General features: G+C 36.6%; 1 protein-coding gene across 1 annotated transcript; it reads left to right on the top strand.

The window, feature by feature from the left end:
* Window positions 1-13,376: 13,376 nt before the first annotated feature.
* On the top strand, window positions 13,377-66,098 carry LOC100580829 (putative inactive deoxyuridine 5'-triphosphate nucleotidohydrolase-like protein FLJ16323; the record flags this gene model as incomplete). The annotated part of the gene is made up of 5 exons (XM_030818388.1): window positions 13,377-13,557; window positions 17,877-17,955; window positions 19,614-19,725; window positions 63,744-63,809; window positions 65,940-66,098. Coding segments are annotated over 5 exons (597 nt in total), but the record flags the coding sequence as incomplete, so codon positions are not given.
* Window positions 66,099-72,089: the final 5,991 nt, after the last annotated feature.

Raw genomic sequence — 72,089 nt, 5'->3', positions numbered from 1 at the left:
ACCTTAGGCAGGAATCCAAGTCAACTGTATGGCTACCTTGTTTGTTTTTCTTCTCTCAGGAATCATAGTTTTCTTTTTCCTGCTTTCTAATATCTAAAATGAATTTTTAATGTATCTTATTTTCTATCTACTTTTTATACTAAGAATGTAAGAACGTAAGTCCAATTCTTGTTAGTCCATCTTGGGTAGAAGAAGTTCTCTCTCCCATTTCTCTTTATTTTTTTAGAAATTTCCCCCTTTTCACATTCTATTTCTCTTAAGTCACTCTCTGTTCTATTTATTTGGTCATGTGTTTTCTCTAGTTTAGTGCTCACTTATTAAAAATTTTTATTTCATTTCTAATTATTAATAGACTTTTGTTATCTCATTTCTGAGGATTTTTCTGGCTGATGTTGGTCTTTCCGGTTTTGTGTTATTTTCCTAATATCTTTTAGTTAACTTAACAAATGATAGGCTAGAGTATGGATTTCTTTTGGGTGTGCCTCTCTGCTTTCTGTAGCACTTTCATGGTAGAAATGCCATTTTACTCTTAATTTTCTTTTTCCTTATGATGACTTCAAAGGAAATTTTACCTCAATACTTTCCTATTGTTCAATGTATTTCCTGAACTTTTAAGTGGTGATTTGTTAAGGATACCTTTTCCACTTTCACAAAGCTCCATTTTCTGTTGTTTTCACAGTGTTTAAAAAACAAACAAACAAAACATCTTGCTTTCTAGCCTTCTAAAATTTCCTACCTTTGTAACCCTCCTTCAGTTTTACATGGTTGTTCTTTTTCCTTCATCTGTCCTGTCCCCATTCTACTTAATTTTGATACCATTTCAGCAACTACTCCTCAGTGTGGTCCTACATCATGTAAGAGAAACCAGGCTCGTTAAGGTTTAGGAATCATAGGGTCTGGTATGCTTTAGCCCCTTCAAATCTCTTCAGTGTCCCATGTAACCACCCTATATGAGATCGGACAAAATTCATCCCAAATTACCTCAAGATCTGGTAAGATTTCCTAAGACTCTGGCCTCAGATTCACCAATGAGCATTTCCATGGAATATCTGTTGATCCTTTTACAGATCTCCTGTTCTCAAGTCCTGCACAGACTCTAATATGACAAGAGTCATGTAGTCAGTAGTGTTTTATCCCTTATGTCTTATAATCTGTGATTCACAAGGATACTTTGTCACCTAATTGTGTTGCAAATGTTTTTCACCCATTGTTGGTATTAATATCTAACTGATCTGTCTATTTTTATATGAGGATTTGAAGTCGTTCAAAATCTGTGTTGCTACTACCACCATACCCCTAGGATCCTCCAAATCAGTAATTTTTTGAATGAAAAGTGGTGATATTAAAAGTTACTCTATAACAAAAGGCATAGATTGGAACTGCTCTAGTCAAACTGAAATGTATGGCCATTCTATCCATAGCCAAAGGATAAAATTCACAAGCCTTAGCTTGGCCTGCAATATCCTTAAAGATTTGGTCTTTACTTACCTCTTCATTACATTTCCTTCCATCACTGACTCAAATATATTCTATGCATTAAACATAATAACCTATATACAAATAATAAAGTTTCACAAACAAACAGTGTTTCACGGTTGTGGTGTTCTTAATTGCACCAAATTAACCAGAGTAATGGAGGAGTTTTAGTATGAGCCACTATCCCTGAAAGACCCTGAACAACTCATACATACCCCTTATGATACTGAGTCTTAAGCATTGTTGATGGAAGCAAGGGGCAGGGAGGGTGTTACAGTGTTACATTATCATCAGTTTCTTTTGGAGGGGCTTAAGACACCAAACCTCGCTCTCTCATCTTACATAGTATAGTATATAACCTTAGACCAAAAGGTGAACTCATGTGAGTTAATGGCTTAAGTAGTAGAAACAGCTTTTTTCTTATATCACTAACCAAATTTACCTTGGTGCAGGCAAACTAAATTTGTCACTCTGTATATTCAGGTGCTTAAAAGTGGAAGCTTATTTGTTAGGAGACATACTGTCTAATCTCCCAACTTGGATTCAAAATCAAAATACTCCCACCGTGTGGGAGACTCCAGTTGTCAGAGAATATAACATCAGTGACTTCTCTTTGACAATGCCTTGACTATTGCTTAGCCTCTGTCTCTCACAGCTGGTCCAAGGGGCTGAGCTGAGTTTCAGAGCATGAAATTAAAAAGTAGGATATACATTCCTCAGGCCAAGCTTATGATTATTGCTCAATTGATTAAGTTTCTTTGTGTGTGCCTCTGTCTATATAAAGAGGCTTTTCTCATTATTGGTCCTTCTTATTCAATTACGGTACAGAAGTCATAACTTATTTGGAATCAGTTTATCCACTCCTAAGACTAGTTTATTATCAGGATAGATATCCCAGTCTTAGTGAAGCAGAGTTTATAAGCACTGAAGCAAAACAAGGAAGCACTTACTTAAAAGAATAAGAGTTTGTCTAATTTCTTCATTTAAAGGAAACATTTCAAGCCTTAATATTTTAACTTTATTGAAGATTATTTCTCCCTTTCCCAAGACAATAAAATATTATTTAAGAAATCTATCTATGCTGTCATATACACTTCCATGTTTTCTGTAAATTTTATTCTATCCTTAAGATTCTTTAAAGACTCTCCACCTAGTCCTTCAAATTTGTAATAGATATTTCTTCTTTATCCACCAAGATTTCAATAATTTTTCCACCTTTTGTATGCCCATAGTACTTCGTTAATACATCTGTATGTACATCTAATTTTATTGTGGTAAAGTAATTTGATCAGATTTGTTTCTTTCCTGCTAGCCTCTCTACTTCCTTATGAATAGAGGCTGTACCTTATTCATCTTTATATCTCTGAGCACAACACAGTTGCCAGACATACGGTTAGCATTCAAAATATATTTGTTGAATAATATATTATTTAATTAGTAAAAATGATAACTAAATTTTAATAAGCACATGTACTATTCTGGGGACACTGCTAAATTTAGAACAAATTTGCAAAGTACATGGTATTATTTAATCTACCTCAAACTGAAGAACATGAGGCCCAGCGAAGTTTAAAAAATTGCTTACCATAATATGGTTGATATAATCTCATATAATTGGCTATATAATCTTAACAAAGTTACTTAAGAAAAATATTTCAAGGAAATGAAAAAAAAATGTATGGGGGTAGGCATGCTTAGAAAAAGTAAGTAGACATTGCATCCATCAGGGCCCATTCAAGAAAACTGAAACCTTACCAGCCATTTCCACAGAAAGAATTTAATATTGAGAATTGGTTACGCAGGCATTGGGAAGCTGAAAGAGCCTAAAGGAAATACTGAGTAAATTCCAAGATAGCAATTGAAGATAATAGCTATTAACTGTATTATTTGGGGAACTAAAGAGAAGAAGTGAAATCACCAAAATTTAGAAGCTCAAAGAACAAACTCTATAGACAGAACTATTCTCAGACCTCTGAGGTGGAAATACCACTTAGCTGCTCCTACCTTTGAGGGGGCATTTGGTGCTGGCACTGGGAATCCTGAAAAAGCAGGAATCTGAAAAAGAAATGTCCTTTCTGCCTTGCTCCTGTCTTTCAATCTTCCTCTAGTGTCTCTTATTGACAGAACTCAAAAAACAGAAGCCACTGGGCAAGGAAGTCTAAGAAATGTCGTTTTCAGAGTTCCAGCCGCAGCATCATATAGCAGTCTAGAAGTGTGGGTTTGGAATTCAGACAATAGGAAAATAACTGACATGCCTAATTTAGATATAATTTGAATTTTTTGATGAGTTTATGTGCGAGGGAAAAATTCAAAAGGTAAAAATGACTCATTTTTTCAAATATCTGCTAAGCACCATACAACATGTTAAGCTCTTAAAAACGCTACTTATTCAACAAACATTTATTGACTGTATACTATTTCCAGCCACTGTAAAAGACCCTTTAGGTGCAATGGTGCATAGAATGACATTATAATTTTTTCATGGATTTAGAGACTTGAAGGAAAAATGGGCAAATAAATATGTGTTTATAACATGTGTACCTATATAACTTGAATCATGTAACAATCTTGAAAAGGAGTCAGATAAGAAATTAAGAATAAAGAAGTGATTTAAATTTTCAAGGGCTTTAAGGACTAAGGAGCACAGACAGGATCTGAACACTGAAATATAAGAGCTGAGGTCTATGTCTGTTCCCAAGGTACCACTCTTCTTGGTGAGTGAGAGGTCTAGAATGGCATCTTGACTGCTGAGTTCTGCAGGCTCATACAGGGAAAAGCTAAAAAATAAGTTAGTTGATTTTACTCTTATTCTTTAGCTTCCTCAAAAATTGCAAATGAATATCTTACATGGATACCATGCCAAGGGAAAATAAATTCTCATTAGTTTTATCAAAGTGTTTATACTTTACATTTGTAGAGCCACATTACATGTGTGTTTCTGCACTTCGGACTAACTAGACATCCTGTTGATCAATAAGGTTGGGGGAAAAAAAAACCCTTATATTTCATCCTGCAGTATGATTTCCTGAAAAAGCATGGTACTAAAATTTCAACTACAAGAGGAAGAATTGCTACAGGTTATAAAAACTCTCTTTTGTGCTAGATAAATGATGTTGAGTGTTTTGGTTGTTTTGTTTTATCATTTAAAAACTCTATTAGTTATTTCTCATGACTGCCTAGTAGCTATGAGCTGTATGACCTGAGTCACTGGGAAAAGAGACAGAGCAGAATTCATTAGAGCTGAAAGAATCTTTAAACCATTTGATTTACACATAAAGAAACTGTGACACTGGAGAAGTTAAGTGACTTCTCTCAGTCTCCCATTATTAGCTTGTTAGGGGGAAAAATCTATTAAATATTGAGATCATGACCACAGGTCCCAGCCCTTTCCACAGTGTCATATGTGTTAAATATATTTAATTCTTCATAAAAGAAAAACAGCAGTTAAATGAACTGGTGCAAAAGGTTTAAGAGCACTTACAGACTTCAGTAATGAAGATATTGTTTAGAAATTCCTGGGACCTAGGAAGTAACTCCCAGTAATCTCATCATTTGAAGCCACTGATTTGAAAGATAATTTTGGTTGGAAAGAGGATTCACTGTTAATAATTTAAAATGGAAAACACAAGTTGGTGGGATTGAAAGATGAGAACATTTTGGCAATGTAGATTTAGGTAGTTTCATAGAGCCCAAGGAAATTCATACCAGCATCTTGGCATAAAACTCTGACACTTGGTAAGTGCAGTACAAGAGATTGAGAATATTAGGGAAGGGTGGATGTGTCCAGGGTAGAACCACCTGATAGGATCTAAGTGACTTTAGGTGAGATCTTCATGAAAAGAGAAACATTGAAGCCTAAGTTTCATAGTCCTATATGTAGCTCCTGGAGGTTTTATTGACTGTAAATGCTATATTGACCAGTAGAATAAATTTGCCTGATATTTTCTCTTTGCATTTCCCAAATAGTCTCTGAGTGAACATGGAAAAAAATAATCAGTTACTGAGATACTAATACCTGGCATAAGCAAACAAAAACTAAGCTTATGCCATAAAAGAAGATTCTGATAGGCTAAAAACAAACCAGGAAGCAGAAGCCCATTATGAGTCCTCCTATTCTAAAAATAGAGTGATGATCTCTACAAGTGGAGACCATGTGTTCTATAGTGTCTCCAAATTCAGCCCAATTTAAGGAGTATTGTTCTGTCTTTGGTTTTTGAATCAGAGAGAGCTAGGTTTCAATCCTGGAACCTACATTAAGCCAATGTGACTTCAAAGAATTTACCTAATTTTCTGAGTCTTACTTTAAAATAGAAATAATTGGCCAGGCACAGTGGTTCATGCCTGTAATCCCAGCACTTTGGGAGGCCAAGGCCGGCAGATCACTTGAGGTCAGGAGTTTGAGACCAGCCTGGCCAACATGGCAAAACCCTGTCTATAATAAAAATACAAACATTATCCGGGCCAGGTGGTGCAGGTCTGTAATCCCAGCTACTCAGGAGGCTGAGGCAGGAGAATCACTTGAACCTGGGAGGCAGAAGTTGCAGTGAGCCAAGATCGCACCACTGCACTCCAGTCTGGGGATAATCAATACGGTTCTTAAATAATTCCTATTACATTTTTTGAAATAAATGAAAAGAAAATTTTAGAAAGAATAGTGCCTGATATATAATAGAAATCTGACACACCAAAATTACTGAAGTTATTTCAATACGATGGAAAAGATACATATGCAGCAGGCAGTTTGCTATCTAATGTTCAACATAATTTGATTACTTTTAACACTATGACTGGACTTCCTAAACAGAAAGGAGAAAATCATAAATAGCTCTCATTCTGAAAAGAATAGATAAAAAGGTACTGTCAGATAAGGAATGAGAGAAGATGAAGATTGTTGTGGAGATTGACCAGCTATAATATTTCACACATTAATTAGCTTTTGCTTGTTACTTACTGCTTCCCTAAGAATATAGGTCTTATCGGACACCTGAAGCCAAGTCAAAGAAAGGGCATTAAGTAGGTCAGGCGAAGAACATTTAATTGACTTTATTTTATCATTCCACATCATATACACATATCAAAACATCATACTGTGCCCCATAAATGCAGACAACATAATTTGTCAATTAGAAATAAAAGAAAAAGAAAATATAAATCTTTTTAAACTTCGAGAAGAGAATAAAATGAGTTTTATTCATGCTTTCATTTATTCAATATTGTTAAGCAACTATTATATATACTGGAGATTTCATGGAAAACAAAAATAGTCATGTACCTGACTTTCTGGAGCTTATAGTTTAGCTTAGGAAACAAATGATAACCAAAATCCCACAAATGTGTAATTATAAACTAATGAATTCAATGATGAAAAAATACAGAAAATGTAGAGAGTATTTTTGAAAAACCTGAGTAAATCCAAAGGCCAGAAGGACTCCCATGAGGAAGAGACAAACTGGCTGATATCTGAGAGATATAGAGGAGTTAACCAGGTGAAATGGTAGGAAGAGAACTACCGAGGCCTAGAGGGAGGAAAGAACATGGGAACGTTTAAGGAACTATAGAAGAGGTATTAGGCTGGAGCACAAACAAAGAGGGGCATGGAGGCAAAATAGGGTCTTGGATGCAAAGAGAGAAGCCAGATAATTTAGATCATGTAGATATTGGCAAAGATTTTATTTCTTATATTAATTAATGAAAGGCTTAAACAGAGTAGTGACATTATTGAAATTGCGTTTTTAAGTGCTGACTATTCTTAAAGAATGACCTGGAGAAAGATAAAAGTTGTTGCTGAGAGAATTATGAAGCTCATGCCATTGTTCAGTAAACAGATATGATAGCTTCATCTAAGACGACAATAAAAACAGAAAGAAGTAGAGAGATTCAAGTTGGGAAGCTGGTTTATGTGCTTAAACTTCTTGGTAGACTAGATATGGAGGATATAGATATGGAGGGCAGGAGGAGGTGGAGTGACAGCTGAGGGTTTGATTTGGGTTAGAAGAAGGGAGATAGAAAAGGCAGCTATAAGTGTAAAATTACCCTTACCAGTTGACATTATGCTCTGACTGAGATGTCCTCATTGCTTCAAGGAATCCCTACTGGGAGAAAGTAGGAAAGCATATATGTAAGCAGGATGAGCTTGGCCCAAATACACTGCCCTCCTTGTCTTTTTCGGATGAATATGAAGAATCTGATGGTCTAGATAATCTTCTGAGTATACAGATGCAGTTTGTGGTGGCCAGCCTACACAACATCCCCAAAGGCCCTGTAGCAGGAGAATCTAATACCTGAGACCCTATAGAACAGATGGTCTCCTCTTGTAGAGATCATCACTCTACTTTTAGAATAGGAGGACTCATAATGGGCTCCTGCTTCCTGGTTTGTTTTTAGCCTATTAGAATCTTTTTTTATGGCATAAGCCTAGTTTTTGTTTGCTTATGCCAGGTATTAGTATCTCAGATATCTGGGTGATGGTTAATACTCAGTGTCAACTTCATTGGATTGAAGGATTCAAAGTATTGATCCTGGGTGTGTCTGTGAGGGTGTTGCCAAAGGAGATTAACATTTGAATCAGTGGGCTGGGAAAAGCAGACCCACCCTTAATCTGGGTGGGCACAATCTAACCAGCTGCCAGCATGGTCAGAGTAAAAAGCAGGCAGAAGAACATGAAAAGATCAGACTGGCTTAGCCTCCCAGCTTACATCTTTCTTTTGTGCTTGATGCTTCCTACTCTTGAACATCAGACTTCAAGTTCTTCAGCTTTGGGACTTGGACTGGCTTCCTTGCTCCTCAGCTTACAGATGATTTATTGTGGAACCATGTGATCATGTGAGTTAATATTCCTTAATAAACTCCTCTCTCTCTCTCTGCCTAAACTCCTTGCCTCTCATGAGCGGTGAATCAGGAGTGTTAAATGCATTTATTTTGCATAACTTTCTAAACAGTTAATACCAAGGACTATCAGTGTTCTATGTGTGTGTGTGTGTGTGTATACACACACATACACACACCCACACACATATATATATATAGTCTATTAGTTCTGTCCCTCTAGAGAATCCTGACTAATACAGATTTAAGTACCAAGAGTGGTTCTAGAGGAACAGAATATTAAAGGTGGAATTCCTTTGTGGTTTAGGGGTTTCTAGAGTTGGCCGCTTAGTATGATTAGACCCAAAAATGCTAAGGACTCTACTTCTAATAGTCTGGAGAACACTGATAGTCCTTGGTATTAACTGTTTAGAAAGTTATGCAAAATAAATGCATTTAACACTCCTGATTCACCACTCATGAGAGGCAAGGAGTTTAATGACTCTATACATAATACCTTTGACTATATGTGGAGAACCAAGGAACACAATGAAGCTGGTTGGTTGCTCCTAAGTTCACTGGACCGTGATGAAAGAAAATGATGAACTCAGGGATTCTAACTCCTGGCCTCAGAAGCAGATATTGAGTGTCAAATCTGCTAAGATTGCCCTGAGTGAGAATCTTATCTCCTGTAGAGAAAGAGCTGAAATTGTGGAAAATCAGACACTAGTTCTTATCCTGCAAGTGGCTGACCTGCAATGAAAGGTGCATGCACAGCCTCACCAGGTGTCTACTATTAAAGTGAGGGCATTGATTGGAAAAGAATGGAACCCTACAACTTGGAATGGGGATATGTGGGAGGACCCTGATGAAGCTAGGGACACTGAGCTTGTAAACTCTGATGTACCTTCTTTTGCCAAAAGAAACAGCTTCCCCGTCCTCAGTAGTGGCAACATCCCCTCTAAACCCATGCTGCCATCAATGTTTCTACCTTTGTCTGAGGAGATAAACCATGTGCTTCCTGAGGTAACAGTGATGGCCTCTCCTGAGGCAGTTTCCAGGCAAGATAATGTTGATTCTTCTCAGGAGCTACCCCTAACACCTCTGTTTGCTTCTAGACCTATAACTAAAGTCCTAGCAGGCCCCTAGAGGTGAGGTTCAGGGTGTGACCAATGAGGAGATATGCTACACTCAAAGAGAACTGCTTGAGTTTTCTAATTCAGATAAGGAGAAATCTAGAGAACATGCATGGGAATGGATACTAAGGGTGTGGGATAATGGTGGAAGGAACATAGTGTTGGATCAGGCTGAATTTATTGATTTGGGCCCACTAAGCAGGGATTCTGCATTCAATGTTGCAGCTTGGAGAGTTAAAAAAAGTTCCGATAGTTTATTTGCTTGGTTAGCTGAAATGTGGATTAAAAGATGACCCACTGTGAGTGAGTTAAAAATGCCGGATCTCCCTTGGTTTAATGTAGAGGAAGGCATCCAAAGGTTTGAGGAGATTGGGATGCTAGACAGAATTAGTCACTTGAGACCTACTCATCCCAACTGGGAGGGTCCAGAAGATATACCCTTAACCAGTGCTTTGTGAAATAGATTTGTGAGGGCAGCACCTGCATCTTCAAAAAGCTCTGTGATTGCTCTTCTCTGTATGCCAGATCTAACAGTGGGAACCACAGTCACTCAACTACAAAATTTAAATGCAGTGGGAATAATTGGATCCTGAGGTGGCACTCAACCTTCAAAGGCAAGGTGGGTGTAGCTACCATAATGGACAGCAGAGGCAAAGCAGCAATCAGAATAGTCTGACTTATGTAGAGCTCTGGCCTTGGCTAATTAATCACAGTGTTCCTAGAAGTGAAATTGATAGGAAGCCTACTGCATTTCTCCTTAATTTATGTAGGCAGAAAACTTCCAAGTTGATTGGACAAAAGACTAATTTGAATTATAAAGGCAAAGAATCATGGCCCCTCAATTAATTTCCAGACTTGAGCCAGTTTACAGATCCTGAACTCCCAGAGTGAAGGGGAGGCCAGGTCCCCCTGAGGAAGGACCCCACTAAACTACCAACAATTTATGCTACTTTCTCCCATCCTTCTGCAAGGAGACCTCCAGCCTTTTACCATGGTAACTGTGCTTTGGGGAAAGGGAAATGATCAGACATTTTTGGTCTGGACACTGGCTCTGGGCTGATGTTGATTCTAGGGGACCCAAAACATCATTGTGGTCCTCCAGTTAGAGTAGAGGCTTATGGAGGTCAGGTAATTAATGGCGTTTTAGCTCAGTTTCAACTTACAGTGAGTCCAGTGGGTCCCCGGACTCATCCTGTGGTCTCTTCCCCAGTGCCAGAATGCATAATTGACACAGACATACTTAGTAGCTGGGAGAACCCCCACATTGGCTCCCTGACCGGTAGGCTGAGGACTATTATGATGGGAAAGGCCAAATGGGAACCATTAGAGCTGCCTCCACCTAGAAAAACTAGTAAATCAAAAACAATATCACATCCCTGGAGAGATTGTGGAGATTAGTTCCACCATCAAGGACTTGAAAGATACAGGGTTGGTGATTCCCACCACATCCCCGTTCAGCTCTCCAATTTGGCCTGTGCGGAAGACAGATGGATCTTGGAGAACGACAGGGGATTATCATAAGCTTAGCCAAGTGGTGACTCCAACTGCAGCTGCTGTACCAGATGTGGTTTCACTACTTGAGCAAATTAACACATTTCCTGGTACCTTTATGCAGCCATTGACTTGGCAAATGTCTTTTTCTCTATTCCTGTCCCTAGGGCCCACTCAATGCAATTAGCCTTCAGTTGACAAGGCCAGCAATATACATTTACTGTCCTACCACAGGGGTATATCAACTCTCCGGCTTTGTGTCATAATCTTGTTCGAAGAGACCTTGATCACTTTTCGCCTCCACAAGATATCTCACTGGTCTGTTACATTGATGACATTGTGCTGATTAGATCCAGTGAGCAAGCAGTAGCAAACACAATGCACTTATTAGTGAGACATTTGCATGGCAGAGGATGGGAAATAAAGTCAGCTAAGATTGAGAGAACTTCTACCTCAGTAAAATTTCTAAGGGGCCAATGGTGTGAGGCCTGTCGAGATATTCCTTCTAAGGTGAAGGATAAGTTGCTGCATTTGGCCCCTCCTACAACCAAGAAAGAGGCACAATTCCTAGTAGGCATATTTGGATATTGGAGGCAACACATTCCTCATTTATTATTCACTCAGCCCATTTATCATACAACCTGAAAGGCTGCCAATTTTGACTGGGGTCCAGAACAGGAGAAGGCTCTTGGAAGCAAAAGATCCAGGCTGCTGTGCAAGCTGCTCTGCACTTGGGCCATATGACCTAGCAGATCCAATGGTGCTTGAGGTGTCAGTGGCAAACAGGGATGCTGTTTGGAGCATCTGGAAGGCCTCCATAGGTGAATCATAGCAGAGGTATCTAGGATTTTGGAGCAAGGTTCTGCCATCTTCTGCAGATAACTACTCTCCTTTTGAGAGACAGCTCTTGGCCTGTTACTGGGATTTGGTGGAAACTGATCTTTTGACTATAGGTCATCAAATCACCATGAGACCTGAATTGCCTGTCATGAACTGGGTGCTTTCTGACCTATCTAGCCATAATGTGGGTCATGCATAGCAGCATTCCATCATCAAAAAGTAGTGGTATATACATGATTGGGCTCGAGCAGGTCGTGAAGGCACAAGTAAGTTACACAGGGAAGTGGCTCAAATGCCCATGGTCTTCACTCCTGCCACACTGCCTTCTGTCTCCCAGCCTGCACCAACGGTCTCATGAGGAGTTCCCTATGATTAGTTGACAGAGGAAGAGAAGACTAGGGCCTGGTTCACAGATGGTTCTGCACAATATGCAAGCACCACCCAAAAGTGGACAGCTACAGCACTACAGCCCCTTTCTAGGATATCTCTGAAGGACAGAGGTGAAATCTTCCCAGTGGGCAGAATTTTGAGCAGTGCACATGGTTGTGCACTTTGCATGGAAGGAGAAATGGCCAGATGTGTGATTATATACTGATTCATGGGCTGTAGCCAATGGTTTGGCTGGATGGTCAGGGACTTGGAAGAAGCACGATTGGAAAATCGGTGGCAAGGAAATTTGGGGAAGAGGTATGTGGATGGACCTCTCTGAGTGGTCAAAAACTGAAGATATTTGTATCCCATGTGAGTGCTCACCAAAGGGTGACTTCAGCAGAAGAAGATTTTAATAATCAAGTGGACAGGATTACCCGTTCTGTGGACTCCACTCAGTCTCTTTCCCCAGCCACCTCTGACATTGACCAACAGGCCCATGAACAAAGTGGCCATGGTGGCTGGGATGGAGGTTATGCACGGCCTCAGCAACATGGACTTCCACTCATCAAGGCTGACCTGGCTACAGCCACTGCTGAATGCCCAATTTGCCAGCAGCAGAGACCAACACTGAGCCCTCAATATGGGACCATTCTTCAAGGTGATCAGCCAGCTACTTGGGGGAAAGTTGATTATATTGGATCTCTTCTATCTTGGAAAGGGATGAGGTTAGTCCTCACTGGAATAGATACTTACTCCGGGTATGGGTTTACCTATCCTGCATTCAATGCTTCTGCCAAGACTACCATCCATGGACTCACAGAATGCCTTATCTACCATCATGATATTCCACACAGCATTGCCTCTGACCAAGGCTCTCACTTTACTGCTAAAGAAGTGTGGAAGTGGGCTTGTGCTCAAGGAATTCACTGATCTTACTATGTTCTCCATCATCCTGAAGCAGCTGGATTGACAGAACAGTGGAATGGCCTTTTGAAGTCACAATTACAACACCAACTAGGTGATAATACTTTGCAGGGCTGGGGCAAAATTGTCCAGAAGGGTATGTATGCTCTGAATCAGCATCCAATATATGGTACTGTTTCTCCCATAGCCAGGATATACAGGTCCAAGAATCAAGGGGTGGAACTGGAAGTGGCACCACTCACCATCACCCCTAGTAATCCACTAGCAAAATTTTTGCTTCCTGTTCCCAAGACATTGTGTTCTGCTGGCCTAGAGGTCTTTGTTCCACAGGGAGAAACACTGCCACCAGGACACACAACAACAATTCCAGTAAACTGGATGTTAAAATCACCACCTGGACACTTTAGGCTCCTCCTACTATTACGTCAACAGGCCAGGAATGGAGTTACAGTGTTGGCTGGGGTAACTGACCCAGAGTATCAAGATGAAATCAGTCTACTACTCCACAATAAAGGTAAGGAAGAGTATGCATGGAATACAGGAGATCCGTTAGGGCATCTCTTAGTATTACCATGCTCTGTGATTAAGGTCAATGGGAAACTACAACAACCCAATCCAGGCTGGACTACAAATGGCCCACACCTTTCAGGAATGAAGGTTGGGGTCACTCCACCAGGAAAAAAAAACATGACCTGCTGAGGTGCTTGCTGAAGGCAAAGGGAATACAGAATTGGTAGTCATTAATACCAGCTATGACTATGTAACCAGCTGCAAAAACCAGACTAATTGTCATGAGTATTTACTCCTTTTGTTAAAAACATGTTTGTGCATGTATATACTCGTACTAAGCAAATAGCTTCATTTTATCTCCTTTTTCCTTTTTCACATGACATAGGATTTATTGACTTCATATCAGCATTTCAATGTTGTTAACTTTATAATAGCATTTGGATTGGGGCTTGGTTCATTTCTGGTTGTAGGAAGGATAATTATATTATGTTAGGTGTAATTATGACATTATTGTCTTTATTTGAAGATTATATATGATCTCAGGGGATGTGTATGGGTTCAAGTTGACAAGGGGTAGATTTGTGATGATTAATCCCGAGCGTCTACTCGATTGGATTGAAGGAAGCAAAGTATTGATCCTGGATGTGTCTGTGAAGGTGTTGCCAAAGAAGATTAATATTTGAGTCAGCGGGCTGGGAAAGGCAGACCCACCCTTAATCTGGGTGGGCCCCATCTAATCAGCTGCCAGTGAATATAAAGCAGGCAGAAGAACATAAAAAGACTAGACTGGCTTAACCTCCCTGCCTACATCCTTCTCTCATGCTAGATACTTCCTGCCCTCAAACACTGGACTCCAAGTTCTTCAGCTTTGGGGCTCGGACTGGCTTCCTTGCTCCTCAGCTTGTAGACAGCCTATTGCAGGACCTCATGATCATGTGAGTTAATACTCCTTAATAAACTCCCCTTTATATATATATTTATCTTATTAGTTCTGTTCCTCTAGAGAACCCTGACTAATATAGGCCCTCACTTCTTTGTATTTCACACGCACATATAATTAACACTGAATGTGGGCTGGCACCCATGTGACCAATAGAACACAGTGGAAGTGATGAGTTTATTCAATGAATTGGTAAACACCTAGTATATTCCAGGAACTCTTAAAAGCAATGAGGAGACCGTAATGAAATACACCATGAATTAGTAAGTGTAGAAGTAGGAATGGTAACATTTTACATTTTATCATGTGACAATTTTGATGAGATGTACATTGCTGGGGAAAATTTTTAAATCTGATATATCTTTAATATGAATAATACTTATTACTTCTCACCCAGAATAATGCGCTATACCTAGCAGGCACTCTGTAAATGTTCATTGAATTAAATTGATTTGGCCATAGAGATCTTTCTAAATATGTCAATTAAATTACAAATAGGATAAATGAAAAAGAAGAATTATATTCTTCATTGAGCATTCGGATTTATGCACTGCACTTTATTTACTTACTGCCAATAAATTCATAACTTCCTGGTCTTTGTAGACTTCTATGATTTCACACCTATATAGAGTAAATGGAAGCAGGCCAGTACCTCGGATGTCAGGTTGATAACAACTCCTTGGAATACTACTAATTCTGGAACTAGTCAAGTAGTTTTTCACATTTGGGTATAGATAATTCCTATCATATATCATGTTGGTTGACTATTATTTGCTGACAGTGATATGTCCTTTTCTAAAAAGGACAATAATAATAATGGCAATTAGTATTGGGTGGAGAAATCAATAAAAGTATTATACACATACACACACACTACAGGGTTTAAATGATCTAATTAAAGAATTGCATTAATAAATCATAAATTTCCTACATAGGTAAATTTGAACAAGTTAAATCGGTTTCCTTAGATGTATATTAAACTCAAGAGCTGAAGAAAATGTTCTGGTCCCAATTTAACTAGTTTGTCCTACCTTGAGAAATTAATGCACTGTGTGCCTTGTTAATATATAAGTATGCCCCACAGAATTTTATGTATATATAATCCATATATATATACACATATATGGACTAGAAGCCTACAGTAGCAAGGACTTGCAAAATATTAAGTGACTGAAAAAGTCGTAGAAGTGAAAATTAATGTACGCTATTTTTAAGCACTTAGTAATGATATACATGAAGAGGTAAAGCGAAATGTTTTAAATTACAGAACATACTAAATTAGAAGTGTTACCAGTGCCAAGAAGGAAAGAGCAATCATAAAGAAGGAAAAATAAAGATTAGACATATGGGGCAAGAAATAAGAAGATGAGATGAAGTTGAGAAGTACAAAGTAATGCATAAAAAATAATAATTTAGAATATAAACCTACTACAGTGTAGAGAGATAATTAGGAAGCTGCAAGAAAGAAAAGATTGGGCAAGAAAATGGACAATTAATGGAATGAGAACAATAAGGTAACATTAGAAAACATTGGAAAAGTATCATTGGCTTGCATATGAAATAACTCATTATAGATTATTAAATTATAGCATGTGATTCTATATAGTATGTGCCGTCTTTCTGTATGTGCAGGTAACTGTGCTTTACATATATTGTAATCTCCATAGACAGCATGCAGATTATTAGGGAGAAAACCAAAAAATAAAAATGAAAATTTAGAAAATCATTTTTTTAAAGTATTTTATGTCTGGGATATAAAAATAGCAAAATCTTGAAATTCATGAGTCTCGAGAACTTTTCAAGCATTAGGAAAGCATATAATTTACCTCTTAAATGCAGTACAGCAGCTTCTTCAGCGTTAATGTAGAAAGCGACAATGCTACAGTGAGATTCAGAGAGTAACCACACCTCCACCCACACTCACTAATGACTCAATCCCTAAATCCAGTGCCATGATTCTAATCTGTGACTCAGTAAAGCGGCAAATTATAAATTACAATATGTGATCCACCTCTAGGGTCATATGCAGGTAGTTTTACCCGGTAAATATCAACATTTATACTAAAATATTCTGGTGTAATTATCGAAATACAAACTTGCAGCTCTGGACTTTGTATTTTAATAAACATCCAAGAATATTTGGGTACAAATAGCCCTTCGCCTACACAAGGGGTTAATATTAACTGTATAATTCTAATGGGATATGCTATACTTTGATCCAATGATAGCAAATAGAATGATACATCACCTTCCAGGGATAACAAATTGGCCATTCAATTACACGTGAGCTGAAAACAAAACTAGTGTGTTGTATAATAAAGACATTCCTAAAGGTTTTAGTGTAACTGTAAGACAAGGAAAGAGAATAATGGCCTCTCAAGTTGACTTCTAAATCAGGATTTTCATAATAGTACAGATTATCTGTGTAAGAGAGTTCAGACTTCTTTTTTTACTTTTTTAACTGAAATGCAAAAATGCTTTATATGTATTATAATATAGAAAACCATACTTCTTTAGCAGAACTAGTAGTAATTATGGTTCTAAAGATTGACTTGTAGGGTTTCATCAATTATAAAATCAAACACCTTCATTTCTCATTATTATTGTTACAATGCATAAATCAAAATACAGCTTTCATTATATTGACTATGTTAGAAAAAAATTTACCTAGTAGATACTTGGAAAAACTTCTCAGTGTTTTGTGGTTTTTCCAGTAGAATTATTTCTGTTATTAAAGAATATAAGATGAGTTTGTATTGCTTTCTGCATTCCCTGCCTTGTGTCTCAACATTAGATACAAATCTGCTCTAACCTTGGGACTCAGTGGTAATGAATAAGCTATTAACTATACTGAGGGTGGGTGTAGCAATATATAATCTCAATAATTCTGTAGCATAGGCTATTAAAGTTACAACTGAGAAAAGAAACCAGCCAAAGTAGCAAAAAAAAAAAAATACCATAAAATTAAATAAAAACAAGGCCCACTTCTCCTGATGTGGAAAGATTGAGAAGACTCACAGTGCAGGACAAGCAATTTAATTGAAGAAAATCAGTGTGTTCATTCACAATTACCCCACTTTTCTTATAGTTCTGTTTTAGGTCATAGTTTGATGTCAACATTACCTTAGCTAGTGCTACTCTAACTTTCATGTTCTAGAAATTATCATACATGGGGATTTCTATTTTTTTTGTCCAAAAATGGCACCAGCAAAAGGTGAAGCATTCCAAACCTGCTACTTCAGCTCACTGTAAGGTTTGTCTGTAAGGTGAGATCTTTTTCATTGCTCTTCCAAATAGGGTAGGTGGCCTGGTTGCTAGCCAAATGGTCAAAATCGAAGAAGAATCTTAGGGTATTTGTACTAACATAAGCTCTGCTACCTCAGGTCATCTGAAAGAGAAGATGGAGGGAGCACGTCTAGGTCTTCCAGGAAGAGGTGAGAGTCTTGAACACCAAGTGCAAAGGTAAAGATAGAATCTGAGTGGTAAGAATAAAGATGTAAAACAGAAGTGGGATTATAGCCAGACAATAATAGGCAGAGTTTATTCCAGATATTTACTGCTAATAGCCTTAGGATATCTTTCATTAACAGAGTGACTTTATCACTTCAGTTTACCATCCATTATGATTTACAGAACATGAGAGGGAGGAGAACAAACCAAATTTTTCTGACTCCAATTAAAAGACATCTTGCAAGACAGAGTACATGAGAAATTTGCAATGTGCTTACTTAGTGCCTCTGCTTTCCAAGGAATGAGAAGGACCTGACCAATGGTCCTGTCCACACTCTAGAAATCAGAAGCTATGTTGCTCCTTTGCTTTATGAGAGTATATTTTACAATTTAAAAAGATGTCTGTGGTTATCCTGGCATACCATATTTAGTGATTGCTTTTTTCATGTTGGGCTATCAGGCTGTCTTAGTTGTCTCAGTTTATGGTCAAGAGATTTAAAGGAAATTAAGTAAGAAATCTGCTCTGAGATTCCTTAAGTGTCTTTGAGGAGCTTAATGGGAGGAGGAGGATAAGAAAGGCAGAATCCAACCAGTCACCTTTGCTTGTGGCAAGGTTTGTTTTTAAAACCACAACTTTTAATTCCTTATCTTCCCAATCCTCATTTAAAAGTATTATGCAAAATAGAAGATAATAAAACAGAAGAAGGTTAAGATATCAGTTTATGCATGGGGAAAAATCAAATTATAAAAATAGACAGCTATGCTCAAACATACAAATTGATCCAAATATCAAACAACCTTAAATAATCAAGCAAAGACTTTTATCTGAATTTTTAGAATTTTTTGGAGCAATGGTAAGTGGAAATATAAAGACAAAGATAATGGAAATTCTTAAGTCCCATAAAGGGGCAATTTTGGATAGGCAATACTGCATGTAAAATTTTTATCAAACTTAAGATTTCAGATTAAAAACTAGAGGCAGAGGGATCCTTTCAAGGCACTTTCAGGACGTGATAGAGTGTCATTTTTAAATGCATAGTTCTTCTGAGTTCTGGCCTGCTTCTTAGCTCTTTGGGCTCAGGTAAGTCCTTCTGAGCTTTTTTTTCATCTATAAGGTAACAATTAAAGAACTACCTACATGCTTTTAGACCAGTGCTGTGAAGGTATAAGGGAAAAAAGAAACACACAAAAGTGTTACAAAACTGAAATGTGCCACACAAATATGAGTTGTTACCACTTACCTGAGGAGACAGTCTTGCGTCTGTGCTCTGCAGGACTCTGACTATTGCTTTCTACAGCAGCATTAAATAGTCTAGTCTAGTACTTGCAACATCTTCTAGATATCACCTCCTTATCCTTTGACCACTTCACCTTTAGTCTGTCCACTTAAGCAAATGCCATGCTCATTAGCACTCCTTCACAAACTAACAAGGCTTAAGAGGCAAAAATATACTAGCAGGTGATTATATGAGTAATTTATGTTTTTCTTGGAAAGTGACCTCATCTCTGGTGTCTTTTGAGATATTGTGAGTGTCTTGTTGGTAGCTGAATTCCATAATACTCAGGAGACCTAAATGCTGGGATTGATCCCTTTCCACCCCTCTATCATCTTTGGCCAATTAAGTTTTCTCAGTTTCATAGTTACAGATGTCTCTTCTGACCCCAACCAGCCATCTCAACATGATTGCCCAGAGTCAAAGGACATTCCAGAAGAAAGGTGCTAGAAAAGACATTATTCTCAGCAAACTAACACAGGAACAGAAAACCAAACACTTCATGTTCTCACTTATAAGTGGAAGCTGAACAATGAGCACACATGGACACATAGGGAGGAGAACAACACACACTGGGGCCTTTAGGGGGCGGAAGGGGAAGAGTGAGCATCAGGATAAATAGCTAATGCATGCAGGACTTAATACCTAGGTGACGGGCTGATAGGTGCAGCAAACCACCATGTAACAAACCTACGCATCCTGCACATGTATCCCAGAGCTTAAAATAAAGTAATATAAACTAAGATTTAAAAAAGAAAGACACTGGAAAAATCCAGTTTCCAAGGGCAAAAGAACAATATTAGAGAATCAAGTTGATTGATTGGTTGATTGATTGTAGAGATGAGGCCTGCCTATGTTGCCCAGGCTGGTCTTGAACTGCTGGGTTCAAGTGATCCTCCCACCTCGGCCTCCCAAAGTGCTGGGGTTACAGGCATAAGCCACCATATCTGGCCTGAGGGTCAAATTTAAATGTCAGTATTAACTTCAATTTCTTGAGCACCTATAGTGGGAAAGGCATTGTGACAGTGCTTTAATAATGCAGGACAATACTTTGAAATATTAATTTAAGTCTTTTCTTTCTCCTTATTTTGCTCCTTTTAATCCCCACTCCTCCCAACCTCCATTCAGTACTGAAGACAGAATTTCTGTTCGCTTTCTTCAAAAAAGTTTGGGAAAGAGTCATTTATTTTCAGAATTTCATACCTACCAGGGAACTAATACTACAGAGAAACATAGGGAAAAGGGTATTTGTACTTTATATAGACTAAATATCTGGTAGAAGCAGGATTCTATCCATATGTGTAATAGTAAAAGCTTTTCTTTGGCTTGAGTCAGGAACAAAAGAAGAAAGAAAATTCTATGGATCCTGAGAGCAGAGAAAACCTATCCCCTGGTTTTCAGAGACAAAGGCAACAGAACTGGAGAAGGGGCACTTAACAGACGATCCTCTGGGAACCACATCAAAGATTCTTCACTCAAGCTTTGCAAAGGAGAGAAAATTAGAGATCCTTGGGATCTGAAGGGGCCAGGCACACCGATGCAGTGAATATCTCAGCGGCCATCAGTATTGACTTATGACTTCAGATCAGACTTGTTTCTCCCCAACCAAGACCTGACAGCCAAAATCTTAGCACTGTATAATATCCTCAAGTAGTAGATACTACTCCCCAAAGAGATTGTGTATAAAATTTCAGGTACAAATTATATTGAGTTTTTATCTTTTATCCCTACCAGCCTAATAGAAGATTTCAGTCAGAAATTACAATGAGTTAAAGAAAATGAAGAAAGCTTGTTTGCTTCCATACCTGGATACATCTGTATTCATACCCAATACGTATTTGATGCCTCAATTAATTCCTACAACAGAACTACAAAAAAAGAAATTCCTCTACCCCTTATTACAGATAGAAAACCTGGATAGAAAAATTTAAGTAGTTTCTTAAGATAGCACAGCTAGTTTATGATGGTGCTGGGATTCAGCCCTAAGTCTTTTCAAATCTAAAACTATTGTATCTGTTATCCCATAGTACCCTATCACAAGGTTGAGTAGACTGGGAAAAATCTGCTACTGGCCAATTATAATACTGACTCTTTTTAAAGTTACTATGAATCTGGGATGCACTCTTGCCTCTTCATATGAGTACAGAGACAAAGCAGGAGATCTTTTGTGTTCGGTCTCAAAAGTAAACCCTACTAAATAATGTATTTCATAAGCACAGCAAAACACCAAACTGGACTCCTCATAAGCATTTCATAGCCTAATTTCTTCACATAGTTCTGCTTAGCAGTGGTTCCGAAAGGACAAATCCCATGAGGAATAAAGATCTGTAGTCATTGAGAAATTTTCTGAAGATTACAGACTTAGCTGCTTTGAAGAAAATTTTGGCCAGCCCCAGTAGTCAAGAAAGCAGCTGGGAATAGTTCAGGGCCACTCACTGGGGCTCCACATGGATTGGGAGGTGGCTGGCACCAAATGGTTGCCCAAAGAGCTGCCAGTCGAGATTGGCATTTGTGCACCAAGACTAAGGGGGAAGCAAGTTGCAAGACAGTGGTGCCAGCTGGAAAAATACTGCCTGTGAAAAGAAGGAGATGAGCTTCTATGGAGGTACCAAACAATAATTTCTGAAGTGTACAAGGATGGCTGAAGTGTCGACACGGGACTGGAAACAGAGGCAGGGCAATGATGCAAATAAGCAAAATGGAAGGCAGGACAAAAGGAAGGAAGTGAGAAAGGGGACGAAAGGAGAAACAGCCTTAATTAAGAAAGCCAGGTAGGTAACAAATTTCTGAAAAGGCAGCTTGGTTTAATTCATGCTGTATTAATTACATTGAAGTATCAGGTACAAAAAAGAATGAAAGTAGAGAGACAAAATCATTACCTGAGGAAGGGAACAGTAATACATGAATACATATTGAAAATCAGGTCAATATGCTGTTTTATATCAGATTAGATATTATAAAATATATGACTTTGTGGGTCCTTCTGTAATCATTTTTAAACATCAGTTTAGTTTTCTCATTTGTAATAAGCAGCTGATAATAAATAAATTATAGTTGATATTATTACTATTAAAAGATGTGCTCTAATAAGCACATAATACATGCTGCATGCTGTGCTAAGCATGTTAACTGAGTTCTCTCACATAATTACTCTATAATAACTCACATAATAACCGAATGAGTTACCATAATAAAAGAGTTTTGTAGGGTACCAGAAAGGCTCCCTGATGTATTGACCTATAATAACTAGGGAAGATAATTCTAGGTAAAGATAATTCATACTGGGTACTCAATAAATGATGGCTGTTAATAATGCTATTAATATTAATTAATTATTAATTCCTAATCTCAAATATTCTTTTAATGGATGTCTATTACAATTCTGATGCCCAATGGGGTTGAGGGTCATGTAGTGGAAAGGAAGGATTTTATTTCTATTCCCTACATAAATTTCAGATAGCCTCCTTCCCAAAGGCATGCAAAACATGTAGAACGGATGTAAACACCTTGAGCTCAGACAAGGTTTATAACTGTTGTGTATCTCAAGCTACAATTTTCCCTTTATGCATGCAGTCCTCTCTCTGATGTCCAGACAGAATCTTCTTTCTACTATCCACTGAGAGGAAAGCATGCTCTTTACTCTTCTCTTTTTGCAGACATTTCTACTGAAAGCTATGTGCACATGTGCTGTGAGAAGGTTATTGATTGGATGTTCATAATAACTACACTTTCTGCATCTGCAGGAAATAGAATACTCTCCCTTTAACTCAGGAATGGTTCACTCCTTTTCATCATGAAATGTCACCTTTTTAGAAAAGCCCCGGCCGGGCGCGGTGGCTCACGCCTGTAATCCCAACACTTTGGGAGGCCGAGGTGGGCATATCACGAGGTCAGGAGATCGAGACCATCCTGGCTAACACGATGAAAGCCCGTCACTACTAAAAATACAAAAAATTAGCCAGGCGTGGTGGCGGGCGCCTGTAGTCCCAGCTACTCGGGAGGCTGAGGCAGGAAAATGGTGTGAACTCGGGAGGCGGAGCTTGCAGTGAGCCGAGATAACGCCACTGCACTCCAGCCTGGTGACAGAGCGAGACTCTGTCTCAAAATAAAAATAAAAATAAAAGCCCCTTCAACTAACCAATCTAAATTATTTTTCCCTGTTAATTTCCATCTGATTGCCTTGGGCATTGCTTTTAAAGCACTTCCTAAAATTACTCCTCACGATTTGTATACTATTTTATTTGTTTGTCTGCTCACTTGTATTTGCCTTTACTCCTTACTACAAAGTAAATTTTGTGAGGGCAGAAACCACTTCTGTATTCTTCTGCATTCAGAAATATTCATTAAGCACCTACTAGGCACCAGGCATTGATCTAGGCACTAGGATACAGCAAAGAACTGACATTCTAGCAGTGAGGAACAAACAGCCAAAAAAAAAAAAAAAATGCAGGTGGTGATGTTATGAACCACATAGCAATACAAAGGCATAAAGAGAGCACCAAGGCTGCAGCAATGAGAAGTTATTGGAATTCCATTTCATCAAAGATAATCAGGAAAGGCTCCCTGATGTATTGACCTATAATAACTAGGGAAGATAATTCTAGGTAAAGGGAACAATAAGTACAAAGACCAAGAACTTGTTGGGTATGTTCATGAAACAACAATCAGGCTTTGTAACTAGAGTATGGTGAACAAGTAGGAGAGAAGGAAGAGATGATATTTGAAGGTTTGTCAGGCATCATGAAGCTGTAATAAGACCTTTGATTTTATCTTGGGAGAGGGGGCAACAACAATGTACTTTTAAGCACAGAGTGACAAAATCTGACTTATGTATTAAAAGGATTGCTCTTCCCATTATGTAGAGAATAGCCTGGAAGCGGTTTGTCAAGGGAGAACAGTTGAGACTATTGCAGTAGTTTAAGTGAAAGATCCTGGTGGCATAGAATATAGTGGTTGTTGCCAAGGTGAAGAGATGTCAGATTCTGTATAAATTTTCAAAGTAGAGATGACTGAATTTGCTGAGGAATTGGATGGGGGCATAACAAAATGAAAAGTACCAAGGATGATTCCAACTTTTATGGCATTTGAAGTTTAAAGATAGGAGTTGCACTGACCAGGTTAGGAAATACTTGGAGAAAAAAAAAGTTTAGGAGGTAGAAATTGAGAGTTCAGTTTGAGATAGGTAAAACTTCAACTACAGGAAAGCCAAGTAAGCAGTTGACTATACACGTCAACAAGTGTGGAATTAAGGAAAGAGTTTTGAGGCTGGAAATATACATTTGGAAGTTATCAGAATATAGATGGCATTTAAAATCATTAGAGTGGATGGATTCACTTATGAGGAAGATAAACAAAGTAAGGATCTGAGGACGGACTATAGGGCACTCCAACATTTAGTTCTAGGGAGGATGATGAGAAAATAGCAGAGCAGGCCGACAGGGATTCCTCTCTGAGGTAGGAGGAAAACCAGGAGAATGTGGGGTCCTGGAAACCAAGGGTCTGTAGCAGCTCATTAGTTAAGTAATAGAACTGTGAATGGAGTACTGGGTTTGGCAATATGGCAGTGCCTGACAACCTTGATCTGAGCAGTTTTGTAGGGTTGAATGGGTAAATGGAACAGTTTCAAGAAAGTCTGTAAGGAATGAAAGTGGAATACACACAACTTCTTCAAGGGACCTTGCCATAAAAGAGATTAGAGAGCTGGGGCTGCAGTGGAGACGGCTATCAGATTACTGGTATATATTTCATAATAAGCCTGTTTACACAAGGAAATAAAATTGATGTTATAGGGAGAAGGAGACAATCACCAGAGTGAAGTCCTTGAACAGGACAGAGGATGGGACACATTATCCAAGTGAAGGAGGAGATTATGGGTAGGAACTGGAAGAGTTATTTCACTGTAACAGGAAAAAGGGAAGGTGTTTGGGTATGGGTGCACTTGTACTGGTAGTTTCAGCATGTGAGCACAAAGAACGTTTCCCCCAGTTCCTTGATTGAATAGTCAGTAACTTTATCACTGCCTGACACACAGTAAGTGCTCAAACCAGGTATTGAATGAATGGATGTGCATTATTAAACCTGCTTCCAGAAAACTTCCTAAGAAAATTTTCTGTGTTGGGACTCTCCTTGCATTTTAGCTTCAGCCTGCACTATAAAATGGAATAGTGAGAGAAAAAGAGAGAAGCTTTTCAAATAAGTTTTAAAGATTTACTTCATAGCCTCCACCCCTAGCCCTTCCTTCTAAAACAAAGATGTGGACAGAAAGGTGTAAGATGCTGTAATTTTATTATAGAAGTAATTGGACAGCTGTGACTCCTCTTACCCTCTCGTAATATCTATTGGATATAACTCTTGGCTTTCTCATTTTGGCTACATTCCCAGAACCGTATGTAAAATGTTTTCCTGAAATGTTGAAAAGGAACCTACATTTTAAGTTCACCATCTCTTTGCCTGAAAAGTGGCTTATTCTTCTCCTGCTGAGATTGCATTTTACATGATATTTTTTTCTTTCTTTACTGTTAAGATTGTATTTAGCATGGGCTTTTCTCTTCCTTTACTATTAAGGTTAAAAATTGGAAAATTCATGTTGCATGCAAGCTAAGCATATTATCATAGACAGTAGAGATATACACACAAATAAGGAAAAAAATGAAGATGACTAGAATTCATTTTAACGTGAATTATGAGAAGAGAAGAGAAGGGGTCTAATGTTCACAGAGACTCTACCAGGTGCTAGGCTGTCTACATTTATTATTTATATTTAGTCATTATAAAAAAACCCAGAAAGTAGTTATTATTTGTTATAAGATATAAGTATCCAAGAAAAAGTCACAAAAAGTGGAACAGAAGTTCAAGGTTAAAAAAACAATATTTTTCACTTTTTAAGTACCTTATTAAAAATATATCTGTACCAAATATATTACTAAGTACTGCATATGCAATATCAGCTTTAACTTTAGAATAACTATAAAATATATATTTTTACCCCATCTTAGAAGATGAGAAATCTGAAGCATAAAGATGTTTAATAATTTGCTGAAAGTAACACAACTATTAGGGGCTTAAATCCAGACTTGACCCTTGCATGAAAACATGCCGCTTCTGCTGTACCACATTGTCCCTTGAGGGAGTCAGAACTGCCAGGGAATTGGCCAGTACATGAAGATAAAGCAAAACATAATTACTGGATAATTTTGATAAACAGCATCACTGGTTCAACAGTTTAGTTGATTATACTCACTAGCTAAGTCACAATCAGTTATATGTACTTACATCTCTCCAGAAATAAAGAGATACTTGTATTTCCAAGTCTCTCTCAATATATTCTGATTTGAACATTAGCAAAAATGTACCAGTATAGAATAGATTCTTAAAACTCAATCAAAAATGGAAAAGATTTTTTTTTGGTCTCATAACAAGTGGACGGCTAAATTATAATGAAAAATAAACAAGAAAAACCTTATTTATCCTATGTAAATGTATACACATTTGAATACACTGTGTGTTTTTTTTCAAGAGTAATTCCTTCACAGGCAACCTAGGAAATACAGTAATTAAGAATGCATTCTTTAAAATCAGAATTTTCAATCCTGCCCTTGCCAGTTTTTGGTACGAGACTTGAACAGGTTACTTTGACAAGCTAGAGAACTTTGAAAGACCTTTTTTTTTTTTTTTTTTTTTGAGATGGAGTCTCACTCTGTCACCCAGGCTGGAGTGCAGTGGCACGATCTTGGCTCACTGCAAGCTCCACCTCCCGGGTTCAGCCATTCTCCTGCCTCAGCCTCCCAAGTAGCTGGGACCACAGGCGCCTGCCACCACACCCAGTTGATTTTTTTTTTCTTTTGTATTTTTAGTAGAGATGGGGTTTCACCGTGTTAGCCAGGAAGGCCTCGATCTCCTGACCTTGTGATCTGTCCGCCTCGGCCTCCCAAAGTGCTGAGATTACAGGCGTGAGCCACCGTGCCCAGCCCAAAAGACATTTTTTAATGTTGGTTTTAATTTTCCTAACTAAAGTCCATAAAAGTCGTAGCCAACTCCCCAGATTTGTGTAATTGCCACAACTATTGCACTTAGGTGAGGAACTCATGCGAATTCTTAGAAATATTTATTTCCTTCCAGGTGTCATAACTATGCACACCTTCAGCTGAAGGCAGAACCCTGGGAAAAATCTTCACTCTCTCAAGGTGTTATTTCCACAAATACAAATACTATTCTTTTTTTTCATGTTTCCATTCAAAGTAATCCCCTTCGTGAAATTTTCCCTGTAGCTTCACCCAGATGTGTGAACTGGTTCTCCTTTCCTAAATTCATCAGTATTTTATTTCTCTCTCCCCACCCTCCACCTTTACTTATTTGTATTCCGTCACTCTCATAGTACAAGTTTCAAGAAGGCAGGGGCTATTTTTTTATGCATCTTATTTCTACACAGACGTTAACATAAACTCCTCACATGAGTAGCTTCTTCCTTAGAGTTTATTAAGCATTTGATGTGTTCTAGACTCTAGCATAATAATCTCTTATATTTTATTGAGTGCTTCCTCTTTGCCACAAGTATCTGATAATGGCTTTTAGAACATGATCTCATTCAATTCTCGAAACTACCCAAAATCGGTCACATTATTAAAACCATTTTGTAAATTGGGAGGGTGAGAGGTAGAGAGTATGGCCCATGGACCTAGGGTCCCGCAGTGGCAACATCCTACTTGGTCTCTGTTACCTCAGAGCCCACATGCTTGACCACTGTGTAAACACCACCCCTGTAGACATTCAGGAAATAATGAACAAACAGATAAAAGTCAAGGACCATTTTTGTTGTCCTTTTCTCCAGCTTTAACATAAGATGTAAGCAAGTGATCATATTTTTTTTCAAAAGATCGAGAAATTTCTTCATATAAAGGGTATTCAGGCCAGGCACGGTGGCTCATGCCTATAATCCCAGGACTCTGGGAGGCTGAGGGTAAGCGACACTTGAGGCCAGGAATTTAAGGCTGCAGTGAGCTATGATCATGCTTCTGCACCCAGCCTGGGTGACAGAGTGAGACCCTGTCACTAAAAAAGAGAGTATTCAAAGACACACATGTAAATATTTATTTGTCCTTTGAGTAAATGCAGTCACACATAATATATCTTGAGTGCTACAGAGAACATTCAAGTTTATTCTTGGTGACTTGTAAACTGCCAGTTACTTAGACTTAATGAGTTATGAAAGTCTTGGCCTTGCATTGAAAGTTGCAAAGTGAAGAAATAATTGTTTTGTATTACCTTTGGGTAGTCAGACTCATTACTTAAGCAATTAACCTTCACTTTCTGTTCCACTTCAAGAGAGGTAAAAGCAATGGTTTTAAACATTTCCTAATAATTATTAATCCTTACATACATTGATCCATATTATGAACAGCTGTCACTGCTTACCAATACTGTAGACTAAAACTTTTAACCATATTGGAAAAAAAATAGAGGATAGATGTAAGACTTAAATAGGTCAATTGTGAAGAAGAGGCTATGGCTAATTTGATGAGTAAATACATCCAAACTGCTCTCCAAGTACGGTGGACTCTGAATTATTTTCTCATTTTGACCTTCTAAGGGGGAATTTAATGAGACACTATTGTTGTTACTTCAAAGACAGAATAAATCTAGAATAAGACAGACATTTTTCTACTAACACTGGCTGAGCTCGGTTATCTGAAAATTGGGATTCATATTCTGTAAGAAATATGTGAAAAGCCTATGCTTAACAAAGGAAAAAAAATTGAAACTGAGATTACTCCTTGGAATATAAAATACACATGTTAACTTCCTCAGATATACACATGGTTAAAATATGCAAAAAAAAAAAAAAAAGTCTGTCAATGTTAGAGTCCTAGCAATCTCTAAAGACTCTTAGAAGTATACATGGTCAAATATCCTAGGAACCATAGTTGCTTGGTGGGCTCTGGAGTCAGACTACCTGGCTTCCAGTTTAAGCCCAGCATTTATTATTAGCTATACATCTTTAATGTGACTTAGCCTCAGTTTCTCAAATTACAGTTCTGGGAGCACAGTTATCTGGAAAATAGTACGTGATCCAAATGTTAGCTAGTATTCATCTTATTGCCTATTTTTAACTGATCAAATGTTTCTAAAACTTTACAAATAAGAAACCCAAACTGCATAAGAAAAATGAAAAACCACAGCTATTGCTTGTAGAGCTCATAATATGATGCCATATTCATTTTAAGCCAAGCAAAGCCAGTTGTTTATCGGTAAGTGGGGAGTGTGTTAATGCTGTTGCTTTTTGTATTTTTCGTTTCTCCTCTTTTCTTCTTAGAGGCCTTCAATATGTCTGAAGAGGAATCTATTATAACAAATCAGCCAGATGCGGTGGCTCACACCTTTAATTCCAGCACTTTAGGAGGCCGAGGTGAGCAGATCACTTGAGGTCAGGAGTTCGAGACAAGCCTGGCCAACATGGTAAAACCCCGTCTCTACTAAAAATACAAAAATTAGCCAGGCCTGGTGGCAGGTGCCTGTAGTCCCAGCTACTTGGGAGGTTGAGGCAGGAGAATTGCTTGAACCCAGGAAGGGGAGGTTGCAGTGAGCCGAGATCATGCCACTGCACTCCAGTTTGGGCAACAGAGCAAGACTCCATCTCAAAGAAAAAGAAAAGAATCTATTATAACAAATCTCAGTGTTGTATGAGTGACAAAATTACTACCATAAGAACATGCCAAAAGGCAAGAAAAAAATCCAGTCTAGAAACAACTGTCTACAAGATATGTTGCCTGACAGGATTAGTGCGTTAAACGCTCTAGGAGAGTTTATTATTTTTAAGAGATTATTCTAATAAGATCACTCTCTCCTTTTCTTGTTTTCCTCCTCCTCCTTCTCTTTCTCTTTCTCCCACCCCTCTCTTCAATGATCTATGGTCAAAAGCACTGGGTTATACAGCCTATTACCCACTCAACAAAGATGAGTAACAGGCGCGAGTTTCGGAGAAGGAGGTTCAAATGGGACAGACATTCTAAAGCATTCCATCCCTTACTTAGCAAGCATTCTTGTCACTGTAAATAAATCAGAAGTTGCCTCTGTGTAGCATCAACATCATATATACAACTCTTGCCAATCTCAATATTTAAAAACATTTGTTTTCTAAATAATCTGAAATCTATAAGAATTTGTTTTCCAACGTTTTCTTAATCACATCTACAACTTCTAATCAGAGACTTTTGTCAAATAACTAGGTTTATGAAGTTTAATATAATTCTAACTTAAAGCAAATGAACTTGACCTTTTTATTAGTATGTTTAACTTTATCTCAGGTAAATGTGACAATTTTTTAAAGTTTTTACAAATATTAAGGAGACTATTTAGTACTAAAATCTACTCCAAAGACTGCATTAAAGGGACTGAGGTTTGAAAAAGGATAAAGTCAATTCTAAAATTCATGCAATAATGGGATTATTTTATAGGATAAAGGTCAGATAGAAAATGGTTTTAAGTAACAGCACTGATATGGACTATACCAATCTGTGTTTCATCTGAAGACGAAAAGGGGAAAGAAATCACACTTGAGAAAGCTATGAAGCTTTCTGAGATAGAATGTTGTTAGAACGCTCTGTAATTGATGATAATGTCCCTTGGATGAGTCTGTTTATATGTGATTTGTGCACCATGATTAGACAAGCAGGAAAAATAAGCCATCATTTTATGAAAGATGGGTGGAGATTTTCCAATCATTTTCCAAGGTTAAACTCAGACTCTATCCATATAGTATCATAATTTTTAGTTGACTTTTTTTTCTATAATATCTATTATGGCAATGTATGTGGGACTTGCCCAAGATTTGTTTGTTGTTGTTGTTTTCTCTTGAGATTTGAAGCCAGAAACTGGAAAATTACCTAAATTACCCAGCTGACCCCACAGTAACTGACATCATTCCCAAGGGTGGCTGATCTGAAGCCTGGGTTCTGAAATGAAATTAATGCTGAATAAGGTTCAAAACAGATCGATGATAAATATGTAGCATGAGCAAGAAATAAACTTTTAATGTTTTAGCCATCTGCAATCTGGGGATTTTTGTTACTGCAGCATAACATAAACTATCTTGACTTGTACGGGACATATAGAAGGTGCACTTAATCCAATCATTGGAGGGGGGCAGGAAATGTTCCCTTATGTATTACATATACATGCACATGCTATTTCCATAATTATCTTATCACCTACTCAAGTGTAAACCCTGAGGACATAGCACCCTGCACAAAATACTTGCCCAGTAAATTCTGGTTTAAGTGAAATTGGTCAAAAATAAAGCTAGAGTTTTAGAAATTCAACTTTAGTGCTCTTTTGCAGGGCATATTAACCAGAATACTGGTTCTAGATAAATCTTCGCTCTGCTACACTATATAATTGGGAAATTTCATATTTCTTTATTGAGATGGATACCATATCCCTCATCAGTTAAACTGAAATGATAATTGCATGAAAATATGTATTGTAATTTCAGTTCAAAGCAGATGATCTACAAAAATGCTATTTTTCTCTCAGAATCACTGTTCTCTATCTCTTTCACATTCCAATGATGATAAATTCTAAACTAGGTTTTGAAACCAAAAAATCAATTTGTTTCCACAAGATTAGAACAAGGACTGTTTAAAAGATTGAAAACATGATCACTTTTTGTTAAAATTAACATACATCAAGTGCCTTTCCCTTAAAATAAATTGCTATTGATACAATATTGGTAAAATGAAAGACTACGTTGCAAATTTGACTTCAAAAACACTTTTAGATTTTCCATTGTGAGGTTTGCCATGTCTCTTGCCTAGAAATCTCTACATTTGTTTTCTCTCATCATTATCATCAGCTTCTGAGGGATCAAAAAATATACATGCAGGCCTAAATCAAATTTAAATCTATGCAATACTTCAGACAGTTTAAAATTAATAGGAATTTTGCATTGTAATTTTACCACAACTGGGTACTTAACGAAGAAATTTTTTCTATTTTTTAAGTATCCTATGTGCCTTAGCACTCTCCTGAGTGCTACTTCAATTCCGACTACTCTTTGCAAAGCTAAACTCTGACTGCTTGTCTCCCATGAGATGATTTATAAAGAAATCTTACATTATCCTTGCTGATAAGAATGCTTCCCAATGCACACTGCTGCATTTTCAAATAGATATTCATCTGAACGAGGAAAAAATCTTTTTTAATGATTATAGTGCCATGATTTACAGTTGTTAGCTGAAAGAAGATTAATCCAAAGAGACTTGATGAGGTCTATGTCAAAAAACACAGTAACAAGTATTGAAACAAAACAAAATACTTTAGAGCTGTGTTTTACCTTTGATGGACTCCGGCATACTCCCAAAGATCAAACCAACTGAAGAAACAGACTGAATCTTTGTAAGTTCCCTACATCAACTTCCTATTGAATCATCAAATGTAAAAAAAGAGAAAAAAAAACCCTCAAAAAATGACTGAAAACTTCTTTAAATGTGTGTTTGAAAGAGACAAGGAAGCTCTTCCTAAAATTTGTTCAGTTAATCTAACTGAGGCCATTTTAAAATGTACCAATCAGCTTATATGTTAAATATCTGAGAAACTGCATTTAGGTTTTTCTCAACCTGAATCTGCAGACTCAAGCTATCCACATACAATTTGTATGAGCACAAGATTAGCAGCCATACTGCTCTGATTCATCTGATTTTAATGGAACCCTTGGGGATTGACTCAATGCAGCTGACGGGTTTCTTCCTATATTAAATTGTCCCTAATCTGATTGGCTACATCATAATATTATAGACTATGGACTATTTGTCATAGATGTTTCTATGTTTGGTTCTCTGCAAATTTAAGAAAGTTAACTATTTTCTTAAAGTTTTGATTTCTAATTTCTCGATTTGGGCATACGACCACCACTTGCAAATGTCATCAGAGTACAAAAAATGGAAATAGAGGCTATCATTAATAATACATTACTTCACTATTGACGGGATGACCATGGGTTCTGAAGCCTATCACTTCAAAACTCCTCTTTAAAGTATTTTTCAATTCTGCTCCCGAAGTGGGTGAGTATGTGTGTGCATACATGTGTCTGTGTGCATCTGCATAGAGGTTTCAGCCTGGCTTACATTTAGCACAGTAGCTTCCTTTACAGGAGACGTTTTGTGGGCATCAGTGTTTCATTTCACAACTCATCATGTGTACTAATGCTAAAGATACAGATTACAGTGTGAGAACTGGAGTAATTATAGCCTTCCAAATCCTAAACTCTCAAACCTCCTCATTTCACAGGGCACCATTAGTTTACTTTCCCAAAGCTGATTTCAGCATTTTAGCAGATGTTTTATGAATGTTGTAAATGGGTACAAAATGGAGAATATCCTAATGTGGAGAGTAGTAAATATCATTGTCATGAGCCTAAGCCTTCTCTATACACATTAGAAGAAACTACTCTCTAAAGGGAATGGTTAGAAGTTAAGAGGGAATAAATCACTATTGTAATAATCATAAAAAAAGCAATTGCATGCCAGTGTTAGATATTCCCTGGGTAACCAGGTGCTAATAATTTTACTATATTAATGAAGACTTAAAGTGATATTGGTCTACTCATTTGGACAGTATTTGCTTCAGCATTAGGAAGGCTGATGTCTTCCTTTTAAACTCAAGTTATTAACTTGACCCTGCTGTTGAGAGACGGCAATCCTTAATTTAAGGGTAATTTACAATAGCATCTATAACAGTACATACAAATGGTACATCAGCTAAGGATGAAATGGAGAACATTCATGAATTTTTATGCTCTGTTATGCCTGACAATGGATCAGGCCTGTGGCACAGGCGGTAGGCATCCTGCCTTATCCTGCCCCTCATCAACTCACAAAACCTACACCATGCAGACCGAGCAGAGAAATACAAATGCAGAAGGCTGAATTGCTTTACATGAAGTGCAAAGATCTGAAGCATTATTTTTCCACAACGTTAAATAAATAAGTTCCTGCAGAAGTCTGTCTACTCCTGAATTATATATATACACGTATATATTATATGTATATGTATAATTTTTAAAGATCATCTAACTAGAGCCTTTTAGTTCAGTAATTCATCAAATACTTACAACACAGTCTTTTTTTTTTAGATTTGAGTCCATTCTATTTTGATTTTAACAAAAAAAAAGCCAAGATCAATAAAAGGTTGGTAAGGATGGGATCACTGAACCATATAATCCATAACGGGCATTCAATATCTTCAAACCACAGCAAATATTGGCATGACAGGTCAGTAGAAATTCCAAGGAAAGCTGTCATTGCTTATTTGTCACTATGGTAGATAATAAGGAAGTTCCTGCTATTCCTCAATTTGTCCCAATCCTTGGCACTCGTCATAACAAGGTTAAGAATTGGTTCTATTCACCTCAGTGCCTCAGTGATTCCCAGCCTTGGCTACATATTAGAAACATCTGCTACCATCAGAGTGAACAGGCAACCTACAGAATGGGAGAACATTTTCACAACCTACTCATCTGACAAAGGGCTAATATCCAGAATCTACAATGAACTCAAACAAATTTACAAGAAAAAAACAAACAACCCCATCAAAAAGTGGGCAAAGGACATGAACAGACACTTCTCAAAAGAAGACATTTATGCAGCCAAAAAACACATGAAAAAATGCTCATCATCACTGGCCATCAGAGAAATGCAAATCAAAACCACAATGAGATACCATCTCACACCAGTTAGAATGGCTATCATTAAAAAGTCAGGAAACAACAGATGCTAGAGAGGATGTGGAGAAATAGGAACACTTTTACACTGTTGGTGGGACTGTAAACTAGTTCAACCATTGTGGAAGTCAGTGTGGCGATTCCTCAGGGATCTAGAACTAGAAATACCATTTGACCCAGCCATCCCATTACTGGGTATATACCCAAAGGACTATAAATCATGCTGCTATAAAGACACATGCACACGTATGTTTATTGCGGCACTATTCACAATAGCAAAGAGTTGGAACCAACCCAAATGTCCAACAACGATAGACTGGATTAAGAAAATGTGGCACATATACACCATGGAATACTATGCAGCCATAAAAAAGGATGAGTTCATGTCCTTTGTAGGGACATGGATGAAACTGGAAACCATCATTCTCAGTAAACTATCACAAGGACAGAAAACCAAACACTGCATGTTCTCACTCATAGGTGGGAATTGAACAATGAGAATTCATGGACACAGGAAGGGGAACATCACACTCCGGGGACTGTTGTTGGGGGGGGAGGGGGGAGGGACAGCATTAGGAGATATACCTAATGCTAAATGACGAGTTAATGGGTGCAGCACACCAACATGGCACATGGATACATATGTAACAAACCTGCACATTGTGCACATGTACCCTAAAACCTAAAGTATAATAATAAAATTTTAAAAAAGAAAAAGAAAAAAAAAAAAAAAGAAAACACATTTATGTTTGAATCCCACCCTAGGCCAGCCAAATGTGAACTTCAGTGGGACCCTTGGACTTTTCAGCTCCCCAAGTAATTCTAAAGTTCAGCTAAGGCTGAAAGCCTTAACTACTTAACTTGAGATGTGAGAAGCAAGAAAAGCACTCCATGCCAAAAGTATCCCTTCCACTAGCTTGCTCTAGCACTTTATATTACACTATTAAAACAACTCATTTTGTGTTTCCTACAGGCTGTATTCATTGACAAATACAGTAATGTCACTCAACATATTTTAATTAGTCACATGCCTCATAACAATATTTTAGTTGATGACAGACCACATATAGGACAGTAGTCCCATAAGATTATAATATTGTATTTTTATTGTACCTTTTCTATGCTAGATGTAGATTATAATATTGTATTTTTATTGTATTTTATTGTACCTTTTCTATGCTAGACATCTCTAGATACACAAATGTACATGTACAGAAATGTGGCTACTCCAAATTGAGAGGTGCTGTGAGAGTAAAGTATACACTAGACTTCAAAGACTTTAAGTAGGAAATAAAGCATGCATAAATACCACAATAATAACTTTAATGTTGATTTCATGCTGGAATGATAATACTTGGGATATAGATTAAATAAAATCTATTAATAAAATTAATTTAATTTGGCCTTTTAAACTTTTGTATTGTAGCAAATAGAAATTTACATATGTGACTGGAAATTGCTATTCTGGGAAAATGATTTTGATATGGAAAAGATATTAGCTTGAGAAATTTGTGCTGATCCTGATTTCTTTAAAGATTAGCCTATTTAAAACTTTTAGTTCCATTACTATAGTGGCAGAGCAACAGATTTTGAGAAAATGGAAAACATGACAGGCGAATGCTTCCATTGAAGGCAACACTTAAGACTCTAGATCGTGGAACATTTCTTTGGTTTGGAACATGCCTGCAATGCTGGGCCACTGTAACTAGTGACATGAATTAGATACACTCTGACTGCTTCACATCTGAGTCATTCTTGTTCTTGTTTTCCTCTTTCCGTTAAAGTTAAACAATACTTGGAAAAATGATATTCCCTTCTTCAGGATATCATAGTGGAAATACTATGAACCTCTTGATTTTGGAGGCTTGGTAATATGTTTTGGCTCTTAACAGCACTGCCTATATTATCTTAAGAACGTCACTTCACCTCTCTGATTCTGTATTTTGTCATTTATAAAATGGAGATAATAATACTCTTCCCAGGTTAACTGTTATCTTATGTTAAATGAAATTAAATCCAGTGTCTATCATAAAAAGAGTTTAATCAATGACTTTCATTCTTTCTTTTCCTTCTCTACATAAAGAATACCTATTTATTCTTCATAACTCAAATAAAAGGTCACCTTTCCTGTGAATCATAGCTAGGCACTTCCCCCCTCCTCTATTCTCCATGAAACATCATCCACATTTTAATTATTTGGTGTCATATCTGTTTCTCCCAGTGGACTCTTGTGAACTTCTTGAGGTCAGGGCCTTTCCAATTGAAACCCCAGTATTTAGCACAAAATCTGAAAAACAGAGGGTACTCAAGATGTGTTGGATGGATAGAATAAGAGAATGGCTGGGTGTTTATGGGTCAGCCCTTGAAATCTTCGGGGCTGGAATACAATGAAAGCATTTCAATGATTCTCTAAATAGTACTATTCCAGAAAGGTGAAGAAAGGGAAGTAAAACATCTGTTTTTATGTTCCATTTTTGTATGGCTTCCCACCTGGCAAGCAGTCCGTAAGGGACTGTGCTATCATTGCTGGAAAAACATAGAAAATCAAATACTCTTGGCACGGTATCGCTCCATGGCCTTACGTAAAAGATATAACCCAAGAAGCCACTACACCACTGTCTCTAAGCCTTGCCTCCCTTTGCTAAGCATTGGCTCCATTCCTAACCATACTCCACAAGCCTTTCCCCAGCCAATCCTGTGCACTTTCTTTTTCTGTGCCTTTGCTCATGCAAATGTTCCACCTGAAGTAATCCTTCTCTCCCTACTCACACTTCTCTACTCTGCCCCCCAACTTGAGCCTTAGTGAATGCCATGTCCTTTAAGATACATTTCCAAGCCTGCTTCTGCTGTCTTCCCTATTCAGACCAATGTAAATGATCTCTATAGCCTTTCTCCTTATACAGCACATTGTTTGCAGTTCCATCTGGCAATTGAAAAGCTTTTCTTGATCCACCAGTTGTTTTTGTCAAACCCTTTAAAATATAAGCTCCAGGCTGGAAGGAACTAGATTCTATTAACTGTATCCATTGTGATGCCTGGTTCAGGGACTTGTACTTTATAGGCATTAAGAAATTTGTAGTAGGACTGAAGTGAATCCCAGGATAAAATATTTAAGCCAGCGGATAGTATGACTTTCTAAAACTTCTTAGAATTTTGTTTTTACAGACATTAATTCTGATTCTATTTGCATATTATTTAGCTGAGTCTAATATCTCATATCTTCTGATTATTTTCAAATAGGGAATTCTAAGTTTCCCTTCAACAAGAAAGAACGTAACCTGGACTCCACATATCTTGCAGCCAGTGGGCATCACCGAACCGTGTGAGGAATGAGAGAGGGTAGAACAAATTCATTGTTACCAAGAGCAGCATCTGTTGAAGATGTCAAGGCCTACTGGGCAAGGTAATACTTTAATGACCTACCAAATAAATGTTTTAAATTATATATTCAAAATTTGTCTGTTGAGGTATAGAAAAAAATAGCTATTTAATAAAAGGTTGAATCCATTTATGTTTAAAAGGAATATGTTATACAAACTCAACATAACATTTTTAAATATAGTCATACACCTCATAATGATGTTTTAGTTGATGACATATCACACGTAAGACAATGGTCCCATAAAATTAAAATACTGTTTTTCTATGCTTAGTTATGTCTAGATACACAAATACTTACCATTGCTTTACAGATGCCTACAATATGCAGTACTGTAACCTAGGAACATTAGGCTATACCATATAGCCTAGGTGTCTAGGTGTATAATGGGCTATACCATCTAGATTTGTGTAAGAACACACTATTTTATGTTCATACAATGACAAAATCACCTATCAACATATTTATCAGAACATACCTCATCATTAAGCAACACATGACTGTATTTGGAGTTGTCATTCAGTATTTATTAACTCCTAATTAGCTAACTCTAACTCAGGATAGATATAACTATAGAAATGAAATTTTAAAATCTCACTCTATGTAAACAGCATTATGTCATTCATTATTCAGTTTCAAAATTTTATTTCATGCAATTATCAGATGACTGTCATTTATCTACTGTGACTTTTGTGGCATAGCTTGTAGCAATCAAAGGTAGAAACCGGAGTTAATTGGCAACAGTTATTTTTCTGGTTTATCTCAGCAATGTTTTAACGTTGCTTGAAGATTAAGTCCAAGGCTACTTGCTGCCTGGCTGGCCAACCTCTTCAGCCCTCATTGGGAGCCAAAGATAATGCAGTCAAGGCCCCAAACCTCTTGATCTAAATCGTGATCAATGTAATTATTTGATTCTGTATGTGGGCCTGAACACCTAGCATTAGTTTAAAAAACTTCCACTATAAAATAGTCATGATAACAGTATTTACTTCTCAGGGTTGTTGTCAGTATTAAATGAGACAATTGTTTACGACTTTGAATATAATCAATACTCACTAAACGTTAGGTGATTACTTCACCAAGTAGGAGAATAAATGAGAAGTAGGAAAAAAAGCAAAGGCCACTTTATAAATGTGAAAGTGTCTAAGAAAACATCACATGAACCTCAAAATGAAAACCAAGCACTGACACTCAGTGAAAAGGATTTTCAATCAGCCAGTTCTGGTTCTAAATCCCAGATTTACAATTTACAAGCTGAATGATATTAAACAGATTGCTTAAGTTTTCTGAGCCTCCATTTTCTTATCTATAAAAAGGACCTGATAAGGACTGCCCCATAGGTTGTGAGAATTAAGGGAGATAGCATATGTAAAGCCCTGAAATTTAATAAACCCCAAGAGGAAAATGTAAAAGGGTAAAATTAGTGCAACGTTTGTGTATGGGCTGGCCCACCATAGCTGTTGATATGAAAGATGCTCTGTTTATTTTGTGATTCTCCCTGAAATAAAAATAGCTTCCCAGACTATTTTAAAGTAATCTGGCCAAGCTACAGCCATGCCACCTTGTTATCGCTGTTTGGGCCAGGAATATGTTTACCTGTTGAATTTTTTAGACAGGACATCAATAAACAGGCAGAGCACTTTGAAAAGCCAATTGTACCATGAGCAGTCCTCAGGGAGAAACAGCAGGCTAGATGGATTACCGGAATGCTGCGTAGAGGTCAATGTTGTCTGGAACCAGACTTTAAAGAGATCATGTCTCAATGCCTCACTGTGATAGAGTTTGTGAAACGTCTTTTCTAAAACACTCACAAATTCTTCCTCCTGTGTCCTCACGATTCTTTTATGGCTCCGAAAAGCTTTTATTCTTTATTTTGTCCCACCCCTTCAGATAATCCCAAAGACATAATTAGCTTTAAATCTCACTAATTTGTTCAACCCCAGACCTTGGACATACTAAGTATCCAGAGAATGTTTATTGAATAAAAGAAATAATTTATTCAAAATACAATAACTATATAGTCATGATGGCAGAGTAAATTGGTATAACTTCTTTAAAAAACAACAGACAATTTATAACAAGAGATATTAAAATGCTTACTCTCCATGACCCTGTAATTTAACTTCTGTGAAATAGTTGAATAGAAAAATAAAGCTGTATTCATGATGATGTTCTGTACTGGACAACATTATTAGGAAAAGTGTAAATATTTAACAAAACAGAATTGCTCAAGTAGATTATGGCATCCCTCATAATGTAATATTATGTCCACACTAAAAGAAATAATTACAAAGATATTATTACACTATTTTATGAAAAGAATTGGCAAAAGCAGTAGCATATAAAAATTTCAATTATGCTATGTTAATAACTATATAAAATAAATATAACCTCATATAGCTCCTACAAAAGGAAACAAAAACATGAAAAGTTGTTAATTCAGGGTAGTCCAACTACTGATATTTTCCTTGATGAAAATATTCTTTACTATTGTTTTATTTTTTAACACTAAACAGAGGAGAAGAGCCTTATAACTTCTCTTGTTATACAAAATATTACCAGGAAAATAGAATTATTAAGTATCATTGTGTGTGTTCCTGTATCAGACCATCACAGAAGCCATATACCCAGCATGGAACTCATTATGCTTTGTGATGATGACTTACTTCACTCTTTCTTCTTCACTGGATAGTAAGATTTTTGAGGCCATGTGAAGGCAAGGACTGTATATGTCTTATTTAGTGCTTATCTCCAGCATTTTTACAACACACACATTGTAAGTCATATGCAATTTGTATAATTAATAAAAATAAGGAAGGTACATTGCCCAAAACGTCATTTTCATACATTGGCTGTTACCAGAAAATACACTGCAAATTCATTTTTTTGTTTTAAGAAATGAAATGATTTAAACTGTTGTCATCTACAGCTGGTATTTTGCTGAGAGCTAACTTTGATAATTCATAAGTGGAGTGACAAATAAACTAAAGGTCAATAGAAAGCATACCAAAGATATATCTTGTTTATTTTACAGCCATGTGTAGGTATAGGCCCTTTGATTTGAACTTGTACTACTGCTAACTAGATCTAATATAATATATAATAAACAAGCTACGATAAAACAAGCATTAAAATCAACAAATCTTCAATTACTCAAATATGCATTTTACATTGTTTGTGACATTATGCATATAGATGAAAAGTAAACCATCAGAATATCAATTAATATTGAGTAGTTACTTAGAAAAAAGTTTTCCAAAGGATGTCCAAACCTGTCACAATCTTTCAAATACTTGATTTCCTACAAATTAACAAAATAAACAATTATAGTCTTAGGAAATTTGAGTTTAGAGAGGGCTTCAGAGATGAATAATCTAAGTTTACAAATGAATAAGTGGAGGATCAAAGAGGTGAAGTGGTCACCAACTGGTGATCTAATTCAGAACTCAAGGCCAATCACCAGTCAGTGGCTAATCCAAAACTCAAATATTAGACTCGACTTCAAGTCAAAGACATTTACATCATCAATGAATTCCTGAGTGATGTCTCTAAAATACCACAAAATTTAATGTTATCAAGGAAATATTTGATTCTGCTCACGAAATTATATGTACTGAAGCAAGGAAAATGCGTTCTGAGTGAAGAGACAAAATCCACACAAATCCCAATCATGGCTTTATAGTTATGTCAATGAATATTTTTGGAAATAGGAGTAATAACAAAAATATACTTTTTAAAATCTTAACCAAAAAAGAAAGACATTCTGGCCAGGCGCGGTGGCTCACGCCTGTAATCCCAGCACTTTGGGAGGCCGAGGCGGGCAGATCACGAGGCCAGGAAATCGAGACCACCCTGGCTAACATGGTGAAACCCCGTCTCTCCTAAAAATACAAAAAAATTAGCAGGGCATGGTGGTGGGCGCCTGTAGTCCCAGCTACTTGGGAGGCTGAGGCAGGAGAATGGCGTGAACCCAGGAGGCGGAGCTTGCAGTGAGCCGAGATCACGCCGCTGCACTCCAGCCTGGGCGACAGAGCAAGACTCCGTCTCAAAAAAAAAAAAAAAAAAAAAAAGACATTCCCTCAGAATTTAATTGCAGATTTATTTACATAAGGTTTCACTTGGGAAATTTAAACTTTTATAAAGTCTGTTCCCAATGTTATGCTGCTACAAACATAAGTTAAAAAAAATGAAAAAGCTGATTTGAAAAAACTGAAACATAATTTTAATAACATCACATCTTTTAAAACCTTTGTGTCTGGGAAGATAAAATAAAACTAATTTCTAGGTGATTTTTCAAGCAGTGAGCTTTGAAAATTATCCTTCTAATATACAAATTCTTTGATTTCTAGTGGTCACTGATTGGAAATAGTACATGTTGTGTAATTTACAAACTAAAGACATAGCTAACTCATTTCAAAAGATTACTTTGAAGACATTTACTTAGAATCATTTCTAATGTTCAAAGAAATAATATCCACATGGAACTTGGATACATATTTCTCTATCAATAGGATAATTTGCCACAAGCAATTACAAAGCATACATTTAATGTAATACTGTCTTCAGAATTTTCAGACCACTAAACCAGTTTCCCTTGTCAGTTCCAAAGGTGTGAGGTACAGGGACGTTTAAGACCTATTAAGCTTAATGACCCTTCCATCTTGTTAAAGAAAATTAAAGGACAGAATTCTCAATGAGACTTTTACATTTAAAATGATGAAGGACCACTAAAGACAAATGATTTGCAGAAGGAATAGTGCATGAACATAAAAATTTTTAAATTCTTAGAGCTCTCTATAAACACCCAGTTACAACTCTTTTTCAGGTAATTTGTATAGGTAATATTAAACTATGTTTGGATGTTTCAGCTGGCTTTAAATGAAAGTATAGATTTGATATTTAAAAGCTTGATTTTGAAATAATTTGGAAATAAATTATTATTGTTTTTATGCAAATTATTATTTAAATAAAATAAAAATTTTGATATAAAACCAAGCAGTTATTTTCTACTTTGTATTCTGTATCTTCAACAATAGCATATTAGAGAAATATTTATATAATTAAACACAAAAATATGGCTACTATGTTTTTTAAACTATACTTTTTTAAGTTTATGAATTTAATAATTTATTCTTTAATCTGAATTCTAGTTTGGTTTTACTAGCTCAATGTTTTCCAAAACATAAATATGCAAAGATAGGAATTTACATAAGAAAAACTGGGTTCCATGATCCATTTAAAATATTCTGGCTAACATTAAGTAAGCTAATTTACTGCAGAAACTTCCCATGACTTTTAACATGCTAATGTGCATTATGAATCTGTACTGGGCGCTATTGTATAAAGTATTTCTTTAGAAGAGTTGACCACCCTCTCCTTTTTATGATGCATCACTCTAGACTAGAATTTGCAGTAAACATATTGATAAATACGGATTTAATGACAAACCACGAAGTGACTTTTTTCAGTCTTTATGTTTTCTGGTAAAACCAGATATTTATGCATGTGTATGTGTGTTTATGTGTCTCTGTATATGCATATACGGAAATTTACTTTCCCAGGTATGGCAGAAACTGTCAGTTCTTTATGTCAATTATCAATTCTATCCTTCTTCTTTAGTAATGAGTGTCCAATTTTTAGCAGTGTACACTGTCACCTAGAATAAAGCCTATGTTTACCAGCCAGCTATGTGATATGTAAGAACTATGACATGACGGCTTTTGAGAAATCTTAAAAGATACATAGTATGTGCTCTTTGACACCCCTGTGTTTTTTCTTCCATGCCGCTACTGTAAACCTAGATGTACTGTGTACCCAGAGCAGGTACATGCTGCTGTGGCATTTCCTTTCCATTCACCACTCCACCATCTCTAGCATGTGATCGTCATGCTAACAGCTCAAAATGCCTTCTTGTTCTGAAAATTACCTTCTCCCCTGAAGAGGGATTCGATTTTCAGCAGGACAGTAATAATGCCATGTGTCTATATTATAATGCAGTTTTGTGGACTCCACTGAGTTAGTAAGAGTCTTGCTCTCTGAATTTGATAACCAATTGTATGCAAAGAGTAGTCTTCAGAGCTGAGGGATTAGAATGGAAGCATGCTAAGGGGTTGACTCACCAAATCACATGCTTGAGCATCCCAGAGATGGCCTGTTTTTCTACTTTCTGAGGCTTGGCTATGCCGTATGTTTTTGGATTTTCTGTTCCCGCCTAAAGCAGCCAGAACTGGTTTCTGTTACTTCCAGCCAAAAAAACCAATTACCCCTATCAGCTTTGATTAAGATACAGTGAGTTTGAAGGAAATACAACATAAAGAGATTGCATTTGTAATGGTTAATTTTATGTGTCAACTTGAGTGGGCCACAGAGTGCTCAGGTTAAACATTATCTCTGGTTATGTCTGTGAAGATGTTTCCAGATAAGATTAGCATTTGAATCAGTAGACTCAGTAAAGTAGATGCCCTCTTCAATGTGGTTGAGTATCATTCAATCCATTGAGGTATAGAATAGAAAAAAAAAAAAAAGTTAAAGATGGAGAAATTTGCCCCCTTTTATTTCTGCCTCACTGCTGAGCTGGGACATCTCATTTCATCTCATCTCCTCCAGCCCTCAGACTGTAATCTACACAATGGGCCTCCCTTGTTTTTCGGCCTTTGGACTTGTACCAAACTACGACACTGTATTTTTCTGGGTCTTCAACTTGCAGACAACAGATCATGAGACTTCTTAGCCTGTATAACTGTGTCAGCCAATTGTGCATCATAAATGTCCTTTTATACATTTCTCATATTGATTCTGTTTATGTGGAGAAACTTGACTGACACAACAGCTAACAAACCATTGGTTAAACAAAAACAAAATATAAGAAATCAGACCAGAAAACATAATTAGGGGGGTATTTGTACTGACACTGCAATTCAAATCCCTTCCTACTCCCATTACCAATACTTTCCAGTAACCCTTGAACTCATAAATAAAGAACTCTATTATTTCCAGTGCATACTAGCAGGTTTTCCTGTCCTCATGCTCTCTCTCTTCATGAGCACCTGCCAGGTTACCTCCCCCAAACTTGGTGTTCCTTATTTTAGTCAGAAAACATCAATGTTTCTTTCTTGCCCATCAAATCACTTTCAAACTCACTTCCCTGATTTTCAGTATTTTCATTACCTATTCCTGTCTTAACTGTCTATTCAAAAAAGATTTTTCATCAAATTCCTGTTGATAGGCATGAAGAACCTTGATTATCACAGTATTTTTAATTTTTTTAATCCTTGGCAAAAAAATAGAAATAATTTGACTATTAAAAATTATTCCTAAGTCACATAAAAATGTGTACACTTTTGTTTAAAAGATACATTCCACATATTTGCAGTAAGTTAACGATGTAATTATTGTAAAATCTTTGTGAGAAATCACTGTTAAAAATTTCTTGTAGTTAAGGTAATAACTGAAAATAGAGAGTCACCTGCTCATTGAAATTTCCTTATGTGAAATAATGGCCTGTGTTTTCGATGTCATCACTGTTGATCATTTCTACCAAAGAAAAGGTTATAGACAGGAGAGATAACATCTCTCCTTTTCTTTAAAACAGCAAAGCTCTTCGTATCAACTCTCCCAAAAATGTGATGGTCCCAACTCTCCCACTTGAAAAGCAGAGAGCTAGAGCTGAAACCAATTTGATCTGAAAGCTGCATAGTAAACTTTTATGGATCGGATAAAAAGTTGGTAAAAAAAAGCACCTGACTGGTCTCCAGGTCCTTTTTATTTTAAATTTTTGCCCCATTTATAGTTTAAAAAACTGAAGTTAGTCTTGGTTTAATAAAGAGAATCACCCCAATTTTGACCAGTACCGAATATACCAGCCCACTTTCATTCCGAGTCAACTCTGGGAGAAAAGCAATTAAGGTAATTGCTCTGCACTTCAAGCTTTTCAGTATTAGGATCTCAGTATTAGGATCTTACCTAAAAAAAGGATAGAAACTTTTATGGATTCATTCAGCCCACTGATGTATCAACTTCACTAAGACGGTACTGTAGAGATTCTACCATTGCTCCAGCTTTCTAATATAGCAGCTATTTTAGTTTTTTGTTTTGTTTTGTTTCCTCCCCATTCACTGCTAACCTTCATTATCAGTTTTAATCTGTTTCTAAAATGATGAAACAAATCAGGTCATATTCTCCTGGCCATGAAATAGATAGGGCTGGCTTTGGAAACTCAAAACTTCCAGAATTTCTAACAATTTCTGAAATTAGTTGTGTCCTTGACCAGTTTATAAATTCATTTGCCCCTCCAGTCATTCTTTACATTGTTCCTGTCCTACTAAACACCCTTATTCCACCACCCAGTTGTGACAGTCAGACTAGTCCTTCAAGCAGAAATTTTTATCACAACCCTTCCTAATCTCCCCAGCGCATATTGGCTTCTTTCTGTTTCATTATCCCATTGCACTTAGAGGAAGTACCTCACAAATTACCTTTGATTATTGCTCAGTTTTATGTTGTTGTTGTTGATGTCATTTCTGCTTTCTTTACCAGATTGTAAGCTCCTAGGTAAAAAATCTAGACATCATCTTCTTAAAGTCTACTAGGAGACCACTGCTCAGTCAGCATTTCTTGATTGCACAATAAAAGGAGATTGCTTTTGTCATCCTAGTCATTAACATTGCTTTCTTGGCAAGCCACATTTGCCTTCCCACTTCATGGCCAGGGCACGTTCTATGTATTACATCTGTTTGGAATATTCCTTATCCTATGTTTGATGTAGCTAACCACTCCTTCCTCTTCAGGTCTCCAACTGGGTCTTACTTCCTCAGACAAGCATTTCTTAAGCCCAAAATCGGTTTCTTTATTTCTTGACTGTTGCATTTTTTACGATTGTAATTGAATAACTGGAAATTAGTTAATTACTGCTGTTCAGTGGTCCTCAATTATGGGTGATTTTGCCCCCTACAGGACATTTGGCAATGTGTGAAGACATGTTCGCTTATCACAACAGGGGTTGAGGGAGGCTTGCTACTGGCATACAGTGAGTAGAGGCCAGGAATGTTGCCAAACATCCTACAATGCACAGGACAGCCCTGTACAACAATCATCCAGCCCAAAATGTCATTAGAGCTAATGCATAGAAATCCTGTCTAGCTCAATGGTATAATGTCACACCAAATGAGTGCTTTTACATTCACTGTCAAGCTGTTGAAAATATTATGAGACTCACTAGTATAAAATTCTGAGATATTGAGGATGTTACCTACCATATTAAACACTGTTCTCTTTGAGGAAAAAAAGCTTTTTTCCTCAGGAAAAGTCATACCTTTTTATTCAATAAGTCTTTTAAATTATTGTTTTTCTCTATGTCGTTGGCTGCTGGAAAATTAGAGCCGAATTTGCTGCCCACTTGTAACAATAATATATGAATATACGGTATTAATTCATACTGATTTTATTCCTGGTTTTATTACTTTTTATTTTCTTTTATCTAAATTTATTCAACTGTTTCTTTCCTTCTGCCAGGTGTATACAAATCCATTTTTTAGATTTAGACTTAGACATAAATAACCCCCTATCAAACTCAAAGGGGAACAGCTTGTCAGTAAACAATATGCTTTGGGTCAATATAGCTTTCAGAGAAATAAACAAGAGGATAAATTTATTAATATTTACAGAGTCACAGAACAGTAACAATAGCCTAAATATGAAGTCATCTGGGAGGTGATATATCTAAATTTTTCATTTTATAGTTGAGAAAAACTGATTCAAAGAGATTAAATGCATTTTCTATGTTTACACAGCAGCACCAAAATTGTATTCAAGTACCTTGACTTCTATTATTCTAAAAGGTATTTGTATGAATAAACAATAATACAAATCTCTGCTCCCATGTACTTCAGGTACCATATGCTTGTGGGCAGTATAAGCAACTAGCACTTAGGAAGTCAAAAGCTTTAACTTGAAAATACCTGTGATTTGTGTAGGAAGAACATGACACCAACCACTTTAGAGTTCTGATGCCTTAACCACCTACTTCCTCAGCAGAAAATTACAAATTACAATGCTACTAACTTCTATAACATCCTTGGAGAAATAATTTCTTTAAATTTATAGATTAATGTCTGATCCTGAGAAATAAGCAGATGCAAGTGTCTCTTAGAAGTCTTCTGTGAGCAGCTCACATATGTCTAAAACGCACGTCTCCTTACTTAAGACATGCAGAGCATGGATTACTACCTTCAGTAAAATGTGATTAGTTATTCCACTTTCACAATGTCTCTCACACAACTTCATGTTTAGTGTTTCTTTTCACTAACTTGTAAGACTTTTTTTTTCCACTTTTGGTTTCCATCACTGAATTAGTCTTCTCGTTAATTTCTTCTTTAGTTTTGCATTAGAAAACAAAGAGTTCAAGACTTGTCCTTGCCACTTTTCCAGGCTTTAATTTACAAATATGTTATAAAGGCAGGAAGTGGATCAATTTTCTTCTCTACTGTATTTCCAACACAGAGTCTTATAAAATAGGCACTCGGTGAATAGGCACTCTGTCTACAATTTTTTTTTTTTTTTTTGGTTTTTTGTTTGTTTGTTTTTTGAGATGGAGTTTCATTCTTGTTGCCCAGGCACTAGAGTGCAATGGCACAATCTCGGCTCACTGCAACCTCCACCTCCTGGGTTCAAGCAATTCTCCTGTGTCAGCCTCCCGAGTAGCTGGGATTACAGGTGCGTGCCACCATACCTGGCTAATTTTGTATTTTTAGTAGAGATGGGGTTTTGTCATGTTGGCCAGGCTGGTCTGGAACTCCTGGCCCCAGGTGATCCACCGGCCTCAGCTCCCAAAGTGCTGGGATTACGGGTGTGAGCCACCACGCCTGGCCTACATTTTTAAGTATTGAGTGAAACACTTAAAAATGTAGACAGAATTCCCATCAGCATTTTTTATTCCATTATAAAGTAAGCAAGCTTGAGTTAGGTTTCTTCCAAAAGTTTGTCCACAGTTGGGGAAATCACCCAGCTATTTGGATGCAAATAGCTTTTGCATCCAAGCTATGAATCAAATTTCTCAAAGAACGAAGTGCCAAGAAAAATTATTTTTAAGACATATATTTATGTCTATATAAACCATATGCTTTATGATTAATTATATGTTTATATACAGTGTTAGTAACTATCTTTTAAATTCATAGTATTATTTATTTATATTCAAAAAATTTCAATATACCTTTTAAATCTTAATGGAATAAAATGATCTATGAATGCATTTTTTAGTTTTGCCTTACTGATTTTTCAAAATTTTGCCCTGAATTATTTCCTATTTTGTGATATTAAAGATGTTTTAAGTGGCAATATATTCTAAGCAGTTTATTTTTAGTCCTATAAAAAAGGAAACTGGATATTTCCTATTTTTTATGCTTTAGTTCAAGCATAAGATATTTGAACAAATCAGAAGTAAAAAGAATATAGAGGGTTCTTTCCCTACTTATAAGGCTGTATCCTTCGAAAATGTGCCTTGGCTCTAAGAACCTGTGGAACCAGTGGGCTTTTGGTGCCTAAATTTTACCATATATCCTCTAAGGCACTGAAAATGTGAGAGCAGGTTGCCCAATGGGGAGCATTTCATTGATTTATTAGTAGCTGAACACATGCCAAGACATCCCTAGGATGCTCCTCACCTAACCCAAGGTGCTTAAATAAAAGCTGGACTGGAGAATGTGGCTTAGAACAAAAGATTCTGTGTTCTCTCAAAACTAAGATGATCAGAGCTGCTTAACGTAAAAATTCAGAAAGGAAATGAGCATTCCCTCATAAGTCTGAACTTTGGTTTGAAATTTGAGGCACACTAATCCCAATCACTAATAAAATGGAGCTAATTAATGCCCATCTTACAACAGTCAGACTGGCCAATTCTAGAATAGGCTTGGAGGAGGGAAGGTGGCCAAGAAGAGGGATTAGCAGAGAGGTAGAAGACTAGGAAGAGGGCTGAAAGTGTCAGAAAAGCAGCTAAAATATCCCTTACATCAAAAGAGATGAAACAACTTATGGAGAAAACTGGTAATCATGAGATCGTAAGTTTTTTAAAAGATGTAAACAACTTTAAATTGCTTTCACTTCAAAATAGGCAGCCTATGTAACAAACCCCACAAATTGATACTAAATAATGTTGCAGGACTTTTCCTTAGTTCATCTAAAGATGGGGTCCTTGTCCCACAGCCATGAAAATTTAGGCTTCTGGACAACTGAAGGTGAGAATAATGGGATTTATTGGGCAAAAAAGAAAAAAGAGGGAACAGGGACTCTCCACAAGGCCAGAGCTCCTGCTAGTGCGCTTCTCACCTCATAGTTTGAATTCCAGGTTCCACACAGGAAGAGGAAGGACCGGGCTCCTCCCAACTGCAAACAGTGCAAACTTTTGTGGTTCCACCCCAGTGTAAGTTCCTTCCAGTGCGCAGCCTGGTTGGAGTTTTTCCGGGGACCCCCTCCCACCCAGCTGCCTCAATAATAAGTTGATGATAGGACTTGTATGCAAGATTCTAAATAAAATGTCACTATCCTAGTATCTTATTAGCAAGTATTCTTTTTTAAATTCCTATTACAAAACTTGTATTAAGAAAAACTGAATCACTCTTTTATTAAACAAAACTAAAGCATTTATCTAATTTCACATTTCTTGATGGTTTGATTCAGAAGCATGGTTTTTTGATAAAAAGAAAATAATAACCCACTTTTTAAATTTATCCACCTAAACTGACCGTATGAAAAATACTTCCAAACCTCCACTGGTCATATAGAAATAAAAAAGACATTTAAAAGATGGATTTAATCCAAAATGAAATCAGTTCAACAAGCTTCTCCATGTAAGCACAGGATCAAAATACAGACTGAATAAATTATTTTTTTCTGCCAAAAATAATCAAATCTCTTATTGCAAATAGTAACTTTCAGGAGGCCAAAATTTGTTGCAAAAATCAAACACAATTTTAAATGTTTATATCTCACCATTATCCGGTTTTGTTTTCCTTTCAGAAATGTAGACACAAATTATATATATTCCATCTTCCCAATATAATTTTCCGATCATGTTGTCTCTAAGAAAAATAATCTTTAAGACATAATTCTGCATATATAAGGTCTTGCCATAGCCATGTATTTACATCTTTAATTCATAAAAAAAAAGAATCCGCTTAGAATGTCTACTAAGCAAACTAGAGCTAAAACTATTAGGCAAAAAATAAAGCTAAATAGCTAAAACTAAATGTTACTGCTCTAAAGAAACTGCTTTTCTTATATAAGCAATGCATTACAAATATTTGGCTTTCTAGAAAATATAACAAAAAGTTTTCCTTTCATTTCTACTTCAGCTATGTTTCCATGTAAGATTTTATTGCATAGTTTAAGAGTAGGTTAGCACTTTCGTTATTAACCACATTTTTCAAGAGTTTATAACAGTGCTGAAATTTCTTTTCCACCTTTCTTACTTGATATTGCAAGAAAATTCAATTATATGTTTGGAAATTCAAGGAGAATCATTTTAAGTGTTTTTATATTTCTCTTTTACCATTTTACATTGAAACTGAAACAAACTTCTTCCAATAACACAAGGACTGAAATTTCAAGATGACAGGAACAATCAGGCTTATTTTATTCTCATTACATAATCTGAGTTTTCTGTTTTAAAGAAATAATTTAAGCAAAGAAGGTTGAAGAGTGATCTCAGGAATTATGTTTTTAAGTTTTTAGGAAATAAAAATTTTCCTATCATCCTTTCTTTTCCCTTTCGGCTAGAATGACAAGATTGTTGAATCAACAGGGCAGTACAAAAAAGAGTAACTGCCAGGTGCAGTGGCTCAGGCCTGTAATCCCAGCACTTTGGGATGCCAAAGCAGGAGGATCACTTGAGCTTAGGAGTTCGAGACCAGCATGTGAGACCTCCTTTCCACTAAAAATTTGAAAAAGTAGCCAAGCATGGTGGCACGTGTCTGAAGTCCCAGCTACTTGGAAGGCTAAGGCCAGAAGATCGCTTGAGCCTGAGAGACAGGGCTATCCTGTGCTATGATTATGCTACTGCATTTCAGCCTGGGTGACAGAGTGACACCATCTCCAAAAAAAAAAAAAAGTATAGAAATTATTTTGTACATTTATAAATAATTATTTATAGAAATATGATATGGATAGTTTGTGAAAGATCCTCAGCATATTTCAAAAATATTTACTGATTGCATTTGACACTTTGGAAATATAAAATCTAATTTCTATGAATACACAACGTTGCATATTCTTAATATCCATCAGAGTTTATGCCCCAAATGTGTAAATATCACTTTCTAATAACTATATTTGATTATTATGACTACAGAACCCTTTATCTCTTTATTGAGTTACTGTTAATATCATTAGATATTACCAACATGCACCTTAAAAAGGTAAAATGCTCATGTATCCATTTCAACTGAAAAAATAGATTAAAAATAGAAGTAAATGCTTTGAACATTTATTTGTGCCACGCTTTATGCTCCATAAGGTCACTGTGGACAGTGTCTAAAGTTTCACAATGTGGAATGTGAAGAATAAGCCTAGGTATTTGGCCCTTAGTAATTCTATACTACAGATAATTTTTGGTTCTGTGTGGTGCAACGAACAACACAAATCCTATTAATTATATCAAAATTAGTATTTGTTTAGCAAATATTTCTTCATTTCTTAGATGTTATGAGATTACATACTAGAACACTGACTTTGAAAACTGTGCTATAATTATAATTGGTTTAGTTAATATATCACTATTATTTTTATTGTTATTATTTGAAATATCAGCTCTTGTAACTACAGTGTTTTGCTTGGAGCATTAGTGATTTCCATATCAAGAACAGCACTTGGAGTAGATTTCTAATGATTACACCTGAATTTCAACATATTTATATTTTGTCATTTATAATTAACAACTAATATCTGAAAGAAAGCTCATCTAACCTAGGTCACGAATATTTTTGATGCATATAATATTTTGTACTTGTTAGTGGTTTAAGAACAGTTTCAGGATAGAATGTGAGTTAAAAGCATATTCCATTTAGTGTTTACATTTTTTCAACAAGGGCTTCGGAGTTAAACATAGAAGGCAGATGATATTATTATTTCTTTTCCATGTTACAGAAGTTACTGATTGAGCTGAGTGTGCCTGAGAAAAACTAGAAATAAACTTTAGTTTAAGAAAACAACATTGATATCATAGAACAAAATAGTTTTCACTAGTGAGCTGAAGATATTTCATGTATGTTTCTTCTGTGGACTACCCCCTCAGACTGCAGGAGTAAAACTCACCATGAAATTCAAAGATCAATTTAAATTATGTTATGACATAATAGAATCTCTTTGCATCTGTCATTTAAAACTTAGAAGTGATAAATCTTTTGTTTCAATTAGATGTCTAAGTTGAGTTTGTATAGCACAAACACATAGCAAGTACTCTTTCTTTAGTACCATTAAAAGCTGACAAAATTATCTCTGGGGTAAAAAACTTGTTTTAATGATAAGCCTCTCAAGTTACATATGCTTGAAAAAACTGTAGATTTTTTAAAATCCAATAACAAATTGAGAAAGTACAAAAATCAGCAACAGACTCACATCAAAATCTGTCAGAAATAATGATTACAGTGAAATTTTTTATTGAGCTACTTTCAAGGATGAGTTTTCAATAAAAATCACTAATTTAATCTTTAATCAGTAATAGGATAAAATGATTTAACAAAGAAAAATCTAAAAGTGGTTGACCCTTTCACACGTATGTTTTGGATATAGTTAACACATTCAGCTTTATGGGTTTTTATAGTTACTACAATGTTTAATAAAAATACATGGTAAATATTTCTAGCAAGATCTAAATTACACTAAATTATAATTTTAGTGTTCTAACCTCAATTTTCTTGACCACTGTTAATACGAAGCATGAAATTTCATAATTCTTATAATAGCCAAGTTCATCTAGTAGTCTTGAATTACTCTTAGTTATGATTCTGTTGATAAACAAAATTTGAAATCTGAACTATAATCAGCTCTAACAAGTGCAATTGAATTGACATTTGCCAGTCTGAGGTGGAGGCCAGACAATACTTCATATTTAAGAATGTCTTACCTATGCATCAACCACTGGCAATATATGTCATAAAACTATGGCCATGAAGTTTCAATTACCCTACGGCTTTTGGACAATATATAAACTAAAACATGTAGAAGATGACTTTTTGGCCTATCTTTACTATCTCCAGAAATCTAAAACCTTCTCCATAAACTGTTTCAACATTTGCCAAAGGGGTTTTTTTTTTTTAATGGCTTATTCTTACACTTCACTTGGTTTGTTTTCTTGACCATAGCAGTACATAGCGGTGCAAAAATTACAAAAACTTAGAAATGAATATAAAACCCTCACGTAGCTCTCTCAGCTATTTACCTTTCTTGCCACATTTTCAAACCATTTCTTTGATTCCTCTTTTTATTTTAGTTCAAATGTCAATGCAGACTGAATCCTCCTGGTCAAAATCTGTCCCCTATATTTAAACAGATATATCACATTGTTCATAGGTTTTCCTCTAGATATAAAATATGCAGGATTGTTTAAATTATAGGTCTTCATGTCTAAGGACATTCTTAGAGAACCATCCCTGTATTGGATTTTGCTATTATGGTGGTACCATGAATGCTCTCCTTACATCTTTACTCTTATAATAATCTCCCAATGTGCTCCCCTTGTCTCCTGTCCCAGAATGGCAAATTGCTTTCATCCCCTGTGCCAACTCCAATTAATTGGTAATGGAAGCCCAGAATGCTACCTTGGGAAAGATTCTGAGAACACACCTGGGCTCAGTAGGGAGTTCTGTGTTGGATTAGTGAAGTCAGCTCTGTGGCACTGCTCCAGCTCTTCCTCTGTGCTGTCAGAGTGATCTTTCTAAAAGCACAGTCAGATGATATCAGCTCCCTGCTTAAAAGTCTTCATTTTTTCCCAACTGTCTGGCAAATAAAGTCCAAGCTTTTTGAAGATTGCCATTAAAAACTTGCCAATGCTGGCTCCAAACATCCCTTACTGTTTCTCTGCCATTCCATGCTCCTAGATGTAATTACAGTACTGACTATTTCTTATATTATACAATATTGCATTTTCCCTTCTCTATACCTTTATTCATAAATAGTCATTGGTCCAAATCTTACTTGAATATCAAAGTCCAGCTCAAATGCTATTTCCTCTATCTGAGTATGCTAGATTTCTTCAGGTATTCTCGATAAGTCCCCTCTTAACCCTCCCACAGTCTTTTAAAATATATATATATTTCTTGGGCAAACATCTCATTCTCCAATAGTTATTCAGCACTTTGTACAACATTTCTTTTTTACCTATGAAACTTTCTCCAACTTAGGGGATGTCAGCACAGTAAGGATTCAACATCTTTGTTTAATAATGAATTCTCATAAAGCATCCATAACATTAATCAGCTTGGATTTACAAATATAATTTCAGCAACCTAGCACAAGTATTCTACATTGCATTTTTTTCTTTGTATAAATGGCACATACCGTGACAGCTAAATACCTAAGTGTGAGATATCACACGGAGTAATTCTATAGACAAAGGAGTACAGAGCAATAGGTAAATTTCTGTGTTTTAACTGATAAAGTAGGTATTAGAGAGTATGGCTGTTTTGAGACCAAATACTACAGTGTGCTTTCCAAGATGGTAGAATGTATTTGAATGAAAAAAAAGGGTGTAAATGCATATGTATGCATGCAACTGTGTACCACACACACAATTAAACTTACTGCCACCTCTAAGCTTTGCTTAAATTTTAAACAAAGTCTCCTGATAACTCTTAATGCTGGAGTTATAATTCGGCACATTAAATTTCCAATTTTGCTAAAAAGGAAATATTCACAGAAACCCTAGCAGTGTTTCTGGATAATACAGAACGTTAAAATATGCGATAGTCTTGTTAATCAAAGTGTGATCTCTGTCTGGGCTAGTGGCACACGGGGCATGAAATAGAAACTTGACAGAAATGCAGTATCTCTAGGTCTATGTTCTCAGGATCACCTGGAGGCTGTGTCACGGGTCATTGATCACTCATATTTGGCTCAGAATAAATCTCTATAATACTAAAAAAAAAAAAAAAAAAAAAAAAGAAGAAGAAATGCAGTATCTCACTAGCCACCAACGTACTACTGAATCAGAGCCTAAATTTTAACAAGATCCTCAGGTCATTTATATATGGATTAACATTTGAGAAGCACTGGTCTAGAAAACTAAATCCCTTAGAGCTTTAGAAAATACTGAAACATGGATCACCACCCATAGAGACTGTGATTTGATTGGTCTGGGTGTATCCTATGACTTGGGGTTTTTAAAAGCTCCCCAAGTATTTGTATCTCTCAACCAAGGTTGAGCAAACTTTGGTGGGTAGTAGAATCACCAGGGAAACTTGGTAAAAATATGAAGGGCCAGGCCTTCTGCTACTTTAAAAACTTGGGCCTCTGAGCCCAAAATTCTCTAGGTTTTTCTGACACCCACTGTAGTTTGAGAGTAACTGGTCTAGAGAAATTCTACTGTAGGAAATCTGGAAGTCTCCACTGTTCAGATGATGAATAATGATGAGATATGAATATATGCGAGTACATTTCCAAAGATACCCACCTCAAGAATCTCACTCTATGGTTATTTTAATAAAATACTAATTTGGGTAGTACTATCTATGAAAGGGCTTTGAAGATGAAATTAACATTACAATCAGCTGACCTTAAAGATTATCTAAGTGAGCTCAATTTAATTACATGAGCCTTTAAAAGTATGAGAGTCAACCAGAGAGAAGACAAGAGGAAAATAGGAGATAAATAAAATAATCTCTGTTCAAACGAATCAACATCAGACTAGTTAACAACCTTAAAAGAAAGATCACAGAAAATGGAGATAAAGGAAAGAAATAACATGAGAGACTTTCCCGGAACTAAAAGGCATTTGTTTCCATATTGAAAAAGCCAATTGAAGAAAATAAAAGGAATACAAATAACAACATACCCACACAAAGAAGCATCACTGATATTTCAGAACACCAAACAATCATAATTTGCAGGAAGAAAAACAATCCCATCACATACAAAAGGTTGAGTATTAGAATGCTATCAGTCTCTTCAGTGGCACTCTAGAAGTTAAAAATCAATGCCATTAAAATTAAATGGAAATGATATTGAACTCAAAATTCTGTCCCTAGCCAAAGCAGCAATTGTGTATTAGGATAAATTGAATGTTTACCTTCAAAGCACTGTGTCTCAAGAAACTGTTAGAAATATGAGGCAAAAAAAGAGCAAAAAAGGGCAAGGCAGGAGGTCTGGAAAAAGAAAAAGTAGATTCACATAACAATGAGAGGTGGAAGAAATTTCCAGCATCAGAAAACGAGTGTTATTGGAATACAGCTGTGCAGAAGGCCTAGGAATCAGTCAATCTAGATTGGAGGAAGGGGACAAAGAACCCTGAAAGATACGTCTGCAATTTAAAGAAATAGAGAGAGGAAAGAGAGAAAAAGAAAAAGAATGAAGAAATGAAGGAAGGAAGGGAGGGAGGGAGGGAGGGAGGAGGGGAGAGGAGGGGAAGGGAAAGAAAGAAGTAAGGAAAGAAGGAAGGGAGGGAGGGAGAAGCAGATAGTCACCATGGGTTTGACCAAGAGTCAGCTGGTTTTTATGCTCAGCTTTGTAGGTCTGTTTAATTCAAAACCCTGGACATGTTCTACATTTATCATTTGAAATAAGTCCATACAGTTCAATTAACAAAAGCTTAAATTAACCCCCCTTTACTCAAATGAAAATCCTTCCCTTCTTGAAATATTTTTGTTTGTTTCTGTAAATTAAGGAACAAATTAGTAAGAGTAGAATAATATATTTTCATGAACTGATTCCTTAGGGTTTTTTCCAGGAATTTCCCTCAGCTAAGAGAGATTCGCTTTATATTTAGTAGTTCTTGACATTTCTATAGTTATTCCTAAACTATTAACTTGATAAAGAAAATTAATTTGAAATTAAGTACAGTTATAAATACATAGAGAAACAAATCAAAATTGTGACAGGGAAAAAGGAAAATCTTCTTCAACAAAGTCACCTCTTGCTTAGGAAATGTAATGTTATTTCACATTGTATTAATACATTCAGTAACCTCATTACCAAAATAATCATTAATAAATAAACCTGTATTTCCATAAGTCACTTTGATTGAAATGAGTGCACCATTTGATCCTCATTTACTTGATGTGAAAACTTGTTTTCACCTGCAAGTCTCTTGAGATGAGAAACAACACATTATCAAGTTGGCTTGATAAGGTTGCTACTCACCTACCTTCACATCAAAACAATGAGGATCAGCCCATTTTCTTGAGGAAGTCATGCTAAATAAAGCCTCCTGGAGCATTACGTTGTCCATGACCAAATAAGGAATAGTGGCAAAAATCAAATATATCTAATACTCAAAGGTTGCTTAAAAGTAAACTTGATTCTCTCTTTTGGCTTTTTGTGACATTTAATACCTATTTTATTTTGTCAAGAGAACATTTCCAAGTTACACTGTAAGACATGGAACAGCCTAAGTCCTGAAAATATATTTCAAAAGTGACAAAATGAAGAAATTGTATTATTTTTCTATAGGTTATAGTAGAAAAACGGGTTAACTCATACCTAAACAATTTATATTTAAAAGCACATTTAGTTAGAAAATTTTTATTTCTGGTATCAAACAATCCATTTTAATCTGTGAACAAAATACTTTGCTAGCCTTTGATCAGATCTACCTTATTGATCCAAATCACTGAGCTGAATTCAACTGACACATATTCAGTTGTTTTTTTTTTTTTTTAGAAAAGTAGGAAAATTGGAGTTGGATAACATATTAGAAACTCTAATAATTTCATTTTGTAAATGACAAAACTAAAGTCTAGAGAAAAATGGATGACTTTATCATACACTTTTTAGTAGGTGCCATTCTATTCTTTTTAATCAGTGGAATTGTTTCTCTCTACATGACAATAAATAATAATATTACTGATCAGTATGTGCAAAATACTAGAATATTTTATGTGCATTACTAATAACAATTATAATACTCCATGTTTTATTTTTATACATAAAGAATCTGATTCTGAGAGAGAGACTACATTCCCAAGCCCCACGTAGCAGTAAATGGTGGGACAGGACCTTCAAAGGCAGTACTGTTTTGCTGTGCCATGCTAGGTCCCACTTCAATTGGCCATATCATTTGATCCAGTCATAATTAAAAAGGAGGGAAAATCCATCTGGGAAGTTTTTCACACATGGACTAAAATTTTACTAATAGATGCAGAGTGAAATTATCATTTGCTCCAACATATGGTTGCATTTTTTTTTTTGATGACTAAACTAATACTACTGGTATGAAATGGTGAACCGAATTAATAGGAAATTACTGAAGCCTAAAGTTTGTGTTGTTTTAACAAATCCAGGTGGGCCATAATTTCAATAATGTTTCTCAATACATTAATAACTTCATACTCTAATTGCCTGATATCCTATGGTTATGTTTTACTTTAATTATAAAGATGCACATTAACACAATCATAAAAATTCTGCTACCATAACTTTATACAAAGTCTTGGTAAAAATAGAAAATAGAATGTACTGTTACAGAAAAAATTTAAATCACCTAATTTCAATTATAAGAAGGAACAGAGAAGAAAATGGTAAACATATACCATCCAGTAACAGGTTAATGCAATGTTAGAATTTATTACTATAATACAATGATACTATTCTCAAGGTAAGAAATACAGAAAAATTACTTTTTCTTAACTATTGAGCCATCAGTAGAAGGAAAATTTTTGTTAGTCTCACAGCTGCTGAACAGTAAGTTAAACTATAGGTTTGTTCTATTATTTTTAATAAAAGGTATAAGAGTCAAAAAATAAAAATTATCTCATTCTGTTACTTTTGGGGGAAAACAGATTGGGACTAGTGGAAAACTTGACTTATCAAGATTTATCAATCACTACAACTTCATGTACTCCATACTCCAGATCTTTTTTTCTTAAAATGTAAAATTAATGATAGAAATTAATACTCAACTTTTAATAGTGACACATATGGGTTGCCAAATTATCTAGGTCAAAAATTCTTAACCTTATAAACTCGCTAGAGACTCTGATCTAAGCTACGGACCCTTTACCCATAAAAATGCTCTTCAGCTTATGTATACAGTTTGTTACCTGCCATTTTAAGGAATTTATGAATACCCTAATCAAGAACTTCTCGAAGGAGAGATTTCATCTGCAGTTATTCCTGACATTTCCTGAAATTTTAAATTACCATCTTACGAATTCGGAGTTATGTCAATAAATCTCTTTATCCAGGTTCTTGAGTTGTTGCACGATCTAATAACTGGCATTATGTCCCCTTAATTATTATTTTTCATGCAAGGCTTAACTTACTGAGATTCAGCCCAGGTGAACTTTCCTCTTCTTGCTGCATTTTGTCAATCTTTTCTACTTTTCACCTTTTCGACTTCTATTTCAGCACCTATCAAAAATTCCAAACCTTATATTTGCATTTTTATCTCCCTCACTATTCTACAAGCTTCTCAAAAACAGGAACAAAATCTTAGTCACTTTTTATTCACATTGCCAATCTAGCACCTTATACATAGAAAGCATTTAGTAAGTATTTTACTAAGAGAATAAATGTGCTAATAAAGTAGAATCTTTAGTGAATTTTATCAATGTTTTTCATTTTCAACATCAAGCACTTCTGCCAGGTTCCGGAATCATTTTCAAGGAAAATTCTTCTGATTGAACATTAAGTTTTATATATTTTAAAATCAGGTTATTCAGTCATGAGAAGCAATTAATATTTTTATAGAAATTTTCAAGTTTTTAACTATTTTTGTGCTTACAAACTCACCTACTACTCTCATATTTAAAGAGTTAACCAGATGCATTGCACCATACTGGCACATATTAATGCCAGTATTGTAAATATTAATTTATAACATCCATAAAGAACATCATATCACACTGTGATTCAGAATTTTTTCTGAGTTAAACTCCTTGTGGTTAGAATTTTTATACTCTATGCTTTTAATATAGTACTTTTTTAAAAGCACTCTTTCTAAATCTTTAGAAATATTTAATAATGACAATTTTTCACATTCTGGGAAAAATGTCAGGGGATGTTCCTGAAATTTGCACAAGGTTTCAGCAAGAATCACTGAGCCAGATTGAAAACTTTCTAATTTGGAAGACAATAGTCTAGAAATGGTAAAACAGAAAACTATATTAAGTTTTAAGAATAGTTTTCTGAAAAAATATTATTAATTTGGGGAATAAACCCAAGTGAAACAACATACATAAATATGAAGTTTCTTAGGAAAAGAGTCAGCTATAAAATAATGTAAAAGTTTTATCAGTTTTCTACTTCTTGTTCATGGTTTAGTAGAGTGAAAAAGGCTGTGATATGGTTTGGCTGTGACCCCACCCAAATCTCATCTTGAATTGGGGCTTCCATAATTCCCACTTGTTGTGGGAGGGACCTGGTGGGAGGTAATTGAATCATGCGGACAAGTTTGTACCATGCTGTTCTTATAATAGTGAATAAGTCCACGAGATCCGATGGTTTTATAAAGGGGAGTTCCCCTGCACACATTCTCTTTCCTGCTATCATATAAGATGTGACTTTGCTTCTTCTTCTGCCATGATTGTGAGGCCTCCCCAGCCATGCAGAACTGTGAGTCAATTAGACCTCTTTCCTTTCTAAATTGCTCAGTTTGAGGTATGTCTTTATTAGCAGCATGAGAACAGACTAATACAGGCTGCTACTGCTCTGACTCTGCACCTGGCTTCAGAGCCAGGTCAGTGCTCTTTCTGGCAGTCGTCTAATCCAGACAAAAATAAGCATCTTGTTTAGAAATGAAATGACAGAGTACATAAGTCAGCCAAAAAAGAAATAAAAAGTCCTCAGTTAATAAGTCTAACATAGTTTGGATGTGTGTCACTGCCCAAATCTCATATTGAAATGTAATCCCCAATGTTGGAGGTGGGGCCTGGTGGGAGGTGATTGGATCATGGGGGCAGATTTCTCCTGAATGGTTTAACACCATCTCCCTTGGCACTGTCCTCATGATAGTGAGTGGGTTCTCATGAGATCTCATCGTTTAAAAGTGTGTTAATGCCTCCTCTCTCGCTGTCTGGCTCCTGCTCTTGGCAAGTGATGAACTTGCTCCTGCTTTGCCTTCTGCCACAAGTAAAAGCTCCCTGAAGCCTCCCTAAGAAGGTGCTGATGCTATGTTCCTGTGCAGCCTGCACAACAGTGAACCAATTAAACCTCTTTTTTTATAAATTACCCAGTCTCAGGAATATCTTTATAACAATGTGAGAACCAACTAATACAAAGTCCGTATTTTTTATATTGGCAAAGTAACAACATTATAACACTCACCTCCCAAACAGTCATATAGTGAAGCAAATTGTAGGGTCTTAGTAATCACTTTGTTCATTGAGGAAAGGAAGATATGAGTGAGAAAAGAAAGTAAACCAACACTTGCAAAGAACATCCAGTTTCTTAGGCTTTTCACAAATGTTTTCTCATTCAGTGTTCACAATGTGTCCTTAACACAGACATAATTAATTTTGCCTTATCAGTGAAGAAAATGACATTCAGGTAGCTAGTGTATTGCCACAAGAATCCCAGATACTAAGTGTCAGAGGCAAAACCCAATCAAGATCTGTCTGAATCAAAGAACCTTTCTCTTTTCACTGACTGTATGACACCATCTACTAGATGGAGGAAATGAGGAGTCAGTAAAATAGATGGAACATTTGTGATAAAATATTTTGGTTAAGATTGACAGTGATAGAGACAGACTTCAGGGAAGGAGATAAAAATCTACCATATTTATTTCTCGTCTTACCATGGATATTGGATTTTAGTTCCTCAGTGGGTATGTGGCAATCATAAAAGGGAAATGAGTTGTATAGAATTAAAGGGTAGGAGAAGTTTCAACATGAACCTAAAGCCCTGTATCTGAAGCCCAGTAAGAAGACAAAAATATCCAGAGGGCAGAGTTAAAAATGAGGAGGCTGCATCAGAAGTTAAAGATGTAAAAGCTAGAGGTTATATTTAGTTAAGACATGTGAGTCAGCAGCAATAATCGAGGCATGAATTTTTAATATAGTTGACCATGAGATGTCTGATTTGTTATGCTTTTTATACTTAAATAAATTATATTTTGATTTCAGTGGCTGAGAATCACCTTTGGGTATGCATTGGGTCGAAAGACCAATTCTCTGCTTTTCTTTTATGTAAAGAAAAAAAAAATCTCATCTAAAGGCCATTATTCTTGGCCCCAGTGTTTGGCTTTTCATTACTTCTTTAATAATGACTCTTTTTCCTATGTTGTCAAATATAGTTGAGCACATTCAGAGTAGTTCAATGCATGACCAAATTTGACATTGACATGAAGGAATCTTTGGAGGTAAACTACACTGAAGTTCTCCACCCATTCCCCAACCTAAAGTGTCATTTTTGCTCAGCTAATCCCTACTGGAGTTTGACAATATACATCTGAATGCTAATGACAACTTCTTGCTTTCCTGAGTAGTTCTATTGCGAGGTATACTGACTGACATTAATTTAATACAAGTTTGAAAGAGATAATCAACAAACTTTACCACAAAATAATGGCCAGTCTTGATGATTATGATTGGTCAGTCTTAATGGATATGTCCTTTAGGTGGAATTGTCTAAACAGGCTGCATCTCAGAAGCTAGATGAAATCAAGAAATACAGAATTTAGAATACAAAACCAGAGGAGAAAATAGTGAATATAATCTCCCAAAAAGGAAAGCATAGCCTGATGCCTAGTGTCTGGCAGAGAATAAGTATTCATAACTCCCTGAGATATGCTCTCAAGTTGAACTCAACTCTTTGACAATCCCTGAACAAGTCTGCAAATTTCTCATCTTTGTTAGTACAGTTTCTATTAGGATCAGGTCACAAGAAGTGATGAGAGTGACCACTCTGTGAAAATGTCCAGGCCCAGAACCTAGATAGATAATAAAAGTAATTAGATATTTCAGTAAAAATGAGCAGCAGAGAAGGAAAGAAGTTCCAACACCAGTTTCAGTAGTATCCACCACGTGGTAATAATCAAGCATATTAGAGATACACATGGGTGCATAGCCACAGAGAAGGTAAGTAGCTGGTCACAGAACCTTGTTAAAATTCAAAGCACTTATTTTCTCAGAAAAGGGGAAAAGCAAGTCAGCCAGGAACTGAACACTCTCTCATGAGCTAGGCACTGTTTATTCATTCTTTCAAAAACTATTTGAGTGTCTGTTACACATCAAGCCCTCGTCAGAAAAGTAGGATGGAAAAGTATGGGGAAACGTAGATCATTGTACTCTGTGTGTGTAAGAGGTTCCAGTTCACAGAAAAAAGATGCTTTCATCAGGGGAAGATGGATGGGGACACAGTAAGAGTTCCAATAAACTTTAAGCTGGTTAGTTTAAGCTTCTTGTGTCAGTAAACTAATAAGCACAAAAGAAGAGTTATAATACTGGGAGGGGTAATTAACCCTGCTCATCAGGAGACAATAGAAATGCTGCTACGTACTAGCAGCATACAGCAATGTATCCGGGACTCAAGTGATCCATTCAGGCTTAATACTCTCTGGTCCAGATTAAGCTCTAAATGGTAAGAGGGAATGGGACTTCTCAGACATCTCAAATCTGAGAACATTCCTGCAACAAATCATGTGACACCAAATTCATTTCTTGCCTTTGTTAATAGAGTTTCTATTAGAATCAGGTCTCAACAAGTAATGGGAGTGACCACTCTGTGAAAATCCTGCCAGGACCTAGATAGATAATGAAAGTAATTGGATATTTTGGTAAAAATGAGCAGCAGACAAGGACAGAAGTTCCATTATCAGTTTCATTAGTTTGGGATTCAAGTGATCCATTAGGGTCTTTTCTCTTCCTTTCAGCAAACCTAATCTAAGATAGCAAGGAATAAAAAGCAAACGGCAGAGCAGAAAGGGGAAAGGCAAAGTGACAGCAGAATGGAAATTTCAAAGGGATCTTCACTGAAGCTTTACTGAGCATGTTACATTTGAGAATCCATTCGCAGCAGCCGAGAGCAAAAGAAAGGGTATTAAGGATGAAGGCAGAGAGGTAGCAGGGAGATAGGTTCTATAGAATCTTGTAAGATTCTTAAAATTACTATTGGATATTATATGAAAAATATAAAAGTTATTGTCTATCGGAGGGTTTAGCAGTAGACTGACATGCTACAACTTAATTTTTTTTTTTTTTTTGAGACGGAGTCTCACTCTGTTGCCCAGGCTGGAGTGCAATGGTGTGATCTTGGCTCACTACAACCTCCGCCTCCCAGGATCAAGCAATTCTCCTGCCTCAGCCTCCCAAGTAGCTGGGATTACAGGCATGTGTCACCAGGCCTGGCTAATTTGCTACAACTAAAATTTAACAGGATTACTGTGGTTGCCAGGTTGCTAGGACAAGTGGGGAATAATAAGCTGGGGAAAGTGGGGCAAGAATGGAAACAGGAATGTCAGTTAATTCATGAGGTTCCTGCAATCATCTAGAAAGAGGATGCTAGCAGTAGGGAAAAAGTGCTTGAAATCTGGAAAGAAAAGAACTTTGTGGCATTTAAGAAGGAAAAGGTATATTCTGAAGATCTGGAGTGTAGGATCAACGGGAATTACCAGAGAGCCCGATCCTCCCTATTGAGCAACACGGAATAGAGGAACTGAGTACTTTGTCAGGCCATCCACTTAAAACTGACAGGGGTGTATATTACTCTGCCCACTGACTACACAATGACTTTTGTTTGTTTGCTTCTTGGTTTGGGGGTTTTGTTTCGGGTTTTATTGTGAGACAGGGTCTCGCTTTGTCACCTAGGTTAGAGTGGAGTGGCATGCATCCTCTGCACCGCATCCTCGACTTCCTGGGCTCAAGCAATCCTCCCACCTTAGCCCCCAAAGTAGATAAAACTACAGGCATGTGCCATCATGCCCAGATAATTTTTGTATTCTCTTTAGAGATAGGTTTTTGTCCTATTGCTCAGGCTGGTCTGGAACTCCTGAGCTCAAGCAATCCACCAACCTTGGCTTCCTAAAATGCTGGGATTACAAGAGTGAGCCACTGTGCTAAGTCTCACAGTGACTTTTTAGGCAAGATATTTCATATCTACTCTCTTAGAATCCAATATCTCTTTTCTTCCATTTCCTTCTATTTGAATCCTACTCATCCCTTAATGTATACACAACAGAAAGATTTGCTCTTCTTCCTATAAGATACTTTAATACTTTTTAACAATCACATTTTCCATTGATTTCATACCATCTTACTTATGACGTTATTCACCAGACACTGAATGTACACCTATTCTGTGTCAGGTTCCATATTATATGGTAAACTCTGTGACAGACTCTTGTCATATGACTCGAACATGTTAAGCCCTTGAATAAATAAAAGAATAATAAAGAATTTGGCTGAAGATGGAAGGATAATTCAATTGCTCCTTTCTAAGCAAATGTTCTTTCTCAGCAACCTCAAATGTCATATCCTCCATAGATGTAGCAAATTAGCTTTTTAAAATATGCCATAAAATAATGAACATACATCACTTTGGATAATTACATCTACTTCATGCATCAATTTTTTAGAGTAAGGCAATTCATGCTAACTGGACACCTTTTAGACCATTTAGTTTATAGAAGGGTGAATTATGCCTACATTAATTCAGTTGTCTTTATGGGTTCTTCTGAAAAAAACACAGTTGTAATTAAACTACCGAGGGTGCAATAGAAATGATTCCCACATCACCTTACCTTGACCCCATTCTTTATTTCTGAGAATCTCCTGATTTTCAGTTTCTTAACAACTCATAAGAAAAAAAAATCCTCTAAAGAAATAATACGATTTATTATTTAGCATTCACCAGTGTTTTATATGTATTAGCTCTATCCTTAAATAATCCACTGAGATAGCTAACATTTTTCACATTTTACTAGTTGTAGAAACCGAGCCTAGAAATTTTTAATGATTTTGCAAAGATCACACAGCTAATAAATGATAAAACGTGAAACAGCTTCATGTCTATATTCTTCTTAGTTGTAGACATGAAATTCCAAAGGTCTAATTTACTGGTCCTTAGGAAATAAAGCATATTACATTAGCGGCAACAGTAAATTCTCATTCAAAAATTAGCTAGTTCCTTTCTTTTCTGGCCTTAATAACTAAAAATACTTGGAAAATGTTACCTTTGTATTAATACTTTAGGTCTTAAATTGAAAACAATAAATCAAAAATAAACTTGCTTTATGCAAAAGACTTGAACTGGATTAAATTACTAAAAGCATAAATGTCAAGTGAAGTTGATTTCCATGAAAAATAAATAAGAAGGCCGGGCGCGGTGGCTCACACCTGTAATCCCAGCACTTTGGGAAGCCGAGGCAGGTGGATCACAAGGTCAGGAGATCCAGACCATCCTGGCTAACATGGTGAAACCCCGTCTCTACTAAAAAATACAAAATATTAGCTGGGTGTGGTGGCGGGCGCCTGTAGTCCCAGCTACTTCGGAGGCTGAGGCAGGAGAATGGCGTGAACTTGGGAGGCGGAGCTTGCAGTGAGCTGATATCGTGCCACTGCACTCCAGCCTGGGCGACAGAGCGAGACTCCATCTCAAAAAAAAAAAAAGAAAAAGAAATAAGAAAAAAAAACTACATATCTAAAAAAATGCATTACAAACTAAAAGCAATACCAAAAAGATCCAAAAAGTGGGCTATTATTTGTCATTTATAGGAGAAAAGGTATGCATTATTCATTCACTTTAATTACCTTACAGTAATTTACCAGAAATTCCTAATTTTTGATAACCATAACATAAAAGGACATTTTAGAAGCATTTTGTGTGGAAATTTTGAGAACTGTTTCAATGAAATATGGGTGATGTCACACTAATGGATAGCAAATGAGGTTATAAGAAACTCATAGAGAAAGTCCTAAAGCCAAAACCCTAAAAATTTATCATCTCATCCCTCCTTATTTTCATGAATTTGTACACTTTATAGGAAAATCTGAGATTAACCTAAACTAATTCTCTCTACTTTACTTATGGTATAAAGGAGGAAGAGAGAGTTTAAGTAACTGGCTCAAGGTCACAGGTTTACTTACTACTTTAGGTAGAATTAAACTAGAAAATTCTCCAAATGGAATCACTCAGTGACAGGATCTGCTAGTTTTGATGAGTTCAAACATGACTCAGAGGATCATTCATGCTGTAGTCCTTCAATATTTCAAATTTAAACTTGTGTGTAATTTTCCATTCTGTGTTCATGCACTCAATTTCAAATTTAGAACACTTCTCAGAGTTCCTGACTTTCATTTTATTGTTAATAAGGTGGAGAATTTTAATTATCTAGAAATTACTTGCAAAACATTTTGTGAAAAAAAAAAGCAAGCAGAAAAAACTACCTAGTGATACAGACAGGAGGCAGGGAAATAGTGGGTAGAAGAGGGCAGTTCCCCAGCAAAGACCCCACCCTCAAGCCTGGAAACCACGGCCCTAAATGAGAAAAGTTATCCCTGTTTTCCCACCCAAATGTTGCTTTTTCCAAAATCACCCTGGCCTGCCAAGACCCCTATCCTGCACCCGTAAAAACCCCAAACTCCACTGGTAGAGGAGCATAGCCACGTGGCAGAAGAGGAGAGAAAAGCAGCAGCATCTGAAGGATGAAAGGAGTTTGGCTGGGGACAGTCAGAGAGGAGTTCAACCTGGGACAGCAGAACTCCAGGGGAAGACTATCTTCCCACTCCCTCTCCTCTCTAGTTCCCTGTCCTGCCAAAAGCCACCTTCATCATTCAATAAAATCTCTGCATTCACCATCCCTCAAGTTCATGTGAACTGATTTTTCCTGGACACCAGACAAGGACCCAAGTACGAAGGGGGCAGGGTATAAAAGGCTGTCACCCTGACTCTCCGCTAAGCTGGTTAACACCTTAGCTGTCCACAGACAGCAACTGCTAAAAGAGCATTAATGGTAACACACCCCTAGATGCTGCCATGGGGCCAGAGCCCAAAAGCGCTTGTCCTGGCCCCAGTACCTGCTCACCTGTGTACTCCCTCCCATGAAGGGTTGAGCCCAGTGGGTTTGAGTGAGTGAAATTCATCCCTGCTGGCACCAAAGTGGCCACCTGGACCCTGAGCCAGTGCACTCCAGTTCCCCCTGCAAAAAGGTCAAGGGAACTCTCTCATCTCACTAGGATTTCTGTGCATTATGGTTTAGGGGAGCAAATGAATTCTCTGTATCCTTTGGTCATCCTAGAGTGATTCAATACTACCAGTAGTAAGTTGCTTAAAACCTGGCAGCCTCTTCCAGGTAAGAAGCAAAGGGTACAAAGTAGGGTAGGGAAAGGGTAAGTGAACGGGAGAGGCACTTTCACAGTGTTGAGGTAAATATTCAGGATTCAGAGGTTGAGAGCCTCTGCTGAAGTTTTGGATCATGAGAGAATTGGGAAGGAGAAACCAGAGACTTTAAGAATTGGTGCTGTGGCTTATAATTCAGTTCACCTTTATGAACTTCAGGATATGCAATTAAAGTTTAGAAACAGTTTGCTTTTTAGTTGCTGAAATAGATTTCTTTGAATGTGATAATACTGAAAATCAGATCTACCTGGGACCTAGCTAATATTCAGTCCCTATGATGACACCAAATGATGACATCACTATCATGATATCTACTGTCATATGTGATTTTTTTCATTCTTCTAGCATGAAAAGTTAACCCATACTCTAAGAATTCTATCATTTCAATGTATTATACTACTGTGTAACTGAGATATTATTCCAGATGAATCGCCCTTAAGGTATTAGTGGAATTAGTGGAAAAAGGGACAAGTAGAAGTATAGAGGGTTGGGGTGGGGCATAGGTAGGAAAGAACAGCCTGCGTCTTCACCATTCTTAACCCTACCCACTATAGCGAAAAGCCCCACTTGTTAGACTCAGAACTTCTGGCCTCAAATCTTCCCCTTGGGACACTAAAGTCTGAGTGTCAATTCAGAATCTGGGGATATCCCTTCATCAGAGAGAGGGAGTAAAAGATCTTAGGCCATCACATTCTGACTTACCAGAAGGCAATCTTGCTGTGTATTCTTTATGATTACATACCAGATCCCAGCACCTGTGTTCTAGCCTTGTTCAGTGAGGCTAACATCCTGCCTTACAACTCATCTCCAGTTCTTAGGTTATTGTTTAGGCCTGTTGAGCCTAGGCCTAGCCATTGTTGCCGCATTTGACAATATCCTTGAATCCTACCCCTAATTCTAACTTAACCTAAATTCTTCTGGAGTCTGAAATTTAGGCACTGACCCTTGGGGCCTTACTTCTAGATGAGTAATATTTTCTCCTCTCTACAATCAGAGATCTGAAAGAAATGATTTCTAAAGTCCTTGCAAATCTCAGAGCCTATTGTGTTGCCAGATGTCAACAGTTCACCTAGACAACCACTGACTTCTCAAATTTTGGGTTCCAATAAAAATAATAGTTTCATTATTACAGTCCCAGATCTAGACTCTCCTTTGGCTAAAACAAAATTATAATAGAAAGAGAGAAATATGTTTGAACTACAATGCAGGACTTGTGACAATCAATGGATTAACATAAGATGTGTGAATTTCTTTGAGTCATGTGAAAAAAGAACTATCGTTTCATTATTATTGTGAAATTATAATTTCTTATATTTTGCCATCTGAATTAGAAGCACCTGAGCCCTAAGCGGGGAAAATCTCATTAAGATTTATATGTTATCAATAATAGAAAAAGTCTGAAAAAATAATGACCTTGCTAATTTCTGCATAAATATCATGTACTTTCCAGTTTCCCTGCTATAAAGTTCTACCTAGCACCAAGGACACTTTTGAGTTTTGCAATTAGTATAGTGCAAGAAGTTAGAAACATAAGAAAGCATTAAGATCACTTTCTTTATTGTGCAGACCTCTTTAGGAAGTGATTCTCTCCTGTGGTGGATTCATTATAAGAAGAACATGACTTACTTTACAGAAGAAAGAGCTAGAGTGTGACTATAAACTGTCCTTGATGGTGGAGGTTAGGGATAAATGAAAAAATTAAAATCTGCCAATAAGTTAACAAGTAATAATTTAATCCATTACTTCCCTATTTCCTTTTACAATATCCTCCATGAGGGGCTCAAGGGAGTGGCCCTATTATCTGATTGACCTTCATGTTCAGAAACTGTCCACACAACTATGATGGGAAAGCTAATGAGAAGTCAGACAACTCAAAAGGAGACACTGGACAAGCAAAGAATTTTAAAATATCTAAATGGCTTTCCAGGCCTTAAGTAATGGAACTATTTCAAGGTAATATAAAGTTAGGGGAAATTCTGTTCTAGGGCTTTCAGAGTACTGGTTAGATCGCCATGAAATCAAGCTTAATTAGCACTTTATAATTCTTTTTTTTTTTTTTTTTTTTTGCGATGGAGTCTTACTCTGTCACCTAGGCTGGAGTGCAATGGCACGATCTTGGCTTACTGCAACCTCCGCCTCCTGGGTTCAAGCAATGCTCCTGCCTCAGCCTCCTGAGTAGCTGGGACTACAGGGGCCCGCCACCATGCCCAGTTAATTTTTTGTATTTTTAGTAGAGGTGGGGTTTCACCATGTTAGCCAGGATGGTCTTGATCTCCTGACCTCTCGTGATCCACCCGCCTCAGCC

Source organism: Nomascus leucogenys, chromosome 8 (assembly GCF_006542625.1).
Source record: "Nomascus leucogenys isolate Asia chromosome 8, Asia_NLE_v1, whole genome shotgun sequence".
Classification (NCBI taxonomy): Eukaryota; Metazoa; Chordata; class Mammalia; order Primates; family Hylobatidae; genus Nomascus; species Nomascus leucogenys.
This window is presented reverse-complemented; position numbering and strand designations above follow the sequence as displayed.